The following is a 71,536-nucleotide window of genomic DNA, read 5'->3' as shown; positions in this document are numbered from 1 at the left end:
TATCTCACATGATACACAAAATTCAATTCTAAGTAGATCTCAGATCTAACTGTGAAAATTAATATAGTGAAGCTTCTAGAACATACCGTATGAGATTATCTTCATGACTTACTGTAGGCAGAAATTTTTTAAACAGGATACAAAAAGCACTAAGCATAAAGGAAAAACTTGATAAGTTAGAATACATTAAAATTTACCAAAAAGTGCTTTTAAGAGAATGAAAAAGCAAGCCCAGAATGGGAGAATATATAAGCAATATATATACCTAACAAAAGACTCATGTCTAGAATATGTAAAGAACTCCTACAAAACAATGAGACCACATGATAGAAAATTGGCAAAATACCTGAATCAGCACTTCAAGTGAGAAAATATTCAAGTAGTCTACAAACATATTAAAAAGTGTTTAACCTTATTAGATATCAGAAAAATGCACATTAAATCCCCCAATTTAAGATTGCTGCCTGTCTATCAAAATGACTAAAATTAAAAAGATTGACAATACCTAATGTTGGTGTAAAAGTGGAACAATGGAAATTCTCACACTGCTAGTGGAAGTGTGAATTGCTACAACTTTGAAGAACTATTTGGCAATATCACATACTATATGATCCAAAAATTCTACTCCTGAATATATATACTCAAAAGCAATACACTCATATGTGCACCAAAAGGCATATACAAAGATATTCACAGCAGCAATTATTCATAATAGCTAAATACTAAAAACAACCCAAATTTCCTTCAGTAGTAGAATGAAGTACATTCCTATAATAAAATACATTACTACAAAGAAAAATAATGAAATATATCTACAAACAAAAATAAAAAATATTGAGTGAAATAAGCTAAACACAAACAATATGTAATATGTAATTACATTTACAAAATTTCTCAAAGCAGAAAAACCTAAATTATGTTAGAAGTCAAGATAATGTTTATCTGTGGGGGGAAGGAAGAGAGTAATGATTCGGAGGGAGTACAAAGTGGTCTTCTGAGAAGCTGGTAATGTTATTTCATTTTATGCTAGTAATGTTTCTACAGGTGTTTTACACTTTGTAATGATACTTCAAACTGGCAATACTTAGATTTCTGCATTTTGTATATATGTTATACTTCAATTTTTAGAAAGTTTATTTTAAAAAAAAAGAACTGATCTTTTAGAGGTACTTATTTACCTTGTAAAATAACTCTGGTTTCCAAAAGAAATATTGGATCATTCACAATGTCTTTCAATATTCACAGAACTTTTCAGAAACATGTCCACTGAATAACAGAAGTTGCACTTAAACAAATCATTATTAAACACAAGATAGGAGAGTTTCATCATTGCATTAATTTTGACTGCCATCTAATGGCAAGAATGCTGCACTATACAGAAACAGACAGATCTTGTCTCTGCAGTGAGCAACAGATCAACTTTGGATACAATTTGCAGCACTGCTTTTCTGTCGAGTTCGTCTTCTGCAAATATTAGGTAAATATTTGGACATGATGTAAATATTAGGTGTAATATTAGCACATGTAAATATTAGACATGATGTAAATATTATGACATTCATTTAGGATTGTTAAATCTGAACTAAAACAGAATTTTCCATTTTTTTGTGTGTAAGAAGTTCATGACCCTGTTATAATTTTTATTCTTTCTTTTGACCATACTTTACAGTCCTTACAGATTACATCCCACTTAGTACAGCAAATGTCAGGCAGCAACACAAAATATATTCCTGTTACCATGAAAATCCGAAAAGAGAAATAGACTTAATATGCGTAATGCAATGCCTTGGATGTTAAGCGGTACTCAGTACAAAGCACTGGATTAATGTCCTGCCTAAAGCAGTTTACTTGGACCCAAGCTTTTCAGTGAAATTTTGAGAGCAGGGCCGTGTGTGGCATGTGACTAACCAGAAGTTACATGCACTGTGATGAAATCGACAACTAAAAGAGAAAGGTAGAGAATTCTAAGGTGAGATTCTAGGTGAGAATAAGCGCTTTTGAGCCTCAAGTATTAACTAGATACTTTTGAAAGCAAAGAAGAATTTCCCTAGGCAGAGCCCTCCGAGAGAATCTTTAAGACAACTAGCAACCTTTTTGGTGGATTTCAACAACTTCTATGGATAACCAAAAATTGGAGAGAAAATTCAAAAAGAGGAAGTTTCGTTATATTTCTTCTAGCACCCTGCTCCTTGTCAAATCCAGTTTGATTACCAAGTAGTCAAGATGAATATAGTTTCATCCTCCAGCAAAATGCCCCAACCCTTTACATTATATTTAATCTAAACAGAACTAATCAATTGTGTTTTTTTGTTTGTTTGTATTAACTGTCTTACTGAAGTATAATTGACGTATAATAAACTGTATATATTTAAAGGGACATATACATATATTCTCATTAAATCATCACAACAATTAAGATAATGAATATATCCATCACCCCTAAAAGAGCCCATGTGACCTTTTGTAATCCAAATCTTTCTCCCCCTATCCTGCTCTGTCCCTAGGCAGTCACTGATTTGCTTCCATTCATTATAGATAAATTTGTGTTTTCTAGAGTTTTATATAAATGGAATCATGATGTATATACTCTTTATTGTCTGACTCCTTTTACTCAGTGTAATTATTTTGAGTTCATCTGTGTTGTTGCTGTCATAAGTAGCTACATTTTTTATTGTTGAGTAGTGTTCCACTGTGTGGATACAGCACAATTAGTTTATCCATTCACTTATTAGTGGACATTTAGGTTATTTTTGTTTTACAAATAAACTATTTGTAAATATTACAAATAAAGCTACTATGAACATTTGTGCAAAAGTATTTGTATGAATATACGCTTTCATTTTGGGGGAATGATTATCTAGAGATGTTTGCCAGACTGAATAATGACTCAGCAAAGATGTCCACGTCCTGATCCCTGGAACCTGTGAATATGTTGCCATACGCGGCAAAAGGTACTTTGCAGATGTGATTAAGTTAAGGATCTTGAGATGGGGAGATTATCCTGATTATTCACAAGCATTGTTATAAGAGGGAGGGAAGAGAGTTAGTCAGACAGAAGATGAGGTGATGATGGAGCAAAGGGACAGAGAGACTGGAAGATGCTATGCTGCTGGCTTTGAACATAGAGGATGGGACCGTGAGCCAAGAAATGCAGGCAGCCTCCAGAAGCTAGAAGGCAAGGAAACTGATTTTTCCCTAGAGCCTCCAGAAGGAACCAGCCCTGCCAACACCTTGACTTTAGCCCGGTGAGATTGATTTTGGAATTCTGACCACCCAAACTGTAACATAATAAACTTACGTTGTTTAAAGTTGCTATGTTTGTGGTAATTTGTTACAGTAGCAATAGAAATTGTGTAACAGGATGTAATGGCTATGTTATATAGCAGGTTTGTGTTCAACTTTTTAAGAACTTCCATACTGTTTTCAAAAGAGATTGTATCATTTTAAGTTCCCACTAGCAGTGTATGCGAGTTCCATATGCTTTGCATGAACGATTGACACCTTCCAGCATTTGTACCCTTGAGTAACCCCTTGAATGTGAGTTGGACCTAGTTATGTGTTTCTAATGAAAAGCTTGTGGCAAAAGTGATGAAATGTCACTTCCAAGATTGTGCTACAAAAGTAGCACTGTGACTTCCTTCTTGCTTATAGCCTCTCTCTGGCTCTACTTTCATCCTTCCTCTGATGAAGCAAGATGCCCCATTGTGAGCTGCCCTATTTAAAGCTAAATGGCAAAATGAGAGTGGCCTCTGGCCAATAGTCAACAAGAAACGAAGGTCCTCTCAACAACCCTTGAAAAACTGTCCTGTCAACAACCATATGAGTGAGCTTCAAAGTGGATCCTCACCCAGCTGAGCCTTCAGATGAGACCACAGCCCCAGAAACAACTTGATTGTAGCCTTGTGAGAGATTCTGAAGTAAAAGGCCCAGCTAAGTCATGTTTGGATTCCCGACCCACAAAAGTTATAATGTGTATTGATTTAAGCCACTAAGATTTGAGGTAATTTGTTACAAAACAGTAGATAATAAATACAATGGATTTTTTCTTTCATGCTTTTTCTGTCCTATTTAAGAAATCTTTACCAAACCCAAGATCATGAAGATTTTCTCCTATGTTTTCTTCTAGAAATTTTAAAGTGTTAGATCTTACATGTAAGGGTATGATCCATTTTGAGTTAATTTTCGTAAATAGCGTGAGGTAAGGGTATATAGGGTGTGTGTAGTGTGAGGTTCATTCTGTTCCATACAGCTCTATCCAATTGGTTCAGCATCATTTGTTGCAATGATTGTCTTTTCCCCATTCCTTTGCATTAATCATTTGTGAAAAATCAATTGACACATATGCGTAGCTCTAATTCCAAACTCTCTACTCTGTTCTGTTGTCTGTCTTTATACTGATACCATACTATCTTGATTACTGTAGCTTTATAAGACTTGAAATAATTTAAGTCCTCCAACTTTATTCTTTTTCAAAGTTGTTTTGACTGTTTTAGATTCTTTTCATTTTCATATACATTTTAGAATCAGTTTGTCAATTTCTGCAAAAAAATTCTGCTGGCCTTTTTTTATTGGGATTGTATTGAATCTATAGGGGGAGATTTGACATCTTAATAATATGGAGTCTTCTGATCCATGAATATGCTATATCTCTCCATCTGTTTAGGTCTTCCTTAATTTTCTCAGCAATGTTTTGCACTTATCAGTGTACAGGTTTTCAACATCTCTTGTGAAATTTCTTTCATATATTTCATATATTTCATATTATCAATACTAGTAAAACTGGTATAGATTTCTAAATTTTAATTCTTTACTGTAGATAGTATTTTTATATATTTTCTATGGTGACTATCTAAACTTCAATGAAGATAACTCACTTCCTAATTAAGGCAGCTTTTTTTTTATGGTTCCTTAGGATTTTCTGCATAGACGATTTTGCTGTCTACAGTAAAGACAGTTTTCTTTCTTCTTCTACAATCTATATGCTTTTTGTTTTCTTTTACAGCCTTAATACAATGTTTAATAAAAGAAGTGAGCATGGACATTTTTTGCCTTGTTTGGAATCTTGGAGAGAAAGCATTCAGTCTTTTATAATTAACTATGAATTTAGCTGTAAATTTTTCATATATGGCCTTTGTCAGGTTGAAGATATTCCCTTCTATTCCTACTTTGCTGGAAGTTTTCACAGAGAATGAATGTAAGATTTGTCAAGTGTTTTTTCTGCATCTATTGAGATGAATTTGTGTGTGTGTGTGTGTGTGTGTGTGTGTGTGTGAATATGGTGAATTACATTGATTGATTTTCAAATGGTACACCAGTCTTGCATTCCTGGGACAAACTACTTTAGTCATAATGTATTATCTTTGGATACATAATTGGATTTATTTTGATAAAATTTTGTTAAGAAGTTTTGCCTTTATGTTCATGAGGAATATTGGCATGTAGTTTTATTTTCTATTATTGTTTTTGTCTGGTTTTGGCACCGGGTTGATGCTGGTCTCATACCACGAATTAAGAAGTATTCCCTCCTCTTCAATTTTCTGAAAGAGTTTTCATACAATTTTTATTATATCTCTTTTACATTTTGGTAGACTTCAACAGGGAAGCAACCTGGGCCTGGAGTTTTCTTTATGGGAAAGTTTTTAACTAAAAATTTGATTGCTTTAAAAGATATAAAACTTTTCATATTAACAACTTCTTCTTGAGTAAGCTTTGGTAGTTTGTATATTTCATCTAAGTTGTTGAATTTATTGTTATAAAGTTGTTCATAGTACTTACTTATTATCTTTTTAATATTTATAGACTCTCTAGTGATGTCCCTCTCTCCTTGATATTGATGATTTGTGTAGTCTTTTTTTTTGTACCTCATCAATCAGGCTAGATGTTTATCAATTTTATTAATTTTCTCAAAGAACCCACTTTTGGCTTCATGGATTTTCTTTATTCTTTTGTTCATTCGTTTGTTTTCTGTTTCATTGATTTCTGCTCTTATCTTTATTATTTCCTTTCTTGGCTCATTTGGATTTAATTTGCTCTTCCTTTTGTAGTTTCTTAAGGTAGAATATTAGGTCATTGATTTGAAAATTCTTTTTTTTTTTTAATATAGGAGTTTAGTGCTATATATTTCCTCCTAAGCACTGCTTGAGAACCATATACAAATTTTTCTTGTTACTCAGTTCAAAATAATTTCTAATGTCCTTTTGATTGCTTCTTTAACATATCGGTTATTTAGAAGTGTGTTATTTAATCTACATATTTGGTGATTTTTCAGATATATTTTTGTTATTGATTTCCATTTTATTTCCTTGGATTCATATTTTGTATCATTTAAATTCTTTTCAGTTTATTGAGAGTTGTTTTTTTGGTCAGAATATGATTTATCTTGGTAAACGATATGTGGGTACTTGAAACGAACATGTATTCTGTTGCTGTTGAGTGGAGTGTTTGATAAATGTCAATTAGGTCAAATTGGTTCATAGTGTTCAAGTCTTCTATATCCTCACTTCTTTTCTGTCTACCTGTTCTATTAATTAGTGAGAGAAATGTGTTGAAATCTCTGACTATAATTTTGGATTTGTATATTTCTCTTTGCAGTTCTATTGGTTTTGCTTCATGTGTTTGAAGCTTGGTTATTAGGTGCATTATCATTTAGAATTCCTGTCTTCTTGAACAATTGATCTTTTTATTCTTATTAAATGACCCTCTTTAACCCTGGCAATATTCTTTGCCCAGAAATCTACTTTGCCTGAAATTAATATTGTCACTTTAGCATTCTTTTGATTGCGGTTAACATGGTATATTTTTTTTCCATTCCTTTACTTTGAAGTTATGTGTGTCTTTATTTTTTAAATGGATTTCTTGTCTGCAGCTTTTTTTTTTATCCAACTTGACACTCTCTTGGGTGTTTTAAGCCATTTACTTCTAATGTAATTAATGATATGGTAGAGTTTAAATCTACCATCTTGCTTGTTGTTTTCTGTTTATCCTATTTGTCTCTGTTTCCTCTGTTTCTTTTTTTAAACTTTTTTGGATTAATTATTTTTTATGGTTTCATTTTACCTCCAGTCTTTGGTCTATTAGCAATAATTCTGTTTTGTATTTTAGTGGTTGCTTTAGGATTTGTAATATACATCTTTTTTATTTTATTTTTTAAGCAATTTTATTGAGATATAATTCACATACCATACACTTCATCCATTTAAATGTACAATTTAATGGCTTTTAGCAAAGTCACAGAATTTTGCAACCATCACCATAATCAACTTTAAAACGTTTTCATCACCCCCAAAAAGAAATCCCACAGCCCTTAGCCACCCTCATCTTCACCCCTTCATTCCCCCCAGCCCTAAGCAACCAGTAATCCAGTTTCTGACTCTATACATTTGCCTATTCTGGATATTTTATGTAAATGGAATTATATAATATGTGTTCATTTGTGACTGGCTTTTTTCAATTAACATAATGTTTTCAAGGTTCATCCATGTTGTAACATTAATCAACACTTCCTGCCTTTTTATTGCCAAATAATATTCTGTTATATGGATACACCACATTTTATTTATCCATTCATCACTGTAAGTTGTTTCCACTTTTGGGCTATTATGAATAATGCTGCTATGAATATTCATGTACAAGTTTTTGTGTAGGTGTATGTTTTCATTTCTCTTGGCTGTATACCAAAAAGTAGAATTGCTGGGTCATATGGTAACTCTAAGTTTAACCATTTGTGGAACTTCCAGACCATTTTCCAAAGCAGCTGCATAATTTTACATTCCCACCAGCAATGTATGAGGGTTCTGATTCCCCCATAGACTCACTAGCACTTGTTGTTGTCTTTTTGATTATAACCATCCTAGTGGATATGAAGTATTTCACTGTGGTTTGATTTGCATTTCCTTGATGTAAATTATACATCTTCAACTTATTACAAATCTGTCTTCAAGAAATATTATACTACTTCATGTATAGTATAAGAACCTTACAACAATATATAATACATTTATTTTCCCTCTCCTGCCTTTGTGCTATTGTCATACAGTTTGCTTCTTCATATGTTATAAATACCACAATATAGTGTTATTATTTTTACTTTAAATACCTAATTTTCTTTAGCAATTTTATTGAGATATAATTCACAAACCATACAATTCACCCATTTAAAGTGTACTATTCAATGGTTTTTAGTATATTCATAGAGTTGTGCAACCATTACCATTATCAATTTTAGAACATTTTCATCACTCTAGAAAGAAACCACATAGCTATTAGTAGTCACTTTCCATTTCCTCCCAATCCCCTCAGCCCCTGGAAACCACTTATCTACTTTCTATCTCTGTAGATTTGCCTATTCTGGCCATTCTAGATAAATAGACTCATATGATATATAGTCTTTTTGAGACTGGCCAGCCAATTACATTTTAAATAGATTTTTTTAACAGAATATTTTATCTTTACCCACATTTTCACCATTCCCACTGCTCTTCATTCCTTTGTGCAGTTCTAGGTTTTCATCTTGTTTCAGTTTCCTTCTGCTTGGAGGATTTCTTTTAGCATTTCTTGTAGCGCAATTCTGCAGGCATTAAATTCTTTCAGCTTTATATGTCTGGCAAAGTCTTTATTTTGCCTTCCTTTTTGAGTATAGAACTATAAGTTGATAGGAGTTTTTCTTTTCTTTCAGTGTTTTACGAACGGTACCCTACCTCCTTCTACTTTGCATAATTTCAAAAAAAAAAATCTCTTGGATTTTTAAATCTTTGTTCTTCCCTATGTAATATGTCTTCTTTCTCTGACTGCTTTTAAGATTTTCTCTTTATTACAATTTTATTGTCATATGCCTTGGTGTAGTTTTCTTCTTGTTTCTTGTGTGTGGGGTTCATTGAGCTTCTTGGTTCCATGGTTTGTAGTTTTTAGCATATTTGGAAACTTCTCATCCATTATTTCATCAAATATTTTTCCTGTCCTAGCCCCCTCTTTTTCAGGGATTCCAGTTATATACACATTAGGCCACTTACATTTGTCTCAAAGTTCAGCAATTTTCTTTTTCTGTTTCATTTTGGGTAGTTTCTATTATTATGTTTTTATATTCACTAATATTTTCTTCCACAGTGTATAATCTGCTATTAATCCCATCCAGTGTATTTTTTATCTCAGATATTGTATTTTTTTCATGTCTAGAAGTTTAAGTCTTTTTATATCTTCTACTCTCTTTAACATGGTTATGCTCTCCTTTATCTTCTTTAACATATATAGTGATAATAACGTTTAGCATGCTTGTCTGCTAACTCAGATGAGACAGATGATACTAATGCAGATGGTAGATGATAGACTGATAATAGATGAAAACAGATGATAATCTATGCCAATCTGGGGTCTATTTGTATTGATTAATTTTTCTGCTTGTTATAAGTCATATTTTTCTCCTTCCTTGTATGCCTGGTAATTTTTCGTTGGATGCTAACCATTGTGAGTTTATGCTATTTGGTGCTGGATAGTTTTGTATTCCTTTTGATATTCTTGATTCAGTTAAGTTACTTGGAAATAGTTTCTTCCTTTTGAAGTTTTCCTTCAAGCCTTGTTAGGGGGGACAAGAGTAGCCTTTAATTTAGAGCTAATTTTGCCCCATCACTGAGGCAATACCCTTCTGAATATCCTACCCCATGTCCCATGTGTTCTGAGACTTTTCAATCTGGCTGGTGGGAATAAAAACTATCCCCAGCCCTGTATGAGCTTCAGGGATTGTTCTCCCTGCTCCATTCTGTTGATTCTTTCCCTGGCCTTAACTATTTTCTTCAGGCATGCATTGATCAGTACTCGGCTAAAGACCCAGGAGGAACTCTGAGGATATCTAAAGTGCTCTCTGTGTAGCACTCTTTCCATGAAGTGCTCTCTTCATTAGAACTCTGCCATGTGAGATCTAGCCACCTTGCCCTCCCTGAATTCTCAGCTCTGTTTCCTCTACTCAGGGAGACTGTCAGGATCTATTTTAGTTCTCTCTCTTTGTGCTGTGGCCTGGAAACTCTCTCCAGTCAATAACTGAAGCCATTGTAGGGCTCGCCTCATTTGTTTCCCTTCATACAGCCTGTTGTCTGGTGTGTGAAGATCCTGTGTAGTAGGCAGAATAATGGTCCCCCGAAAGTGTCCATGTCCTAATTACCATAACCTGACTATGTTACCTTATCTGGCAAAAGGGACTTTGCATATGTGATTAAATTAAGGATCTTGAGATGGGGAGATTATCCTGGACTATCCAAGTGGGCCTAATGTATTCTTAGAGGTTGTCAAGAGTTTACTTAAGCTACTCCATGGTATTGCTAATTCAGCATCCATTTTGTTTAGCCAAGTGGCCTCTGAGGCCTTAAACTGACAATAGCACCCTCATGCAAGCTCATGCCCTAGATAACAGCCCGCAGAGCCAGAAGCACATGTAGGTTCCTGATATGACCTCCCCCACAGCCTTTGTGATCAATAGTCTCCCCCACCTCTCAGGACCTTCCCCTTGTGGGCCCCTTAGATAAGACCTCCATGGAACTTACCAAAATCCTACTTTTTTGGGTTTGTATTGACCAATCTGGGCTTAGCCTGGGGATCCCAAAACACTCTACCCACAGACTCTAATAAATGCATATGCTCCAGGTCCTGTAGCTCTCTCTGCCTGCACCCTGCCTCGACCTCCCCACATGGCCTCTTGAGGAGTGCTATGTACCTCCTCAAGGACCTGTGAGTAATAAACTTCTCTATTTCAATTTCTCTTGTGGTCTTTTGTTGAACTGTGGCTCTCCATCAGTCACCCTGTGCTCTAATTAACAAATGTCAACTTAACAAGATCATAACAGGGATCCTTATAAGTGAAATAGGATGCAGGAGAGTTAGAGTCAGAGAAGATGTGATGACAGAAGCAGAGCTGTCTTTGAAGATGGAAGGGAGCCATAAGACAATGAGTACATAAGCCAATTTTCCAGCCTCACAACCTGGAAAAAGCAAGGGAACAGATTCTCCCTTAAATCCTCTGCAAACACTCCAATTTTAGCCCAGTGAGATCCATTTCAGACTCTAACCATCAGAAATGTAAGATAATAAGTTTGTGTTATTTTAACCCACTAGGTTTGTGATAACTTGTTACAGCACCAACAAGAAAGTAATACACATTCTTTCGTATGTTTTGTACAGTTCCTGTTTGTTTAAGCTGAGAGTGTGAATCCAGCATCTTTACCTCATCCTGGCCTACAGCAAAAGTCCCTATGGGTTCAATCTTTTTCTTTTTTGTTTTAATCCAAGCCCAAAATTCCAGTCAGGTAGAGACTGAGTAAATGTAAAAAAAAAATTTTTTTAATGTAAAAACTTTCCCCCAAAGATCAGATAAATTGAAATAAAAAGTTGATAAGTATATAACAACCAAGATCTGGGGGCCAGCCCAGTGGTCTACTGGTTAAGTTCACGTGTTCTGCTTCGGCGGCCGGGGTTCGCGGGTTCCGATTGCGGGTGCAGACCTGCCCACTGCTTATCAAGCTGTGCTGTGGCAGGCGTCCCACACATAAAGTAGAGGAGGATGGTCACAGATGTTAGCTCAGGGCCAATCTTCCTCAGCAAAAAGAGGAGGATTGGCAACAGATGCTAGCTCAGGGCTAATCTTCCTCACCAAAAAAACAAGCAAACAAAAAAAACCCACCAAGATCTGGATGTTGAGAGTGCTCATTGCTACTGATTCTTGCTTATTTTTAAGGTGATATTGTAAAAATTTTCATCATAAGTTTAAATAATTGTAAAAAACATATTTTTCATGGCATTTTAAACACTGACATTTAAAAATAGACCTGTGACTTCGCTCTTTTAATTGTATAAAAAATGAATGTACCTATCTTAGCAATTTGATATCCACCATTACATCACAGAATAATTAGCTGTTTACCCAACCTACCTCCTCTTTATCATGGGCACAAAGCATCCCTTGAAGTTAGATGTGGCCACGTGAACTGAATTCTGGACAACAGAATGTGAATGGAAGTGATTTATGTCACTTCCCAGTCTGGCCCATAAAAACTACCAATGCATAATCTACATGCTGCTCTCTCTCTTCCCCCTTCTACCAGCTAGATGCTGAGCAAAGATCCTTTTCCTCCAACAACTGCCTTTATCACCTATGTCCCTACCAGCTATTAGATTTTTAAATGAGTCAGAAATTTCTATTTAAGCCATTGAGATTTGATGGTTTACCTGCTTCAGTAGCTAATAGGCCCTTAACTAATACAACCATTACCCGTTTTAAAAATGCATGAACAGGGGCCGGCCCCGTGGCTTAGCAGTTAAGTGCTTGCACTCCGCTACTGGCAGCCTGGGTTCGGATCCGGGTGCGGACCGACGCACCACTTCGCCGGCCATGCTGAGGCCCCCTCCCACATACAGCAACTAGAAGGATGTGCAACTAAGACATACAACTATCTACTGGGGCTTTGGGGATAAAAAGGAGGAGGATTGGCAATAGATGTTAGCTCAGAGCTGGTCTTCCTTAGCAAAAAAAAAAAAAACAGGAGGATTAGCGTGGATGTTAGCTCAGGGCTGATCTTCCTCACCAAAAAAATAAATAAATAAAAATAAAAATGCGTGAACAAACTCTTCTATAATAGAAAGAAATTTGAGATTATTCTTTTTCTCTTTGAACTCATTCCTACTCCACTTCTCCCACAGTACATTATCCTAATATATTTTATGATGAAAGTCTTTCATTGGTTATCCTATCATACTTGTTTGTAACAAAATTAAGCATATAACTTTTCATTATAAAAAGCATTTCCTCTGACCATAAGGCTCTAAATATTGAAAAAATTTTCTTTTTTATATATTCATCATTCCAATCATTATTAGTATAAAACTTATGAAGACAATGAAAATATACTACACATTTTGATGAATAATTATTAAATATTATGTTTAATTTTATTGAAAATGCATTTCTTAATGAGTTGAATGGGCCTAGTTTTATTTGTTAATATGGATGAATATAACATTGTTGGAAGGAGAGAAGATTCAGCATCAATTCTACTCCTAGTTTTCTGTTTTTATAGATGTAAATAAGAAGTTGGGAATAGAAGGAGTTTTGTTCATAGTCACTCAAGTCTTTGAACTTCTGAATTATGTGCAAAAAAAAATCACATAATTATTTATGATCAAAAATCATTTTTACTGATTTCTCCACTGAGAACTCAATTAGGTTCCCCTTTAAATTTTTGCAAAGAAAAGAAATGAAACCAGCTGACTTGCAAAAGGATTTGCTACCCAGTTATTCACTTTCTCTACATCAAGAATATTCAAATTTTCCCTTTCTATGGCATGAAAGTTTTTAACACTTGGGGAAATGCATCTAGAAGAATTTGAGAGGTAAGAGAGTTTATTTTTATAGAATGGGAAAAGAGCAATTGTGAAAGGGAATGTGAGAAAGGAGAATCTACACTTTCATCACAGGCTCATACTCAGGCAGATCAATTTTTGAAAACAGTTTATATGTTAATTAAGGACCTAGAAGTTGACTCCTTAAAAATTATCCTCCCTATGTACCCTGAGAATGTCTTCAGGTATCTCACAGGATTAGCATTCACATCTTTGGGAACACTGAGAGGTAGGCTATATGTCTATTTTGGATAGTTGAGGGAAGTAGCATGAGGGATAAATAAATCTTTATTGTTTTGAGCCACTGAGAATTTAAGGTTATTACTGCAGCAAAATCTAGATCATCCTCACTTAAGATAGAAATTATCCATAGTGATGTGCTGCCATAACAAGAACCTAAAATATTTAAGAGACAGATGGCAGGTACAAGCAACCTATTTTCAGAGGATGGAAAGATAGCAATCCATGTTATGCGGTGATGAAACATTTCATGAAACTGTTGCCTACTGTTAATTTAGAAGATAGGTCATGTAATAAATTTGTAGTTTAAGGGGAAGATTGGAAACAGAATATTGTGTGTTCATTGTTGTTGGTTGCCTTTGGCAAGACATTACAAAAAAGAGAGGAGGTGAAAAAATAATTGACCAGTTTCCAAACAAGAATGAAGGGAATAAATGGCCCACCAATTTGATGATTTGTAGAGTTGAAATAGGCAACTTTTCAATCTCAAATAGTTAAAGATAAAATTGAGAAATGCTTGGAATAACAAAGGATAACTAAAACTCAGCCTGGAGGCAATGCATCAAATTAAAAGAATGGCTGTTTTACCAATTTTTAAAAAACTGAATGGATTAATAGGTTCTAGATCAAAGGTCCAACCAATTAACTAAGGCTGTTTGGACACAATGGCTCAAGGAAAAGTGACTTTCCCAGCAAAGCCTGATAAACCTATGTAATCAATATGAGAGAGGGGGCAAAGAGAGAGAGAGAATGAATAGGGGCTAGAAAACAAAGAATTATACCAAATGAGAATTACGTCTTGAAAGGAAGTATGGAGGTGGCTACTGGCTTATGGAGCTGATGAAAACGACTAGTTTGGGTTTTTTTCCCCTCCTGACTAAGTTTCTGAGAGAGTTTCACTTCCAAAATAACTGCTATCCCGGACTGGACTACGAGATGATGACTATTCACCCTTAGAACTCCAACTGTCTATGGGCAGAAAGCAGACTAAGAAAGCTACTCAGCCCCTAAGGAGGGCACATTCTCCCCAACACCCATTCCAGATGTGGCCAAGGAGGAGAATGGAAAAGGAAAAATCAACCACAGAAAGAATCAGGAGTAATGAAGAACAATGGACAAGAGAATCACTTCCAAGGGGCAGAGTCAAGGGCTTAATGAAGAAACACTCCTCATTCCCCAGGGTGATAGAGGGTCCTCAAAATAGCTACCCAACAGGATTTCAGAACTGCTACAGATGAGTGTCTGCCTCTGCTATATGTCTCTTTCCAAAACGGAATCTTTACTGTGGTTATCCTGTGCATGGGGACAGATAACCTGTCTTTTCAGGCATAGGTCTTTAGAGTAAGAGGAGCCGCATCTGTACCTAATGTAGAGATCACTAGACATCACTCACAGATTCTGGGTTTTGAACCGGATGCCCTGATTAGATGGAGCTTTGGGTTTGTTTACCTTAGAAAGAGGGTGAGTGTATTTTACATGCAAGAAGGAGAATTAAATGAATACTTGGAGACTGGAAGGGCAGAACGAAATATTGCTATTCTCCAAAAATATTTCTGATTTTCTTCCTTTCAGGCACATGGTAGGACTATACTTCCTTGGCCCCCCGAAGCTAGAAGTGGCCAATGATTTTTTTGGCCAGTAAAACTGAACAGAAGTGATGAGTGTCACTTCCAGGAGGAAATCTTTAAGAGCCATTGCACAATTTGCCCTTCTCTTTCACCTTGCAGTTGTTCCAGTGATGTTTCAGACAGTGAAGCCTCTGTCAACCTACATCTTTTAGTGAGAACAACATGGAGTAGAGCCCCTGCTGACCCCAGATGGACATATAGCATGAGTGAGAAATACACTCTTGTTGTTTTAAGCCACTAAGATTTTGAGGACATTACTGTAGCAAAATCTAGCCTGTCCTAACACAGAAACAAACAAAAAAAGATAACAGAAAACAGTTTGTCTTCAACTGAAAAAAGAAAGAAAAGCAAATATTTTAAAATAAGAAAATCTAAAAATGACAGTCTTTAAAATAAATTTCTTTTCAAAACTTGACTAAGTGCCTCAAAACACAATCAATGCCTAGTAGAAAATCAGAAAAACTTCTGCTCATTTTAAACCTTAGAGTTTGCAATGAATGTTTGAAGAAACTTCATAATCTTAAAACTTATAGCCTGGTTAGAGTCACACTCTACCACAAAACACATTAAAAATAACTAGGATCCAGGCTGGCTGGCGGTGTAGCGGTTAAGTGCTCGCGCTCCGCTTCAGCGGTCCGGGGTTCGCAGGTTTGCATCCCTGGCGCGCACCGACACACTGCTTGTCAAGCCATGCTGTGGCGGCGTCCCATATAAAGTAGAGGAAGGTGGGCACAGATGTTAGCCCAGGGCCAATCTTCCTCAGCAAAAAAAGAGGAGGATTGGCATCGGATGTTAGCTCAGGGCTAATCTTCCTCACAAAAATAAATAAATAAATAACTATGATCCCCAGTTACAAAGAACCAAGGTGGAGTGGGATTGCTGAGAACAGATTAAATTAAACGACTCCTTAAAGTGGTACCTGGGGTGATATTAGCATTGAGATTCCCATTGAGAACAGGGACCATGTCCTTTAGTTATTCTCACCCCAGAACCTAGCAGTGCCTGACGAATAACAGGCACATAATAAATATTTGAAGTACTGAATTTAGCTGAACCCAGTCGCTCACTTAAAAATCTAGTCTCCAAGACCAGCTTATGGAGCTGGACTGTACCTAATCAGGGCTGGCAGTGAGAGTGGTGTAGAGGTATGGGGGGAGGTGATTCTGATGTCATGGTAAAAGACAAGCTAGGTCGTTAATCCCCAGATCTTTGTTCCAGGATTAACAAATAAAAAAAATCCTAGTCTCCTCTGTTCATATTGCTAACTACTCCTCTGTCCTTGTGATTTAGTTTCATGAAACAATAGATTCTTCTTTTTGCCTAAGATAGTCACATCAGGGTTTTGTCATCTGCAAACAAAAGTGGTCAACTATAGTTTTTCCTCAAGCAATTAACATAACAGATGTGAACAAATAATTATAAAATAGTGCCAAGCGGTATTATGGAGCATATAAAAGAGCCAAGCCTAAAAGTCTAATGAAGTAGTTGGGTATAGTAGATATTTCTGATCTAGGCAAGCAAACTTCGAGATTCAGTGACTTGTTGACCCAGGGAGAAGTGTCTGAATATTCTATCATCAGATCTATGCACATGAGTGGCGGAAGTCCAGGAAGGCAAGAAGAGTCCAAATCCAGGAGTGTCAGTGAAGGCAAGGAGGACCAAAGGGTTTAGCTATTGGGCTGGTATTGTTTCCTTTTGTGTGTAAGCAGGCAAGATCTTTTGCAGGTTTGTATTTGCAGCTAAGAAAAGGAAGCGCACTACAGATGCTGGGAAGCCTAATTACACAGGGTGGGGTCTCCTGACACACTAGGCTGGTGAGGCCACAGCAGCCCTGGGCTGCTGGACCATCTGTAAAACGTGTTTGGTCTGGTTCACTGATCAGCTCTATCCCAAAAGAGCAATACAAGGGTAGCTTCCAGATCCCAGCCAGCTTGTACTACTGTGAAAACACTTTTGGCCAAACCTATGACTGGAAAAATAGCTTAAGGTGAACTATTTTAAGACATTATTCTTGACAGATGTTCTCTAAAATGAAATCATTTATATCCAATTACTCCAGGCAGCCCAACTGACATATTTTAATTACTCAGATGTACATTAAAAATGCTTTTATTACAAAAAATTTCCGCGTACACAGAAATAGAGGTTAATATAATTAACTCCCACATACTCATCACTGATTTAAATAAATATCAAGTTTTACCATATTTGTTTCTTCTGTCCTGTTTATTTTTTTCATTGCTAATGTATTCTAAGGCAAATCTCAGACATCATTCACTCTCACATACTTCAGTATACATCTTTTAAGAAAGGACATGTTTTTACATTACCACAATGCTATCATCACACTGTCGCAAATGGTGTCAATGCTTTCTCCCACATCACCATGGTCTTTACCATTTCAGAGTGTGTTCTTTGCCTGAGGGCTTTCTGTGGCCACTGGAGCCCACTCTGCCTGAGTAGAGCAGGCCAGAAGTTGCCAGGGAATTCCCTACTCGCCCTCCCCAGTAGGAGCAGCACTCAACCAATGCCTGATGGGAGTCGGTGTACAAGTATCTCAGCTCCCTTGGCCTGCAGGGTGGGGATTAGCTCTGAGGTATATTCTACACTATTTCCCAAAGCACATCAGTGAGATTAAGTTCCACTTGCCCACAGTGGTTAATTTGCTTAACAGTGAAGCTTTTATTGGCTTCCATTTCTTCCTCATCTCACTTCCTCCTCCTCTTCCAGTGTTTCCTGGGATCTCCTCTCAAATATACTACTTGCGTTTGAATCTTTATCTTGGGGTCTGGGAGAACTCAAACTGAGAAACCCACTTAACCAAACTTACAATAATTCCTTGGTGTAATATAATACCCAGATCTTATTCAGATTTTCCTAATTGTATCAAAATTATCTTTTTGTAGTTGGTTTGTTGAAATCCGATTTTTAAACAAATTGCATTTGGTTGCTTCTTAAGCCTATTTTAATCTAGAGCAGTCTCTTCTTCCTCTTTCTTTTTTTTTCATGCCCTTGACTTGATTGCAGAGAACAAATTAGTTGTCCTGTAGAATTTCCCACATTCTGGATTTGTCTGTTTGCTTCCTTGTGTTCCTCTGTCTCCTCTATTTCCTATAACGGAAGTTAGCTTTAGAAACTTTCAGATTCAACTTTTTGGGGGGCAAGAATGTTTCATGGATAGTGCTGTCAGCTTTACATCGATCACTTTAGGAGACACATATTGCTTGGTTGTCCTGCTTTAAATGATACTAAGATTGATAAACGGGTTCAGCTGGTTCATCTCAGAGGGTTCAACATGAAACTGTGCTGCTAAAAACCATGTTCTATGTGTGTATTACTGAGACTTTTCCTTGACTTCAGAGGGCCGCTACTAAGTTCATTTTGAACGTTTTATAGGGTAAAATAATTTTAAACAGGCTTTAACTGTTCAAGTCTGAAGACATGGAATTTCATGTCTTGGAACAGACCTCATCCTATTTTCTATTTCCTATTCGCAGCTTGGATCATAACACAATGCACTGTTAAAATGGGAACTGGAGTCCCCTGCCACATGAATCCATTTATTCAACACGTGCTGAATACTGCAATGTGCCAGGCAATGGAATAGGTACCAAGGATACAAGGGTAAGCTAATCACAGTCCTCATCCTCAAAGAGTTTACAGTCTTGTAGGGATCTTACTAGTGATACAATGGTAAGCATATTGTAGTGGTACCCAGTTTGGAGAGAGGAGGTCATCCAGGAAGTGATATTGAAACAGCACATAAAACACTGACCAGCTTAAACTAGTTTTGCTTCCATTATACAGGTTGTTGATTAATCAAGCCTTGCTAAATAACAGAGACAGCACTGCACATGTGCCAGTGGGAACCAAGAATCTTCAGAAATGTTGCCATCTGAGCCCTTTATGGAGCGAGAAGCCCTTCTATAAGGAAAATCTGGCTTTCAGCAGCTTGGTTACCATATATGAACTGATTTGAGACTAGCCAATCAGTTTCTGCCGCTAACTTCTTAAATTTCACCCCGAACCCTGGATCAGGGAGACAGATTTGAGAGTCTGGCTTCCTATCTCATTGCCGGTTGACCTCACAATAGTCTGTTCTTTCCTCAAAAGCTGATGCCATAGTATTGGCTTCTTCTATGCTTCGGGCAGCAGGCCCTTACTCGGTAATAATATCTCAACTGAAACCTACATGGTAATTTCTTAGAGAGTAAGTGCCAGGAAAACAAATCGTTCCTTTTCTTGAAACTAACATATTTCTTCTTAAGAACATGAACCACATAATTGTTAACTCTTTTTGCTTTGGGTCCTAATAATTTCAATTTTGCAATTTTAATTATATAGGACCTGATAATTTGCATATCTTCATTCCCAGTTTCCTCCTGGTCTTGACCTTCTGTTTATTCTTTTTCTGACTTCTAAATGTTTATTTTTTTCTGTTTCAAATTATACATATTTTTGAAGTTACCTCAAATTCCAATCTCTTTTGATTATATTTAAAAACAGGAACAAAAAATTCCCATATTGAGCTGGACCAGGGACAAATCTAACCTTGGACACTGTTATCAAAAATTGTCTTAAGGAGAGCATAACTTTCATCTCTGCTATCAGCCATTACTCCCTGAGGAAGAGTGCTGTAGGAGAAAGTGAAGTTGAGTTAGTTGGAGATATGTTTATATCCCAGGTCTGCCACTTCCTACCTATATGCCCTGGGACAAGTTACTTAACCTGATCTTAACCAGTTTCCCCATCTCGTAAGTGGAGATAATATCTCCTTTACAGGGAATTATGAAGACTACATAAGAAACGGATAAAAAACGTCCAAATCAATGTCCAGCACATAATTAGCTCTTACAATCAACATTATATATCAGGCACGTGGCATTCTTTCTTGGTTGCTATTGAAGGTTCTAAATCAATTTGCTAAAACCTTTGTTGAGTCTATTTCTCAACCAGATCTGAATTAATTATATAATTAACTTTTCATTGTGCCAAGCAGTATTTCTCAAACAAAACCTTTATCCTGTTTTCCCTTCAAAAAGTATTCCTCTCATTCCAACATTTTGGGCTTTAGTAAATTTGATATTTACTGTCATGATGTTCATAACTTTGAGATTGTGTTCACACCTTTTTTGGCTGAAGGCACTAACACCCTCAGACTATTCATTGTAAAGCTGTTTCTCTTGCTCTATTGTTCTCCTAATCGCTTTTCTCCAGGCTTTAATTCTACAGCTCTTCCCCGGCATCCTTCCTAATGTGGAGACCAGGCCACCCACAATGTTCTAGGTGTTGATACTCTATGCTTTTACTTAATCATAAAGGCAATGCACATTTTTTCAAAAACAAAAACAAAAGCAAAATGCAAATACAAAAGTGTAGAAAGGGAAGTGACTTCCTCTGCACTCCCACTTCCTAGAAATGTTAACAAATTTAGGCCTTCTTGATCTTTTCATTCTGTGCATATATAAATTTTAGGTTTTATTTTTACAAAAAGAGGGTCATTATATACATTCTATTCTGCATCTTGCTTTTTCTATCTCATCAATAAATTACAGATAACTTCCACACTAATGTTCCGCTTTTTTTTTCCTTTGTAAGGAAGATCAGCCCTGAGCTAATGTCTGTCACCAATCCTCCTCTTTTTGCTGAGGAAGACTGGCCCTGGGCTAACATCAGTGCCCATCTTCCTCCACTTTTGTATGGGACGCTGCCACAGCATGGCCTGAAAGCAGGTCCTCGGTGCATGCTCAGGATCCGAACCCAGGCCACCAGCAGCAGAGTGAGCACACTTAACTGCTACGCCATGGGGCCGGCTCCTAATTTTCCACTTTTAAAAGATCACATAGTACAGGACATGGAAACAACCTAAGTGTCCATCGATGGATGAATGAATAAAGAAAAAGTGGTATATATATATACAATGGAATATTATTCAGCCATAAAAAGAAGGAAATCTTACCTTTTGCTACAATATCAATGGATCTTGAGGGCATTAGGCTAAGTGAAATAAGTCAGACAGAGAAAGACAAATACTGTGTGTTCTCACTTACAGGTGGAATCTAAAAAAGCTGAACTCAAAGAAAGAAAGAGTAGAATGGTGGTTGCCAGGGGCTAAGGGTGGAGGAAATGGGATATTGGTCAAAGGGTACAAACTTTCAGGTATAAGATGAGTAAGTTCTGAGGACCTAATGTACAGCATAGTGACTATAATTAACAATACTGTTATTATAATACTTGAAAGTTAAGAAAGTTGATCTTAAAAGTTATCACCTAACATGCAAGCTAATTATGTGAAGGGATGGAGTTGTTAACTAATCTTATTGTGGTAATCATTTTGCAATACATACATGTATCAAATCATCATGTTGTACACCTTAAACTTACATATATGTCAATAATATCTCAATAAAACTGGAAAATAAATAAAAGATCACATAGTATTTCGTGACACAGAGTATCACTGTTTATCCAGTCTCCTACTAATGGTTAATTAGAAAAGAAAACATCTGTTAAAAATAATTAGTGCAGAGTCACCAAGTTTTTGTTATACAGATGTTTACTGTAGCATTTATATCTACATCTACCTATATCTATCCTTGTGCACTTGGGTATTTCTTTGGAGTGGAATCCTAGAGGAATTGCTGTATTTGGTTTGGATAGATATGCCCCATGGTTTTATATAAAGGCGTGACAGTGTCTTCTTATGAGCTCCCCTCACCCCCTGGATACTTGAACAAACTAAGTATCAATTTTAGTTTGAAGTCCTATGGAAAGAATTTTCAGGCACTCTAGGATCTTTTCCTAAATTTTTACCAATACCTTTATTTCATATGTTTAGTTTGAACTTTAAAAAAAAAGCCTTCTATTACTTAAGATATCTTTGGCTACAGCCAACATAAGAATTGACTTAACAATTTGTATCATTTCCTGAGGCTGTCCTAACAAATTACCACAAACTGGGTGGCTTAAAACAAGAGAAATTAATTTTGTCACAGTTCTGGAGGTGAAAAGCCCAAAATCAAGGTGTCACAGGGCTGTTTTTCCTTCAGAGGCTCTAGGGGAGAAGGCTTCCTTACCTCTTCCAGTTTCTGGCGGCTCCAGGCATCCTTGGATTGTCACTGCATAATTCCAATCTCTGCCTCTGTCTTCACATTGACTTCTCCTCCTCTTCTCTGTGTGTCTTTCCTCTGTGTATCCCTTACGAGGACACTTGTCATTGGATTTAGGGCCCACCCAGATAATCCAGGATGAATCTTAAGACCCTTAACTTAATTACATCTGCAAAGACCCTTTTTCCAAATAAGGTCACATTCATAGGTTCTGGGGGTTAGGACATAGACATATCTTTTTGGGGCCACCATTCAACCACATAGTGGCTTAAACAATGACGCCATTTTATTAATCTTACATAAAAAGAAGTCTGTATGTAGTAGGCAATTTAGGTTTGGTGTGGCTCCATGATCTCATCAAAGACCCAGACTCTCCATCTTCCCCCCTCCACAATTCTCAGTATGTTATTTTTTATTCTCAAGCTTGCTGCCTTATGGTTACAGGACGGCTGCCCCAGCTCCAGGCTTCACATCCCTTACAGAACAGTAACCATAGCAGAAAGGGAGAAACGAAAAGAAAGTGACTCTCCTTTTAGAGAAGAAGTCCTCTCCTTGAAGCCCCTGCAACTTCCCTCTATGCCCCATCATGCCCAACTCAGGTGTATTATTGGCAAGGGGGAATGGAGACACCACGACTGCCTTAGATCTATCAAGATACATGCCCTGGGGTACATTGCCACATTGAAACTTGAGTTTTGATAACAAAAAAGAAGGGAGAATGGGGGCTGGCCCTGTGGCATAGTGGTTAAGTTCGTGCATTCCACTTTGGCGGCCCAGGGTTTGCGGGTTCAGATCCCGGGTGCAGACCTATGCACTGCTCATCAAGCCATGCCGTGGCAGCATCCCATATAAAGTAGAGGAAGATGGGCATGGATGTTAGCCCAGGGCCAATAGTCCTCAGCAAAAAGAGGAGGATTGGCAACAGATGTTAGCTCAGGGCCAATCTTTTTCACACACACACACACAAAGGGAGAATCACTGTTGGGTAAGCAACTAATAACATTTGCTACAATTCCTAAATGTGTTTCCTGAAGATTACTAAAAAAATAACTCACCAACCCTTTATCTACCAATTTACATCAATTCCTTCAACCAATATTTATAACAACTACTATATGTTGGGTACTGTAATAGAAGCAGGAGCCTCAAGATCATCAAGACATAGTCCCTGTCCTCAAGGAGCTCTTGGTTGAGTTGAATAAGAGATAAATACACCAATAATTCCAGGACAGCTTGACAAATGCTAGACAAATGTTAAAGATATGTGCATGGTGCAGTGGGGGGACAGAATAGATTGCAGCTTCTTGAAAGGCAACCCTTGGGTTGAGTTTTTGAGAAGCAATTAAACAGAGAAAAGGTGGGGGTGGGTAATGGTGTTCTAGATAGAGAAAAGAGCATTTAGAAAGACAAGGATGATTGGAGAACACCCCCACCTTTGTGGAACTACAAACATTTTAACGTAGCTAGAGTGGAGAATTGTGTGGGTAGCAGGAGGGCAGGTGAAGCTAGTGAGGTGCGTGCAGGCTAGATGTGAAGGGCCATGAAATAAGAAAATGACACTTGATCCCAAAATCTATGGGGAGTGATTGAAGGATTTCAATCAAAGCAATGATCAAATTCGATTGTTTTAGAAGGATTACTCTGACAGTAGTTGGATGTTTCTGATTCCGTGACTGGGTAGACGGTGGTGCCATTCCTAAAAAGGGCAAGTAAAAGTGGAGGAACGAGAATTGGGAAGAAGATACTGGGCTCAGGTGTATATTTTGAAGTTTGAAATACTTGGCCCAAATGGAGCCTTCACGTTCTCTTTTTCTTTTTGCCTTCTAATTTACATGCAATCTATCATACCTTGTGGACTTATAGGCGTCCATTTTGGGGTTTTATTTCCTTTTTTTTAAATATGCCCTTCAATTAAAAAGGAATACATCAAAATGTTACCAGTGACTGTCTTTGAGGTGAGATTATACACGACTTTTTAAAAATACTTATCAGTATTTCCCAAAGTGAGCCTTTTATACATATTTAAAGACCAAAAAACCTTCAATTCTAACTGCCTGAGATGTTTTCATTCCAGAGTCAGTATTGTTTTCCTTAGACATGGCATCTTCTTGAGTAATTTTAAGTAAACTCTAAGTTTCTTATTGTCAAATTTTAAAATTTCCCATTCAATTTTTTTCGTCATAATTCCAATTTCTTATCAACACACTTAACACAACCTTGCAATCATCTGCTTATCAGTCTTCTCCTATGGATTATAAGGACTTCATAGGAAAAAAATCTGACCTTATTCATTTTGGTAGACCCAGTACCTAGTGGATAGATATTTAATAAATATTTATTGAATTCGGGTGCATAATATGCATCTTTGTGTTCCTAGTTTCCAGTACAGTGCCAACACCTAATAAACGTTAGTGGGGCTGTGCTTCATTTGGTCAGTATTGTACCAAAATCATATAGTCACTGGGCGGCAAAAAAAAAAAAAATTCCTTTTTCACAAACTACAGTACTCTTTTTGCCACACAATATACTATGTGTGCATATGTGTATCAGTAATTTATACACACACATATTTATATGTACACACATATAATTTTTTCCCCTAATAGGCTAAAGATCCTTTTATCTCTGTACCTTTGAGAGACTGCCAAGTCAGGTAGCTTTTCTAATTTACTAGTAAGAAAACCAAGGCTGAAACTTATCTAAGATCACCTAGCACTCCAAAAGCAGAACTAATTCTAGACATTGGTTCAAAAAAGCTCTTATTTATTGTATCAAATATTGAAAAGCATGAGACAGAAACTCTTCCATCCTAAAATTCCAGTCTGTGCAGAACTATGGTGACAGGTATAATTCCTATATATTTTTTGTAAGCTATGTTTATAATGCTGTGTTCCAGATATTGTGATGTGTTCAGCATCATCCCCACCTTTTTGTTGTATTGCAGGAGCTGAGAAACCTAGAAATTTCCTGAGACTCCCTTACCAGCAGGGTTCCTGTTTAGGGTTCTGTCAACCGTGGGCATGTGCAAGAGACTGGAAAGCTAAAGGAAAATAGAATCTTCTAGCTCAGGCAATGGTGGCACCAGCAGATTGTTGTTGTCATAACTGTAGGCTCCTGTGGCATCTGGGTAGCAGCTAAACATGGGCTCCTTTAGTGGCTCCATCAGTAGCAGGGGGGCAGAGGTGCACAACTCCTCTAAGTTATGGGCAGTATGGGTTCTTGCATGAGTCAAATTCTACAAACGACTGTAGGCTCCAGGTGAAGAAGCAGCTTCCTGTAGTTTCTCATCTCTGGGCAACATCACCTCCTTTTGCTCCTCCAGGCTTTCCAACAGTTTTGTTATCTAATGTCCTGTATTAAATACCTCCTTACTTAAATACCTCAAGTAGCTCCAATTTTCTGATTAATTATATGGTATAACATTTTATGTTGCATGCCTAGAACCAGAGAATGTGCTATGCTGGGAAAATTATTTTTCCAGATAAGTTTAAAACTTTCAGGACTAAAATACTAATTTTCCTGAAAATTTTTATGAAATGATTCATATGTGGTCTTTCCTTCCTAAACAGAGTACTTGAAATGCAATTTTTTCTCCTTTCCCATTATTATCACCATTGACTATCCACTGAGTATCTCCTTTGTTTTAGGCCCCACAGCGAAGCTCTAGGAACAGGTGTGGAACACCAGGCTAAATTAGTACCGACCACAAGCAAATACTTATAAGTTCAATTACAAAAACCACCAAATAAAGTATAATATGGTATTATGGATTCAAAAATAGAAATATGTACCACAGGCACAGATAGTCAGATAAAGGGTGACTATGCATGGAGGCATCAAGGAAAATTTTACACAGGAGCTAAAAACTAAGCTGGATCTTGCTGTTCGGTTAGAAGTTTGCCAGGTGAAGGAGGAAAAAGGTCATTCCAGAGTGAGGAAGAAGCACATGCAAAGGTAGTCAAGTGTAAAAGAGATGGCATTATTCAGCCCAAATATCAGCGCAACTGAGCAAGTGTAGAAAAAGTTGAATTGTGTTGTGAAAGATATTTTATGTAATACTTAGGAGTTTGGACTTTATACTATCATCACCAAGGAGCAGAGGAGTCTCATATTCACTTTTTTTTAAGAAAAACAACGCTGGTAGTAATGTGAAGGATGGATCAGAGCAAGGAGGGACTGGCATCAGTCCAGTTAAGAGGCTATGGCAAGATTTAGGCGAGAACCTCAACAGGCTGTGAAGCGAGGATTTGTAGTTGCTCAACCTCCAAGGCAGAATGACCAGAATACTGTAAAATAATTCCAACATTAAAGATGGAGGCAGCACTTTCTCTAAGGGTTATCCTCTTTTATTAATAGCTGCTGACTTATCAGTACCACTAAGAACTCGATCCTTAATTTCAAAACTCTGAATAATGGGCAACAGCTTCCAGGTCTTATTTCCTACTTGTATAATAATAAGTTTGTTATTGGGATATGAAGAAATAGGGGACTTAAAATTAAAATTTTTAATTTAGTCTTGGTTTTTGAGAGCTTACTCCAAAAAATTCCAAAATTCTGCAACATTTGGATAAGACGAAATTCTAGAAACCTGATGCTTGGTCATATTTTTATATAAGCTTTCAAGCATTTTGACCAAAAGAAAAGTCCTATATAAAGCCTATACAATAAATCAACTTTATGAAATAGCTTCTGTAACAATATTTCATATTCTGTATAACACTGAGTGAATCATTTGGACAACAGTGGGCCAAAAAAATGAGCTACAAATATTACCAGACATTACCTCTGCTTCCTTAGAGTGAGTTCTACAATTATCTTGCAATAGCACACAATTTTGCTATCTTCAGGCAGGCTTATAATTTTTTAAATGATCTTCAAATAAAGGTATAAAGATTCATCCCAACATTCTCAGATGTTTTTGGGGGAAAGCAAAATGATCTAGTGGAAGAAACACAGTCCTCAGAACTACTTAGATTGAGGTTCAAATTCTGATGCCTGCACTTGCTAGATACTATTGTATTACTTAATTTCTTTTAACCTTAGTTTCCTTATTTATAAAATGTTTATGATAAAGACAGACCAAATTTTGTAGGGCCTACTCTTCTATGTATGACGCAATTACATATATAAACCTAACACTATTAGGCTTAAAAACATACCCTAGCCTGTGTAATACACCAAATAAATGCTTCTAAAATAAATACCATTGTTGTCTCTTCTTATCTCAGCTATACTACTGCACCCTACTACACAAATCCTAGAAATTTATTAATGACATAAATATGAAGTTAATGGTATCTTTTACAGGCATAATAAAGGAAACAAACTTATTAGGAGATACTTGCATACCCAGACATTTTGAGCCTGCCATATTTTCCCCTAGTAGTCAGAGAATCTTTAGCTGCCTTAACAGCAAGCATAGTATCTTCTTCCTTTGCTAGATACTATCTTCCTTTCTGATACTCTCTCTCCCTCTATCCCCATAAAAACCTCTCAATCACATTAAAAATTTTCCCTGGCAAATCTCCTTCTTCTAGCTCCACTAATTCCACGTCAGTGACAAACAAGTACTATTCATATAAAGAAACATACTAGATAATGTGAAATTGAAAGGAAATAGACGTGGACTATATTATTTTCCACACACTACATTATGCATAATATGAAGTTTCATAAATAAATTTTGCATCTTGTATGTCTATTATTTTTAATGGTATACCTGTGTTACCAGTCTGTCACTCTGAACTATCAATACCTACTTCACAGAGGTGATGAGAAAATGAAATAACATATGCAAAGATCTAGTACAAAGGTGTTGGTCCCCTTTCTTGATGTCACATTTATCATATAATATAAATTGTCTTTATAAGTTGATTCATATTATACTGCTTTTCTTGTTTCAGTTTTCAATATATAGATCTATGTACTCAAAATAACATGCTTGTGGGACCAGCCCCATAGCCTAGTGGTTAAGTTCGGCATGCTCCACTTCAGCAGCCCGGGTTCGGTTCCCAGACAGACCTACACCACTCGTCAGTGGCCATGTTGTGGCAGTGACCCACATACAAAAAAAATAGAGGAAGATTGGCAACAGATGTTAGCTCAGGGCTAATCTTCCTCACGCAAAAAGAGGAAGAATGGAGAGTTATTGTTTAATGGGTACAGTGTTTCAGTATGGGATAAGGAAAAAGGTCTGGAGATAGTGGTGATGGTTGCACAACAATATCAATGTACTTAATGCCACTGAACTGAACACTTTTAAAAATGGCTAAAGTGGTAAATTTTATATGTATATTTAACCACAATAAGAACAATTTTTTTAAAATAGCATGCTTGTTAAAAGATGTACATAGTAATGAGACAGTATACCTGATCTATCTTAAACTGGGTGTGGCTAAGATCTCTGAGTGAGAAACAGCGAGCAGGTAGATTCTTAAGAAGTGGACTGGGGTCCTAGGGGGTGAAGGAATCAGCAGATGTGAAGTGAGAGCCACCTTTAAGTTTTGACTTGCTTGGAAATACATTTTAATCCTGGGCCTATTCTCTCCAAAACATCCTGTTTCTTTTTGTCTTTTTCCACCAACACTTTGTGTTGCTTCCAACAGAGGTTCAGTTTTAGTCTTTCCCCTAGTACCTTATCCTAAAAGTAAAAACCTAGATGTTCTAAGGCAGTGGTTCTCAACAGGGCATGATTTTGCCCCCCTGGGGACATTTGGTAATGCCTGGAGACATTCTGGGGTTGTCACAACAGGGTAGGGGGTGGGGGGTTACTACTGGCATCTCGTAGGTATAAGCCAGGGATGCTGTTTAATTTCCCACAGTGTACAGGACAGCCTCTCACAACAAAGAATTAACTGGCCCCAAATGCCAATAATGCTTAGGTTGAGAAATCCTGTTCTAAGATTTTACTAAGTTGCTTGATTTCTGGTAGAAATTGAACAAAAGTTAAAAGTTACCTCCTTTGCTTCCCTACTTTCTCTTTTCATTTACATCTTTTATAGGAAAAGGCAAATCTAAGCACACACGCTAAAGGAAGGTCTTTTGAGGAAACAGTATAAGGATCAATGGCAATGCTTTGATGACAAGTGGGGGTACGTGAAAGGAGGCTATATTTATGCTGCCATTCTCTTCACTCTGGCCAGTCCTACCAAGGATACTCTATGCTATGGGGCAAGGTGAAAAATAGCGGGGACCAAGCTGTTGGGGACAGAAGAGAAGGAAATGAAAAATCCAAGTGAAGCCAGTGGAAGGCAGTGCCTACGCTATCCGGATTACATAATTCTTTCTGGTGGCCATTTGGATATGAGGAAATATCTATGTATTCAAATAAGGTTATACCAAAAAAAATTGAAATTCAATTAAAAATTTAAATCATGGATTTTCCACAACTAAACATACTATTTTTAAACTCAACATACTATTTATGATTACTTAAAACTTGCATTTCTTCTCAGGAGCAATAATCTAATGAGTGCATAATACTACTGTATCAGTAACAAGAACAAATACTTTTGCTTTCATTTTCCTCTTGTATGAATATAGTAAATAACAACAGACCTGCTGTAGCAAGTATAACTCATTGGTATAATCTAGGTATTTTGAGAAATTCCTTAACATTCTCAGGCCACTAGACCATTAGGGTAATTCATTACTATAGAACACAATAAGATAGTACCTTCTTACAAACGCTTCAGAAAACTGAGAGTACATACCAAAATCGAATGTATGCATACTCATGACTCAGCAATTCCACTCCCAGGTATATATTCAACAGAAATGCATATATACACTCACCAAAAGACATGTATACGAATGTTCTCCACAGTATTATTCATAATAACCCAGAACCAGGAACTCCTCAACTGCCCATCAATGGCAGAATGGATAAATAAATTTTGGATATAATATAAATAGATAAATTAATGGACTATTATTCAGCAATGAGAATGAATGAACTACAAATATTCACAGCAAATGAATGAATCTCACTCTGCTAGACTGAAAAATGGTCTCCAAAGATATCCATGATCTAATCCCTGGAACCTGTGAATGTTACCTTATATGGCAAAAGAGACTTTGCAGACGTGATTAAATAAAGGGTCTTGAACAGGGAACATTATCCTGGATTATCCAAGTGGGCCCTAAATGTAGAAGCAGAGGAAGATTTGACTATAGAAGAAGAGATGATGTGATGACGAAAGCAGATGCTTTGAACATAGAGGAAGGGTCCACAGGCCAAGGAATACAGGCAGCCAAAGGCAGGGAAACAAATTCTCCACTCAAAACCAGCAGATTCAGGAACGAACCCTGCTGATACCTTGACTTGGGCCTAATGAAACTACTGATTTTGGATTTATAATTTCCAGGAATGCAAGAAAATAAATTTGTATCGTTTTAAATCACTAAGTTTGCGCTAATTTGTTAACAGTGGCATCAGGAAATCAGTACACTCACAAATATAATGATGAGTGAAAAAAGAGTATATTATGTGTAAGTGCATTTACATAAAATAAAAGACAGACAAAACTCACCTATGGGTTTAGAAGTCAGAATAGTAGTTACTTCTGGGGAGGAAGAAGACAATGTTAAGCGAGGGGCAAGATGAGGGCTTCTGGGGGACTCACAATGCTCTGTGTCTTGATCTGAGGGCTACTGACATGAGTATATTTAATTTGCGAAAACTCTTATTTGTGTACTCTTCTATATGTATGGTATACGCAGTTTTAAAGATTGGTACCTCTCAAAACTTATCAATCTGATAGTCCGGTGAAAAAAAAAGATATATGTTCAAGGAGGTGGGGAAAATACTTACTAGACAATAACTTTATTTCTCAAGCACCCTAAAGATTTGGTTCTCTCTCCACAAGATTTAAAAAATCTCAACAGACAGAATATTATAGTGACTTTTAAATGCTGGAAAATAAGCAAAAAGTAAAACATTGCTTAATTAGCTTTGTTATGCCTGGATCCTAGGACTGTAAATTACAAAAACACAAGTAAAACCAAATTTTCTGAAATAACAGTAAACAAAGGAGAAAGTCAGGTACTATATACAAATAATCAAAGTGTCTTTTGGGCCTAAGATTCTTGAAACTAGTAAAAATGTTAATTTTTTTTTTTTTAATTTTTAAATCTCCTGCTGTTAATCTGTATAGATAATTGAATATAAAAACAATTTATAAAACACATCGGGATTTTATTGCTTGAAGAATACAGCATATGAAATCACAAGAATGTCAAAATGAAAAGTCACTAGGCTTCGAACATATAATACATTATCAGATGCAGTAAAATACTAATTAACCTGAACTCTGCATCAGGAAAAAAAAAAGGTGTGGAAAAATATCTAAGTTGTTTACTTAAGAAACAGATATACTTAAAACAGAAAGTATAAGGATGTTACAGTACAAATTAGAAAAGCCAACACTTATTAACTTATTATTTCTTAGACTAGACTACCTTTGGTACTTAAACTTTAAAAAAAACAATCCCTTCTATGTTGTCCAAAGCACTTCATGGATGCAATATCAACTTGAACTTAAAACATTCAGCAAGATTAACCTTTTCATGGCATGGAGGAAGTATATTTAATAAATGTATGACAATATTTCACTTTTACTAAAACTGCAAAATATGATCATTAAGAAGTCCAATACTTGTAAACTTTACTTATTTAGCTCTCCAATTAAAATTGGAATCCTGGGAGCCACAATCTATCCTTGGGCTTGGTGAATACAGAAATTTAAATGATTTGGCAACTGACACAAGAATTTAGATTACTTCATACTATCTTAAGTGGCTTTTCCATTCTGTGTCCAAAATACAAACAATATGCCATTTCTTCAACATACTGGATTCATACAAAAATCACTACCATACTTTATTTATCGGAACCAAATTAAAGCTTCTCTGTTTTAATGAGCAGGTTGAAACTATTTATGTTTCATATAAGGCTGATCAGTTACGACACACTTTCTTAAACAAAACCAATCACTTTTTAAAGCTATCACTCAATTACGATGAAGGAGACAATGATGTCATTTCAAAAGGAAGCATTGGACATTCTAGGCCATCTAGTCAAGAAAATGTAAAAGTAACACTAAAAACAAACAATAAGTAAACTATAACTACAAGTTAAATTATAAAAAATTCCTCTTTTATAGCAAGCATGCTCATTAACTTTCATTTCTTTCCCCCAGCAAAGGTTTGAATATTTATGAGGTTTATACCTCAGTTAAACCAACGGAACCTAAGCAATTGTTTCACAAGTTCCAATAAACATGGATGGACTAAGCAAGTAATACTATTAACAATTATTGGAGTGAAATAGGAAGAATCATGACAATCCTCAAAATTGGGCAGCCTCTGAAATGTAATAGTATAGCTCAAGATGAACTACACCATAATAAAACTGTAGTTTTTAGCTCTACATAAAACAAAATCAAAAACATAACCCACCAAATTTATATAGCTACTGTTGAACATATTCCTTCCTAGTTTTTGAATGTCTCATTTTGAGATTTTTTTCAAACAAGTGTATTTATCTGAGCATATATACTTATTGCCTGTATACACTCATTTTAAAAGAAAAATTCAGATACTACATAAATGAAGTCTTTGTTTTTTCACCAACCTGATCTAATGCCCACTGCATTACAGAGCACCACTCCCTCAATAACGTAAAATTCCCAATTTTAGGTTTAGTTAAAAGGGCAGAGGAAATGCAAATGCAGATTTAGAGTTTCTGTATAAATTTCACTGTATTTTTATAAACTTGAAGTTTTCTGTAACACTGTTTATTGATCAAATAAAGGACTCACTGCTATCTAAAATTTCATAAACACCATTAAAAATTCAAAATTGATATTATACTGAATCTTAAATTTTCAATAGTTCAAAGAGACAGTTTTTACATGAATAGCACACAATAGATGACAGTTAACAGCAGACATCCCTAGAATACCAATGGCAAGTCCACCAAGATGCATACAAAATTACAGATAAGCATTTCTTTCACTGCTTTCTTGTGCAAGGAAAAACATTTATAGAGGAAAGAGAAACTCAGCTGGTGAATTTCAGATATCATCATCATCTTCTTCATCCTGAGAAGACCCTGCCTGGTTGGATGCACTGGCTGAGGCAGCAGCAAGCTGTGCTTGTTGGGCAGCCTGCTGCATTTGAAGCCATTCCTGCTGGGCCAATTCTGCTTGTTGCTGTCTAGCCTAAACAATAAAAACATAAAAACAATGTTTTTAAAACTCACAACATATATACTTTGGTTAAATGTATATTAAGCCAATTACAGATTTAGTCATTATCAAGTTTGGATATTTTCCAACCACTATATAATTGTATATCTGGAGAATGTGAACTCTATAAGAAAACATGGAGATTGCTTCTCTGTCAACTCTCTAAGGAGAGTTTCCAAAACTTAGTTCTCTTATAGATAGCTCCATTTTATGCCACATAATTTATGACCTTTGACAATAAGCTGAAAAATTAGACAGGAAAATCACAACATTCTCTCTCTGGTTCCTTTCCTCATGTTTTCTCTCTTCATTTCACTTGATTCTTCTGTCTTCGCAACTTACAGTTTTGATGTAAATATTTTTCAATCTAAAAATTATTTCTGTAGTCCTTTAGTACAGTAGCTCTAACTCTTATGCAAAAGTACTATACATGAATACAATAGCTACCTTGATATTTCTTTTCAGTTCCTATCACAATTCCCTACCCTATATATATATATCTCTCCCTTCCTCTCCCCTCACCTAAATACACACACACACACATCCTTCCCATAAACACACCAGTGAAAAGACACTTATCCAGGACTGATTTTAAGTGGGATAGTTAAAATCCATTTATTTGATATATCCTCTATATTAAAAAAAAAGGATTTTAGGGCCGGCCCAGTGGCGCAAGCAGTTAAGTGCGTGCGCTCTGCTGCGGCGGCCTGGGGTTTGCCGGTTCGGATCCCAGGCGCGCACCAACGCACTGCTTGGCAAGCCATGCTGTGGCAGTGTCCCATATAAAGTGGAGGAAGACAGGCATGTATGTTAGCCCAGGGCCAGTCTTCCTCAGCAGAAAAAAGGAGGATTGGCAGATGTTAGCACAGGGCTGGTCTCCTCACAAAAAAAAAAAAAAAAAAAAGGATTTTAGAAACCAAGATGTATACATATGTATTACATGCACTGTTACAACAGCTAAGGCCCCTTCTCAATTTATATGCAGTGTTGCAATAGCTAAGGCTCCTTCCCAGTTTATTCATCTATTAGCAGAAAAACCGCACCAAGAAGGGGAAAATAAATCCGTTCTTGAAAAGATCATATAATTTCCTGTTAGACTCTACCACAACAATGTTGTTTCTCCCTCTCTGCCTTTTCTCAGAATTGTTCTTTAAGCCTGGCTCATACCCTCCTTATGCACGGCCAATTCCTAGTCATCATTTAAAACATAAATCAGTTAGTCTTTCTTGACCCTTCTAGATCATATTATGTGCTCTATTATTATATGCCATAATTCTCTATGAATTCCCATAACTATCTACTTTGTTTTCTAATTTATCTGAGTATATATCTGTTTTTTCCACTTGAGAATAGAAACTGTTTTCATATTCACTGTTGCAATCCCAGCACATAGGCCCCCAGTACTTTCTAAATGAATGTTTTGTGGGAAAACAGTGATGCACAGCACATCCTCTAACACTAAGATTTACCATGTACATTCCTAACTTTTCTTAATAATCTGTCATGAATTTATTATCCAAACATCTCTAGAGAATTCTTTTTTTTTTTTTGTGAGGAAGATCAGCCCTGAGTTAACATCCGTGCTAATCCTCCTCTTTTTGCTGAGGAAGACTGGGTCTGAGCTAACATCTATTGCCAATCCTCCTCCTTTTTTTTACCCCCCAAAGCCCCAGTAGATAGTTGTATGTCATAGCTGCACATCCTTCTAGTTGCTGTATGTGGGACGCGGCCTCAGCATGGCCAGAGAAGTGGTGCGTCGGTGCACGCCCGGGATCCAAACCTGGGCCGCCAGTAGCGGAGCGCGCACGCCCAACCGCTAAGCCACGGGGCCGGCCCATTTCTAGAGAATTCTAACCCAGTCATTATTATACTTTAAAAAAATCATTTAATTGTACCAATTAAGTCCAAATTTCTCAGCCTAGAGTTCAAGGTCCTCTAAATTACTGCCTGCCCCAACCTATCCCTCTAATTTTTTGAAACATGTACTTTCTGCTCCCAAAAAAACCTAGAACATAAAATGTTTCCCAAATATACACCATACCCTCCCATTTCCACTACCTCATGCTGATATTCATTCTATGTGAAATTTCCTGATTTTCACCTACTGAAATTCCACTCTTTCTTCAAGTCAAACTGAAATACTATTTTCTCCATTAAGTTTTTTCCCAGTTCCTCCCAGTATCACTCAGAGTCTAATCAGAAGATAGAAGTCACACTAGTTAGGGGAACAGAAAGAATGTAATATAAAGGATTGTTAACCAAGTATAAAGTTGGTAACTAGGTAATTGGAAAAGCAAGAAAAAAACACTAAGATCACACAGGTGGCAACTACAGGAAGCAGCCACCAACCCTAAAACTGGGAAGAGGATAGAATTCTTAAAACTTAGAAGCTTAGAGAAGCAACCCATAGAACTGAAACTCAGACCTCGGAAGAAGGGGTATAGATTGGCTGGTACTAGCATCTTTGAGCTTGGAGGAAGGCTCTAAGGTTTGAGACCGACAATCCTGAGGAAAGGGATGAATGCTTAGGCTGATTCTGTAAGTATTAGAGAAACTGCAAACTAGATTCAGTTCCTGCTACAGGAAAAAACTGATGCAGCCAGGGGAAGAAGCATTGCTAGTTGCTCAAAGGAACTCAAAGCCAACAGGAAGTAAAAGAAAGGAGCCCAAGTGCTGCCTTCCTCCTCCAGCCTTGCAATCTCCCTTCTAGAGCCCCATACTGGCAGTAGACTCTACCAGAAGTTAGCTAGAAAAGCAGAAATGTGGTTTGCAGAGTACTAGGCCCAGTCACAAAGTGGAGAATAGAAAGGTGGTTTTCAGGCTCAGACAATTGCTTAGGAACTGGCACACTCCTACATGACCAAAATCTAACGTGAGGTCTCTGTACTTGTGATCTCTTTACATCTTCCTCGTGAAAGTAGTTAGCCTCATATTACAGTTGTTAGTGTACCTATATTATATCTCCCCTACAAGACGAAAATTTTTTTTGTTTAGGAAATGAGAAACCAGGTATCCTCTCTAATAACAACTTTCATCCATTTTTATAAGGAAATATGGAAAATAGTTATTCTACAGGCATATTTACTTTTTGGGTGTGTGTGTGAGGAAGATTAGCTCTGAGCTAACATCCGTTGCCAATCTTCCTCTACTTTATATGGGACACCACCACAGCATGGCTTGACAAGTGGTGCATCTGTCCGCGCCCAGGATCCGAACCTGCGAACCCCAGGCCGCCAAAGTAGAGCGTGCCAACTTAACCACTATGTCATGGGGCCCCCATATTTACTTTTATACTCAGAGTCCAAAATAGACTAAGAGAGCTTCACAAAAAACAATTTAAGAGTTCATAAGAAAATTATAGGGCAAACCAAATATGTGAATTTAATCAATTTAAGAATACCTACTCTTGGGGGCCGCTCTGGAGGCATAGTGGTTAAGCTTGTCAAGCCATGCTGTGGCGGTGTCCCATATAAAGTAGAGGAAGATGGGTACAGATATTAGCCCAGGGCCAATCTTCCTCAACAACAACAACAACAACAACAACAACAAAAAGGATTGGCAACAAATGCTAGCTCAGGGCTAATCTTCCTCACACACACACAAAAAGGAATACCTACTCTGTGGCCTAATCAACTAAAACCAGGTAAAATTTCATGGCACAAGAAAAATTTCAAATAATTTCAAGTCTCTACACAGGTTTTATTGCAAAGGTGCTTGATCTGGTAGTTTATTCAATGATTTGCAAAGACATGTACTGGTTACATTTAAAATTTAACTGACTTTTAGGTACCATGACCCCATATCAGCTCCCATACATTTCTTTCTGAACATAAAACCTTTTTTATGCCTTTAAAATCATTGCTGATTGATAAATTTTATGTGTATTTATTTCCACAAATTAAATTCTTCAATAGTATTTATTCTTATTTCCTTTTTCCCTCTTGCCTCTTACCCAACCCATCCCAAGTATTTTCCTTGTAAAATGGGAGTGTGAAAGAGAAGTGGGCATATACTTGTTAATTCATTTCTTCTTTTGGAGATTTTCATTATGTTTTAAGATTCTCACTCCCACATACTAAAATGACTCATTTATAATTTACAGTTAACTTTAATCTCGATATATTAATGGGTCCCCCTTTCCAAATATTTGCTGCTATTGTGTCAGTATTTAAAATCTAAAAGATAAAATGAAAGTGATGAAAAAGATGTTATATTTACTTATCCGTTCTGTTCATATTTAGGACTTAAGTACTTTCTGCTCTGGGGAAGAAATACTAGGCAGCTGCTATAATTTTACCTCTCTGCTGATTTTCCTCACAAGAGCAAAGAAATACTAGGGGATCCTCATCCACAGGTCAGTGTTAATCATATTTTCCTTATATGCCACTCATCATAAAATCTGATATAGTATTTTCTGACTAGCCCATCGTTTTAATCTTAAGAATGTTTAGGTATACTTTCCATGCTTTCAAATTGTCATTCTGTCAAAAAAGCATCAAAGTAAAATCTCAGTAGTTATTTGGAGTTGTTCTCCTTAGAAAACAGGTTACTGCAAATATTTACTTTTTCTATAAAGTAAATAACTGGCCAAACAGAGTCAAGCTGGCCAGATCTAAACATCCGACTCTATGATCAAACAATCAGCCACAGAAAGAAAATCTTTTGGGTAGGTATGTTGATTTAGGAAATGATTTCAGAAACTAGTATGATTTCTGTTAGCAAATAGGGTAGGATTCAGATAAAAATAATTTAAAATGATTACTTACTTTTGCAAATAATTCCTGTTGCTGTCTTAATAACTCTTCTTCAGGAATGCCCAGGTTTTCCAAACGAGAACTGGCCTTTCTTCTTTTTAATGCTACAGTCTTGCATTCTTGTAAGACTTCTTTTACTTCACTGATATAAGAGCCAAAGCCCAAACTTTCTAGTGCTAGGGAAATGAAAACATAAAAGAGTGATAAAACATAGCTTTTCCTCTACCTATGGAATGTTAAGTTTTTGTAGGGTGTTTTTTGGAGGGGGAAGTTGCTGTTTTCTAATAATTTTTACCTATTTTATAGTTGCACAGCAATCATCTGGATGGCTAAGACAAAATATCTTGTCAACTTTTTTAATACTAGATTGCAAAATAGTTAAAACTTAAGGAACATTTCAAGGCACAGGCCTTCACTTTTCCTTTTCTTTCTGACTAATTTAAAAAAAAAAAAAAGCATTTCCGGTGAGGAAAAAAAGGTCCAATGTAAGAACATGTGGTTTTAGTAAGAAAACATTTTTCCTATACCACTCAGTAAATCAAACTCAAGTCAGTCACTTTCTGAAAGAAAACAAAAAAAGCAAGTATTTGGAATATATGTGTTAATAACATATTTTGCACCATTTGGCTTAGAAAAAGTAGGCTGGTAACACATGCTCTGAGTTTCAGTAGGATAGGATGAAAGAATAGATAAGTTCTTTTGTCCAATATCAACAGGAAACTATTTTTAGCAAAGACATTCAAACTGCCAAGTTAAGAAATAGCGGTGGAAATAACTTATGAAATTCAGCATTTATATTCAGCGAACAAATTTCCCTTGAAAATAAAACTTAACAGGAAGCATTATAAAAGCTTTTTAAGTCATGTGGCAGAAAAATTGGGTAAAGGAAGACTATAAGTATAGAAGAAGCATTAACAAAAAATTCTCTCCCTTTATTTTTTTACATTTAGAAAGAAAATTTTACAAGAAAATAATGCACTCTCTAAATGCCTTCTGTAATCCAGAAAGATAAGGCATAAAATATCCTTTTGGCTCATAGTGTTTAAAACTATATTTTAGTGTTTTCTATATGTTGACTAATGCCCCAAAGGCATATTTTGTTTTCTGAGCCAGTGATGAAACACAGGTAGTAAAAAACACAATAAATGAACTTAATGTAGTTCATCAGTTCTTGCAGTCTTTCAACAATTATGATGAACCAGACTGCCCTCAGCAAAGACGCTCTGAATTCTAATTTCAGGGACTTGCTCTTCAGGGAGAACACCAAATATACCTTTACAAATCCACATTCCCATGTAAGAGGCAGTTTTTAAGACATTTTCAATGATTTACAATTTTAATTACTTCAAACGTTAAGCTGTTTTCATCAACATTCTTTAGAAATAATCTGATGCCAAAAAGCAAAGTACTATTATTTGAATTTTCATTAACTTACTGATCCACTTTACCCCCCAAAAAAACTTCACTAAGGCATTACTCTGAGTTCTGTATATTAAGTTAGCCACCACATAGTCCTTGGCCTCAAGAAGCTTGGGGTATAAGTGGAAAATTAAGTGAACATCAGACAGCCTTGCATTTTTCACTTGAATTATCAGACTGATTACTTTTTAAGCATCAATGCTAGAAGTCAAAGGTTTTATCTTTTCTCTTTTTAAAGGCATAAGTATAGTAAAGTATTTTCAATAATACTGGCTGGAGACAATACCAAAGGAAACCAAGTGAATGGCTTAAGGTTTCCTGCCACATTCTAAAGAAGGTCTTATTTCCTTAGCCCTACACCAAGGTTCTCGAGGATCTAGCCCCATCTACATTTCCAGCTTTATTTCTGCCAATAAATCTCCGTATACTTCTGCTAAATCTGACTGTTCAATGTTTCCCAACAGGCACCAGTTTCCTACATTCATGCTGATGGTAATGCATTCAAGGCCCAGATCAAACTCCATCTTCAAGAATTAAGCTTGCCTGATTCTCCTAGACAGAAGTAATCTCCCCTCTTTTGACATCAGATAGACATAGAATTTGAAACTTGGTTGTCATTGTATTTGTATAACCTTGGATACACTGCTTAATATCTCTAAGCTTCAGTTTTCCATCTCTAAAATGAGAATAGCATCTATTTCATAATATCTTTCCACAACAAGAAGCAGTATAGCGGTTAAACATGCAGGTCCTAAGGCTGCCAGGGACTGACCCCTAGCTCTGCCTCATATTAGCTGTGTGACCCTAGATAAGTTCCTTCACCTCCATGCCTCTAAAACAAGAATAACAGTACCTACATCTCATCAGATCAGGTTGCTGTGAAGAATACATGAATTAACATAAATAAAGAGGTTAGAACAGAGGCTGGCCCATAGAAGGAGGAAAATAAAGTATTCACTATCATATTTTTATTAGTTTTAGGGTTGTAGGAATGAACAAGTAATTAATCTAAAGCATTTAACACAGTGCCTAGCACATAAGAGTCACTTAACCAACTGGACTATGTATTATTCATCTTTATTTTTCCTCTTACATTTAAGAGTACTCTACCAAGTGTACAGGACCTAAATAAATGTACAGCTATGCATTATCACACCTAAATTCAAAATGAACAAGTATATATTTATAATATAAAATATTAAATTTACAAAATTAACAAATCAACAAAATGGAGAAACTCTTCAAATTACTACTCTAGTCTAGTAATTCACAACATTACTAGATAGACATTAAAAAAATCCAATCTGAACTACCTTTAACCGTGGAGAGCTTGGGTTAAAAATTCAAACAAAAACAAAAACAAACAAAAAAAACTTCACCTTTAAAAACATCTAAAGTTGAGAACATTGCTTTCAAAAAATTTGCAAGTAAATCCAAGATTAATATTTAATATTATGCAAAGAGCATGTATATGCAAATAAAATAAAATAAAATGGTTCAACAGGAGCAGCCATAAATTTAATTAAATTAATTAATTTCAAAACCTGCATTGACTTTAATCTAAATTTTAAACATTTTGGCTAACAGATATCATTAACTCGACATAGTATCTTCTAAATAGAAAGATATTTTACATCATTTGTTACCATGTAGTACTAATCATTTCCATTTCACACAAAGGAGAATCTTAAACGATAAGGGAAACGGCTCCTAAGCGGGGCCACCATTTACAGCTGTGCATGTTGTTCAGTGTACAACAGTACCATATATATAAGGAGGGCCATTCATACTATAAACATAATAGATTTGAATGTTTATTATGGTGCTTTTCCTGGCAGATGGTAGTAAAGGTTTTTAAGGAAGGAGTGCCTCTTCCTAATGTGTACAAAGGGACTTTATGGACTGTTGATGGTCCTGGCTCTAAGGATCTCAGAGTAAAAGCCAAAAAAGAAAAATAATTTTTAAAAAATTTGTGGGTAAAACACACACATTACTTATTCCTCAGAGGTCTGCCCGCTACTCCTTCCCATCTATCTTAAAACTACACCCAGAAAAGTGCATGGTATATTAGGGAAAAAAAAATACTTAGCACATTTTTCAATTTAAAAGACAGACGTTAACAAGACAGCCACTTAAAAAAAAGAGAAAAGGAAAAATTTCCACCCAGTAACAATAATTTTAATACAGGCTTATCTTATTGTACAAAAGCGATATAATCCTGAAAAGTTTTGTTATAACAAGAATTTGTGTGAATTACTTTATACTTCAATGCATAATGCATATTTTCATTAAAAAAAATTAAAATATATAAAATAGCATTCTCAAATTTCTCTATTTTCTTTTGTTTGTATGTTGCGGGGAGGGGAGTGATGTAGTTCACTTAAAATACATGAAGAGGATGCAGGCCAAAGTGACTTCTTGGCTAATTAGTCTGGCAAACGTTTCTGAAGACCCTTAAGAACCATGTCCTCTATGGTATCACTACTCCTGGGAATCTGGGACAACAATGAGAGACTGATGGCAAAGGAGGAATCACGTATCATTCAACTTTATATCCTTAGCAGTATCTAGCACAATGCCAAGTACATAGTAGTATTCAAAAGTAACTGTTGTGTGGCAGAAGGAAAACAAAAGATCTATCAATTTTAAGGAAAATAATAAAATCCTAACTTGGAAAACATCCGATTATATGATCAATTGTGCAACGCAAATTACATGTGTCCCTTTGGAAAAAATATTAGTATGATTTTTTAGGCAATATAATATCATTCTCATTCTTATTACAACTTCTCTGCAACCACTCAGATCTTCTGATTTCAAAACCACTTCACATGCACTTTCCCAAATAGACTGTGGTTTAGGCTTCAGAGCAAAGCTACTCAAAGTATGGTCCTTGGACTTGTGCCAGACCTGTTTGTAATGGTCTGCTCTGAGTTAAGAAGGGAAATTCAAAGCAAGCATTTAAGAATCTTAAGAGCAAAACTGCAGCTATGTAAGGTGATGACTATGTTAGCTAACCTTATTGTGGTAATCATTTCACAATATACACATATATCAAATCATTACATTATACACCTTAAATTTACACCAATGTTATATGTCAATATCTCAATAAAGCTGGGAAAAAAAGAAACGTCATAACAATTTGACAGAGTAACTTTATGTCTACTGAACCTAATGACAAAAAAATAAAGCTTTATTTATGTCTTTTTTTTTCCATTTTGTTTTTCTAGTGATCCATTTTTATTGTATTTTACAAAAGTATCAGTGTGAGAGGGACCGGAATTTTTAAAAAGTTCTTCAACATAAATAGCTTGGAGCAACTCAACTGCTGAAGAAGCAAATCCTCAGAGACTTTTTCAAACTTTCACTACTTTCAGTTACTATTCTTATAAAAGTGAAAAAAAAAAAACGTAGCAAGAGATTAAAAATGCAGAAAGAAAGGAATATCACTTAAAATATTCTTATTTATACTTTGGCTTTACAAATGGCATCATGATGTAAGGTTAAACATAAGACTTTCAGCTTTATATTTTAATCAGTACCACTATAAATTTTTTAAATTATTATTTATTGTAGCATATTTCATGTAAAGTTCTCAACCTTGATTGATTCTCAATAATTGCAAGTTATACCTGAAACCATTAAGTATTACTTATACATAAATGGGGAGACCTTTAACAGATATGCCTAAGGCCAAAGACTTTCCAGTACAGAACTTGCAGCTCTGGACTCTCAAGGTCAATTGTTTCCATAATGCAACAGAACATGTTAGAACTCATTTAAGAATATATGTTCACAGAAACCAGCAATGGAATAAAAGGAATACGTTTATAACTTAGAACTCGCTCTATTTGTGTATATGTAATCTTCAGTACAAAGTCCACTTTCTTAAACTCAAAATAAGCAAAACATTTAGAAAAAAATTTTTAAAAATAAGCTATAGTATTTCACAAATTTACTGGCAATAAAATTATTTCAACTTTAACTTGCATTTCACAGAACTGCCTCAAATGCTTAATTTGCTCTGACAAAGCAAAGTGGCAAGTGAACAAGTGAGATGTCCTGAAGCAAAGTCTAGTTCAATAACTTATTACTAAAAAATCCAAACTTCAACATGTGAGAATCATACCACTTTAAAATGGACATTATTATTCCACTTGGATATATTCTACATTCCTCAATAATCAATGCTGATAGAAAATTGTAAAAAAAGTCCCATCTATCATGATTTACCTAGATTTCCAGTTAGTCTTTACAAATATACTTTAAACACCTAAAAAATACAAATCTTAAGGTTTCTTTAAAAAAATTTTAACCACTCAAGACAAAAATTCTTTAAAATGATTAAGCAAATGAGATTTTCAATATATAAAATCTATTCCCCTAACTGGAGAGAATTTTGGACAAAATTGTCCTTATCCACTTAACAATAGCAATGTTACAAGAAAAAAAGGTAAATTTATAAGACTATAACAGGTCAATACATGATTTTTTAAAATTAATATGTAAATGATCTTCAGGACACAAAGGAAAATGCTTTCACTGTAACTTTCTGACTCATACATTAAACTGAATTTAGCATATTCCAAAGTTGAGCTATTTAGCATACTGCTTGCTACAGCTGCACTTTTATTCCATCATGTCAATCAGAAATCTAAATATATCCTAGAAAAGAATAAACTCTACCCAAGAAGACAGATTGTAATATGTTATTCGATTTTTGGAACGATCCCCACTTCTGTGGTATAAACAAATGTTCAAGCAGATCCTTTAGAAATCTTTTGCAATTTTCATTAGAAAGGCAATGTTGATAAAAGACCTTTTTTCTTTTTTATGAGCTGTAAAAGAAAATTATAGCTATCCGTGTTGGATAATCTTGCGAAAGACATGACAACAATCACACATGCAATGTAAAAATAAAAACACAAGAAGAAAAAGAGACAACTTGGCTTTCATTTTACTTACCAAGATTCAGCACACCAAACAAGTAGGAAAAAAATACTAACTTTAAAATCAAATATGCTTTTTCCTAGGGATTTTTTTTCTCCCTCTGTACTGAAATGGAAATGGCAGAGTATATTTTAAATCTACCTTCCACACATCATCAAGGATCAAAAATGAATCATTTAATCCTTTTGTCAATATTGACAGTAAAATATTGGATGCGGTGAACATGAACAGATGTGTTCTCTATTTCAGAATAACACAAAGCCACCTTTTAAAAAGTTAAATTATAAAAATAAAATGGTAGACAACCATCTGCTTACCAAAATGATTAAAATTAACCATGATTTTTTTCTGACTTCAAAAGCAATCAAGAAATTGTTAGAATTTTAATTGGATTATCATAAAAGGCAATTTATCACCTCAAATTGAATGCAACTTTTTCATAAGAGTATATTTAAGCGCTTCCCAAAACATTATGACAAGTAAACATGTCTCCCCACCTCAGAAACAAACCATCAGAATACAGTCCCCCCAATGACTATTACTGGACTAAATTCTTTCCAAGATAAGACAGAGGGCACTGTTAAAACTTTCAGAAGTGCTGTTCAATAAAAGCATCAATAAAAGCTTAAGCAGATACATCTAAATGGGAATGGCAGCAGGAAGGGACAGGAAAATGTTCCATGAAAAAAATCTCTTACAATCTTTCAATCCAAGCTTTAAAAACTTATCTCCATAGAACAAAGCAAGCTATATAAAAGAAAAAGAAAGATTAAAGAACATTCTACCCTTTTCCTACAGAACAGAACTGGAGTGCTTTGGTAACTTGTTGATGAACGGTAGGACTATTAAACCATTTTTAAAACAGAAAATATACTCTCTTTATTCAACATCAATAAACTTTACAACGTTGAACACATTCATATTAAGAATTTTTTTACTCATGTGTTCAGAAAATTCATTTCCTCTACATCGGCGAAAAGGTCGGGTGAGGAAGAGGTGCTGTCTCCACTCGTGCTTGAAGTTCCTGTCTGAATTTCAATTTTCCAAGGGAGACTTCTGGGTTCATTTCTCAGTTGTCATGATCTAGGTTCCACTTTAGGCAGGCAATTTCTCAGTTGTCATGTCTAGGTTCACCTTCAAGCAGGCAAAACTCTTCTTGCTTCGGCTTACCTGCCTGTAAATTGAGATCACTACTAATACTTGACCTTTGGGGGATGTTAGCTGATTGCTAAATGCTTGCAATCCTTACTTGTCCTCGCTGGATGAAAAGTACCACGAGAATACTACATAGGGATCTTCTTAAGGCACCGGCTGCCTCCACGCCCGCGTGGCTTGTCTATTTACCAGTACTTCTCAGGGGACAGGAATGAAGGCTTTGACATGAACGGGTCACGCGACTAGCAGGCTGTCCCCGGACTCCCATTTAAACAAAATCCCACACATACTACGCCACTTACCTTGTATGACATGCTCTGGGGAGATGGTCTTCTTTTCCGACTTGTTGCAAATCTCATTGGCTTCAGAAGATATAAGGTGAATGAATTCAGTGCAGCAGTTCACCACCAGCTCCCGGGCATCGTTGGCCACCCGGACATTGGGGAGAGTCTCTTTGATCATCTTATTGATAGCAGCTCTGGGTATAGTGAGGTCATCATCGTTGCCAGATGAGGAAGCCATCGTATCTTCTCTCTCGCGCCCTGACTTTTAAAAACTCCCCAGCTCTGGTCCACTACTCCACGAAGATGTTTCAAAAGGCCGCCCTTGGAGAGAGATCCGGGGGCGCCGAGAAGAGGGTGCAGAAAATGAAGGGGTCGGGGGAGGAGCTCGAGAGGGCGGGGAACACCCGTGTGTGTGAGAGATTTAGGGCGAGGCTGGGAGGAAAGTCGGGGGCTGAGGACTCCGGGGACAGCACTGCTCAGGTCGGGGAGGGGAAGCAAGGTGGTCCGGAAATTTGAACACTGGGGAACCACCTTCGTGTCTCCTCAGACGGGCGGGCGCTGTCGCCTAACCGGTCCCCAACGGCGCCCGAGCACAGGCACGGTCCCGGGGCACTGGCCTCGCCGCGGTACCAGGCGGACACCCAGCGGGCTGGCTCTACAGAGCCGGAGCCCCCGCTGCCGCCGCCGCCAGCAGCCGTTGCCGCCGCCTCGGCCAAACCATCCTTCAGACACCAGCGCCGCCGCCTCACAACATGTCGGCCGCGGCCGCTGCTGGAACAGGGGCGGCCGCCCGGGAACGAATACGGACAGAGCCAGGCACAAGACGCCCGGCAGCGGCGGCCGCTGTGGCCGTTTAGCCCGAACGCAGATCGTGGAAGCCGAGGCCGCGGCAACGGTGGTCCCTCCAGAGGCCAGGGAAGAAGGTTTGCTGGAAGCCCCTCCCGACACCCTTTGCGCTACCGGAAGCCTCACCCCCCCCCCGTGTTCCCCCCGCTCCGTTCCAGACCGACTTCCGGGTCTGACTGCCGCCCTTCCCCCACCCGCGCCGGCGGGAACCGCCCGTCTTCGCCGCCAGCAGCTTCCGCCTGCGGCCGTCCCGGCACGCGCCCCGGGATCCCACCCCTTCACAGGGACCGTAGCCGGGCGAGCGCGCGCCTCGCGGTACCGGAGAACCCCGAGCACGCGCTTGCTCTGGGGCTGCGGCGCCGGACTCGGGGTGCGGTGGGTGGGTGGACGGGCGAGGGTAGATCGCCTGTAGAGTCTCAACCGGCTGAGGCCTCGAAACTTTCTCCCATCCACGTTTGAGGACAAAAGAGCGCAGGATTTCGTTAAAAGAACTCTTTCCTGTTTCTTAAGGAGCCCGAATTGGGCTTGGAAGGAAGAGGAAGGAGGCCTGGGCTCGGGAATGGGACGGGGGAAAGCAGAACCCCTTGTGCTTGTGTCTGCATCATTTGGAGGAAAAGCTTTTGAGGGTATCTAATAGGCGTTATTGGGATCAAAGCTCTCTATGGTCCTCCCCCTATTTTTTGGTTTTATGGGGAAAAAAAACATTCAGAGAAGTGACTTGCCCTTCCAGTCACTACTAATGGCTAAACCGGAAACCAGAAATAAGATCCAACTTAGTGGAAATAACGTAGCGTCCGATGAACCACGTTATGAGGTTGCGACTTAGTCATTTTTCATGTTGTATTGCACGTTGGCTTCTGGAGAGGGGGAAAAATAATACGTTTGTGTCTTAAGCAACTCTGATTTTTGCTTCTCTCCAGGGTGACTAATAATATCAACGTGTCAAGTTCTTCACAAAAATTGCATTATTTTTGAAAACTAAGTGTCATTTGGAAGAAGGGGTCGTGTTATAAATAGTGGGGTGTTGCAGTTACTAAAAAGTAAACGAGATACACTTTAAGTCCGTTTTTGCACTTTTTAGTTAATCAGATACATTGTTCTTGATACATGGAACAGCAACTGGCTTGTTGAAATGTTTTCTTAAAACGTTTTGTTTCAGTCTGAGAACCTAGATGTGGCACCTCGAGGAGACCTCAGTTAATTACACCGTTTTTTTCCATTTTGCATTTTCTCCAGTACAGTGATGGGTTCTTTAATTTCTGAAGTGTAGACGCTTGTATTTCAGTGCTACTAAGTTTAATCAAAACAAAACTTCTTTGATGAAACAGTTTTTTAAAATTTTCTTCAAAACAGGAATGTGAAACTGTTGGCTCAGTTGTTGGCTTTTTATGAAATGTTTTTGTAAGTCAGTTTACTGTTGGTTTAAATTTGTCTAAATTTATCTTGGCCTTACCAAGTTTATCAGTCTGAAAAAGCTAGCAAAAAATGTCTCCAGTTATCACATTGTCACTGACCCAAATCTTGTCGTTCCTGAAAAAGTGTTATAATGATAATTTTGCTTTTTTATCTGACATTTGTGCTATATAGACTTATAGGTTTATGATATGTGGTTCTGTAGACCACACGTGTTAAGTTGTTATTCCAGTGATAGTTTATCACTACAGGGTTCTCTGGTAGCGTAAGCATGGAATGTGTGGTCAGGAGACCTAGGTTTCAGTCCCAGTTTCTTGTTACTTTAGACAGGTCACTCTCTGAGCCTCATTTTCTTCAACTAGAAATGGAAGTATTATATAACTCACAGGATTCAAAGTCTAATGAGACTATATAAAAGTACGTTTAACATTATGAAGTATTATATAGGTGTTAGTGTTTATTTATTATCATCTTTATCAGGTCTGGGCAGTCTTCAAACAATAATAAACCATGCATAATACGGCTGAGAGAAAATGTAATGAAATATAAATAGTAGTGTGATATATCAGGAAATATGCTAATCTGGATCCCTTTATTTATTTATTTTTGTGAGGAAGCCCTGAGCTAATGGCTGATGCGAATCCTCTTTTTTTGCTGAGGAAGATTGGCCCTGGGCCAACATCCATGCCCATCTTCCTCTACTTTATATGGGATGCTGCCACGGCATGGCTCTATAAGCGGTATGTTGGCGCGTGCCCGGGATCTGAACCCTCGAACCCTGGGCCACCGCAGCAGAGTGTGCACCTAATGGCTGTGCTACCAGGCCGGCCCCTGGATCCCATATTTAAATAGTTGTTTATAGTACAATATATCCTTGTTATAAATAGGCTTTTAAAAACAAGGATAACATCTCCTTAATAAGCTTTAAGCGTTTTAGAGAGAGTGCATATATGCGAAACATTTTTTTCATGGTATCCTAAAATTCATGATATGAAAAGACACGTAATAGGGCTGTTTCTTATGAGTTAGGCTAACTCTACAGTAATTATCTTAAAATGTGTTAATTCAAAGATGCCCAGGTTTTCAGCTAAAATTACTGATCTATAATATTTGTAATTTGAAGCTTAACAGTTAACAAAAGCAAATACTACTCTCCATTATGCTAATTTGTCATTGCTAACACACCAATTGCTAGTTGGTGATAATACAAATTTAAAAAAACTAGCATCTATTATATACTTCTTTTGTGATTAGCACTATGCTAAGTACTTTTACCTGTATTATCTCATTTAATCCTCAGAGCAACTTTATTTGATAGATTCTATTTTAATCTCCATTTTACAGATAAGGAATTGAAGCTTGGAGAAGCTAAATAATCCCCTGGAAGTTAGTATAGCAGTCAGGATAGGCTAGATTATGTTGCAAGAACAAATAACCCCCAAATCTCAAAAGGTTTATTTCTTGCTCATGTTATGGGTTCATCATGGGTCAGCAGGAAGACATAACACACAGTAATCACTCAAGAATCCTTTGAAGCTATTGAGAAGAGGTAATGAAGGAACCTTGAAATATAGGCTTTTGATAGGTGGAGAGAAGAGAAGAAAGTATTTGTGTTCAAAGTAACAACATAAGGTTGTGGAAACAGAAATTGTTCTGTAAACAGTGAGGAGATCACCTTAATTGAAGTAAAGCATTTGTGTTGTACAGTAGTGAGAGAGAAGTGACAGAGCCAAACACTTGAGGCAGCAGAAGTCATGAAGTAATAGAAGCCAAAAGACAGAGCGAGGGAGAGGAGAGAGAAGTCAGTCAGTCAGTTAGTTATAACAAGAGCAACAGAAACAAGGAGAGAAGCTTCAGGGCCTCAGGTACTGGTGTCAGAGAGCCCAACAAAATAACTGGATCGCTAGAGTGTTGGTGTATTCTGCTTTTGAAAGAGACAGTAGGCCTCCATGAAGCAGTTTCCTGTGCTGCTTTGCTTCCTGTGTATCTTCATAATACTTTTCAAAAATCCTGGTTTTGTTCTTCTCAACTTGAAAGAGCCCAGTTAATTCAAGGGCTTTGGCTTCAGATCTGGGTTTGATCCCCATTCTGCTGCTTAACTAATTGTAACGACCAGGGTATTTAAGCTGTGTCTTGATTTTTCTCATCTATAGAATAAGGATAAAAATACCTGCTTCATAGGGGTGTTTTAAAGATCAAATGACAAAGTGTATACAAAAAAAGCCCAGAACTTAAATGCTAAATAAATGGTGGTCACTGTTAAAAAAAATAATCATTACACTGATGGTTATTACTCCTGGGAATGGAATAATGGAAGTGAAAAGAAAGGTGATTCCAAGAACTATTACACAGTGTTGGGGAAAAAAATGATAGTGTGGCTCCTAGATAGTCAAGGAAACAGATTAGTCAAATACAGTTAGAAGATTTTTAGCCTCAGAAACTGGGATTAGGGATTAGGGTAGTGTCCAAAACAGCAAAATTGAAAGGGAGCTATTTAGAGGAGAAGATGTGCTTCCTTTTGCACCTGTTTGTGTTTGAGGCCCCAGTAGGCATTTAAGGAAGTGATGTCCTATACGCAGTAGAAAGAGAAGACAGACAGCATCTGATTCCCACATTCATTCAGCAACTGAGTGTCTGCTGTCCTAAGTATGATGCGGAAGAAATAAAGATGAATACAACACCTTTCTTGTTTTCAAGGACCCTACAATCTGTTGGAAGAATCAGGATATAAACCAGATTGAAATGAAATACAGGATAACATAGGAACTAAGAGTGTGCAGAGGAAGGAGTGATTAACACACCAATTGTGAGGTACAGAGGGCTTTAGGGAGGAAGAGTGTGCAGAGGAAGGAGTGATTAACACACCAATTGTGAGGTACAGAGGGCTTTAGGGAGGACTCAGCATTTTAACTGAGGCTTGAAGATGGAGCAGAAATTTGATAAAGAAGGAAAGAGTATGCAGCTGAAGAAGAAACACAAAAGTATATCGTGAATTGGGAAATTAAGTAGCCTAGAGTGGCTCTGTTCATCATAGGGTATATAAAGAGGTGTAGAAAGATGTGCTGCAGGAAAAGTAAGTTAGGCCCAAAGGATAACAAATCTGTGCCTGTTATGAATTACACGCTGTACTAGAAGTTTTCATATTCACTATTTCACTTAATTTTCAGATAGTTATACAAATGGGTGTTCTGACAGGTAGGAAAACAGTTTTATTACAGAGGTTTGCTAATTTGTTTAAAGTATCACAGAAAATAAATAAGTAATGGAGCTGGAATTTGAAATCAGGTTGTTGTTTAACTCCAAAGCTTAGGCTATTTTCAATATGGTAACTATCTTTTAAAAAAAAAAAGTTATTTTCATTTTAGCACTTTAAAAATATAAAGCACTTTCATATATATTTGGTCTTTATTACTAGTCATTAATGCCATCTTGTGGATGGGAGAATCAAAATGCAGTGAGGTTATTCAAGGTCACAGAGTGAGTAAATGGCAGATTGGGAGTGCAACCCAGGCTTTCTGGTCTTTCCAACATTTTTTTTAAGGAGTCTGGATTTCTTCTGTAGGCAGTGGAAAGAGCCAGTGAACATTTTCGAGAAGGGGGATGACAAATATTTAAAAAGATTAATCTGGGATAGTGTGTGGGATGGACTGGAATGGAGAGGGACAAGGACACTAGTTATTAGGCTATTGCAAAAACAAGTTAATGATGTAGACCTGAACAAAGAGAGTTCAGTGACAATAAGATAGAAAGAACAAATCATAGGCATTTGGAAACAGTTTATAGGATTTAGCTCCTAATTGCGTCTGCAGTGAGGTAGGAGAAGTAAGTACTACAGAGCCAGTGAGTGGTTTGTTCATCCCTGCACCCCCAGGGCCGGCACAGCTCCCAGCGCGTTAGGCACTTAATAAATATTTGTTAACTCTGGAAGTAGATGAGGATCTTCAAGGATGGTAGAGTAAAAAAGAAGTCCAAAGACAGAGAGCAAAAAAGAAGAAAATATGGGGGGGCCAGCCCGGTCGTGTAGTGGTTAAGTTCATGTGCTCCGCTTAGGCGGCCTGGGGTTCACAGTTTCGGATCCCTAGTACAGACCTACGCACTGCTTGTCAAGCCATCCTATGGTGGCGTCCCACGTACAAAATAGAGGGAGATTGGCACAGATGTTAGCTCAGGGACAATCTTCCCCAAGCAAAAAGAGGAAGATTGGCAACAGATGTTAGTTCAGGGACAGTCTTCCTCACCAAAAAAAAAAAAAGAAGAAGAAGAAAATATGTCAGGGAATACTTGATAGAAACCAAGAAAGTATAGTGCAAAGGAAACTGTGAGGGAGAGTTGCAAGAGTGTGAGATGCCACAGAGAGGCACTGTTGGAAGGGGATCAAACATAGTGTCACTGAAGCAGAAGGTCAATAGGAAAGAGCAGAAGTCAACATGAAAACCGTTAAAGAGAGGAATGAGAAGAACCGCAGCCAAGGAGCATAGAGTACACTTTCAAAAAGTTTGGTGGTGAAGGGAAAGGGAGCAATGGGACAACAGCTTGAGGAAGAAGCAGAGTCAAGGAAAGAATTGCAAAGGCTAGAAGACGCATGTAGTTCAAGAGAAAAGAGCCAGTGGAGGGGGGTAGATTGAAAATATGAGCAAAATAAGGTCTTAAGGAAATGGAGGTGGATGAGATTGAAAAAGCACAGATGGAGTGATCAGGATTATATACACAGATCTGAGCGTGGTTCACAACGAGGAGTTTGAAGACAAGTGATTATAGACAGTGTTGCAAAAGGAGAGGAGCAGAAGAATAAGGAAGTCTTGAGAGAATGACCACAGGCAAGGGCAAAGGAGTGGTCAGAGAAATAGCGCGAGCTTGTATAAATTCACTGTCACATAAAGCGATGAGATTGTATAAATTCACTGTCACATAAACCGATACACAACTGGCAGAGTTTGAGAAAAGTAAGTAGCCAAAAGTATCAAGGGTTGCAGAGTAGGGAATGAGAACTGGCGATAGATGTTCATCCAGTGATATTTGTACAAGCAGTTCATGAACAAAAAGCTTGGAATTCCTTCTTTTGTCTATTCAGTTAAAGCTGACAAATTTCCATGGGTCAACTTTGCAACTAAGAATTTTTAAAGTGACTAACAAAACCCTTTGTCTATAGGTGATAAATTTAAAATGTGATGCAGGGCTTGGCTTAGTGGTTAAGTGCGTGCGCTCCGCTAGTGGCGACCCGGGTTCGGATGCCGGGCGCGCACTGACGTACCGCTTCTCCGGCCATGCTGAGGCCGCGTCCCACATACAGCAACTAGAAGGATGTGCAGCTATGACATACAACTATCTACTGGGGCTTTGGGGGGGAAAAAAAAAGGAGGAGGATTGGCAATAGATGTTAGCTCAGAGCTGGGCTTCCTCAGCAAAAAGAGGAGGATTAGCATGGATGTTAGCTCAGGGCTGATCTTCCTCACAAAAAAATAAAAAATAAAAATGTGATGCAAATAAATTTCTTTTAAATTATGTGATTTTGAATCTAATTCAATCATGCTAATTCAGTTTAAGAAGCATTTGAAGCAGATGGAATTAAGTAGCCCACTTCTGTAAATCACATTTATTCATTCATACATTGCTTTTATTCAACAAATCTTTATTGGATGGGTACAATATACTTTGTTAGGTACTGGGGATATGGCAATAGCAAGAAAGACACCATCCTGACCTTCACACCTAAAGAAATATTACCAAAGAAAAGAAAAAGCTGTATTTTGCCGTGTTGGTAATAATAGGAAAAAAATAAAAAGTAATCTAACTAAAATAACAGAGAAATGATTATAGTATAACTGTTTGAAGAACTATTATGTAGGCCTTAAAATAATTATGTATGAATTTAGTACTTTTCCTCTAATGAAACAAAATACAACATTCTCATTAGAACTATATGAAAATACACATGCAATTGAATAAAGCCTGAATAGAAACATGCAAAAATTAACATTAAAAGGAAGGAAGAAAACAATGATAGTTCTATTTTAAAATGGGAAAAAAATAGGGTAATTTTTCAGTCTTTAGACATTCCAGCAATATATGTGCAGACTACTCATTCCTGCTACTGTTAATGAGGCTGTAACTGGTAAATATGACTACCCATTCCAAGTTTCCGTGCTTGCAGCTAGTTATCTCAGCTGACCAGGGACTTTGCCCACTAGGGTGATTTGAGCCTTCATTTCTAGAGGTCTAAGACCTTGTTGATCATCAGCGTCAGTTGTGTCAGACTAAGCAAAGGCAATGCAACAGATTGGAGAACAACTCTGAGGTAGAATGACTGGGAACCAATGAATATTTGTTCAATAAATGGTCTCTCCTTTACAGATGAAAAGCACAGAGAGTTTAGATTAACTCTTAAGTGACAAAGTCAGGATTTAAACCTGTGCTGTCTGGCCCTAGAAAAACCCTTCTACATAGTTACGTTGTACTGCCTCTGCACTCTTAGGGTGGAGATTGAGTGTGGGCGCTGAGCCTTCCATACCTGGAATTAAGTCATGTCTTGGCTTCAACTTAAACTAGGCTTGTGACTAAGAACTAGTTACTTAATTTTTCTGAGATTCAGTCTTTTCATCTATAAAATGAAGATATGCTTTGTGCATGGCACAATGCCTATCATTTGATAAGTAGATTTATAAAGTGGGGGCTATTATTAATTCAATAAAAATTTATTGAGCATACTATGATAGGTACTGTATGTACAGTGGTGCACAAGATCGCCATAATTCCTGTGCTCATGGATCTTCCAATATAAAGGATCTGAGCTGGGGCAGGCCCATGGTGTAGTGGTTACCTTCAGCGTGCTCACTTCGGCAGCCCAGGTTCACAGATTCGGATCCAGGGCATGGACCTACACCACTTCTCAGTCATTCTGAGGTGGTGACCCACATACAGGATAGAGGAAGATTGGCAACAGATGTTAGGTCAGGGTGAATCTTCCTCACCAAAAAAAAAAAAAAAGGATCTGAGCTAGCCATGAAATGAAAATGAAAATAGCAATGTGTGGTCCACACATCTACCTCCCTCACCTTGGAATATGAACACCAAGACTGACATATGGGAACACAATTGTGATCGTGAACTGAACAGGATGGATCAGGAAAGAAAACAAGCCTGGAACAATCAAAAGTAAAGGGAGCGGGCTGGCCCTGTGGCATAGCGGTTAAGTGCAAACGCTCCGCTGCTGGCGCCCCGGGTTCAGATCCCTGGCGCGCGCCAATGCACCGCTTGTCAGGCCATGCTGTGTCGCGTCCCACATAAAGTGGGGGAAGATAGGCATGGATGTTAACTCAGGGCCAGTCTTCCTCAGCAAAAAGAGGAGGATTGGCATGGATGTTAGCTCAGGGCCGATCTTCCTCACAAAAAAAAAAAAAGAGCAAAGCAAGAAACAGGAGTGAATTCAGGAAAACTCCAAGAGAAAGTATCATCCTGTTTTCTTAAGCCTAGCACGTAAGTCTGGATTTTATAAGAAAAGTAGAGGGAACCAATCAAGAGATTCTTGCATAGAACAGGAAGAGCCAGTGAAATGAGAAATGATCTGAGAGACCTGTGGAGAGGGAGTAGTAGATGCTCTCAATACACTGTAGAAAGCATGATTAAAGGGAAGGAAGTGAGAAACGTTAAAAAAAATTATTCTCAAGTGCTGATTTGGAGAATAGCCACACTTTGTCAAATAAGCCAAGAGATAAAATCAAATTTATCTCTCGGGGCGGGGGGAGGGATAAGCCTTTTTTCAGGCTAAATTCCCCTGCCACCTGGCTTGTTTTCTTCACTGTAAACGAGCACTGGGAAAAGAACAGGCTTTCCAGATTCTGTCCAAGCAATTCTCAGACCGTTTTCTCGGTAATCACTGTATAGCTCTTTTTTCAGTCAGGCTCGCAAGATTTAATCTTGGTTTTTGATAGCAAGTATTATTTTTAACATTTATCCAATGTACCAAAATATCTCTAAAAATGTCTTAGAATGTATGTAGGGAAAGAAAAGTGAGTTATATATAGCAATCCTTGGAGTGACCTAATATAAATTCTGCAGATTTACCCTTATGAGCATGGTTATGTAATTTGACCTAAATCATTGTCATGCTTAAGGCCAACATTCACCACAATGAGAAAGTACATGAATTAACTGACCAATTATAGTATTTTCAGGAGCACCTAATGGTAAGTGGCTTAATTGTGGCTAAAGTACAGGCCAAGTGGTTGAGAAAGTCATTGTTCCCAACTAAATCCCAGTTTATAGTGTTCACCATTAAACCTATCATCTTTACTAAAACTAAAAGTAGAGTTATTGTTTAGATGGGAAATACATATTTTTGTGATTTTTTTTGTTTAGGTGAAAGGGACATCTAAAGCACAAAGATAAATCCATCTTTTACACGGATGCTTTTCTATGTGTTTGCAGCTTCAATTTAAAGGGTAGCAAAGTTGGTTTCAATTTCTGTGGTGTAATTATGTTGATTGTATTGGAAAAACATGAACCGATACATTTAAGATCTGCAAACTGGTTACAGAAAGTTACCCATGTATATGAAATTTGCTGAGCATTTCAAATTCATAAATAATATTTAGCTTATGAACAATGATAAATATATGCATTAATGCATATATCACATAATACATTAAGAATATCTTACTGGCTTATTGAGCAAAATATGATCATAAAATATATGTCATTACAACCCAGATACATAGCAATAAAAAATTTAGATTAGAATATGTAACAACACAAGTCTATATTAGTAATAACATTGTTATAAAATATTTGTAAATTCTCTGATTTAAAAAAAAAGTCAGAGATTCATTCAGTATCTTTCTGGCATTTGAACTGACATGTCTCTATCTTCCACACAGTTGCTTATTGAAGGGAAAATGGTTAGATCTGTCTGGCAGCTTTATATTTTCACTCTAAAATTCAATGTTATTCAGACCCAAGTAGATAGATAATAAAAGTGGCATTCCTAACCAGCGAGGAAAGTATAAATTATACAGCAAGTGAAAGAGCCACTAGCCGATTGTTTGGAGGAAAAAAAAATACACCATGTGCCAAAATAAATTTCTGGTGGATTAAAGATTTTAATATAAAAATGACACCATAAAATTACTAAAAGAAAATACTTATATAATCTTGGGAGTGGGAATTATGTTGCATGAAATGTAAAGCAAAAGATTGATTTTTAAAATACATAAAAACCTAAAAAGTGTTTCAGAAATCACCAAAAAATTAAAGGGCCAATGCCAAACTGGAAGGGAAAAAAAGGGACAAAAGGTTAAGGAGTCTTACAAATCAATAAGAAGAAGATAAATAGTGAAATAGAAAAATGGGCAAAGGACTTCTGTGGGTAAGTAAGAAAAGAAGGAATAAAAAGAGTTAGTAAAGATGAATTATTTTCGTTTTCATCGGTAATAAAAAATGGATATTAAAACACCATCTTTGACTATCAGATTGATAAGGATTATTTTAAAAGATAATATCCAGTGTTAGAGAGGGTACTACGTCTGTTCTCCATTGCCTTTTGACAAAATGTCTGAAAAGTGCATACCTTTTAACCAGCAATTCCACTTCAAAATAATGCTAAGGAACTATGTGCTAAGGAAATAATTAATGACGCATGCCCCGAGATGTTTATTGGAGTTTCCTTCCTTGCTCCCTCCCTCCCCCACCCCTTCTCTCTCTCTTTCTGTCTCCTTTTTTTTTTTTGGTTTATGTTTGATATTGTTGAAAAATTGAAAAAATTAAAATGTCCAACCAAAAGGGACTAGTTAAATAAAATATAGTAAATTCATTCAACACAACATACATGCTAGTCAACCAATAAAAATGACACTCTAGTAAATATATTTGAAAAATGTTAACAATATATTAAGTAAAAAAAAAAATCAGGATAAAGAGCAAAATGTATTGAGGGAGGGTCTCTCTCACTCTCTCTCTCTCTGCCCACTACCATGACAACCACATATATATTCACTGGAAGGGTATTGGAAAGACATAAACTATGGGGACGGGAGATTACTGGATTGTTAAATGTTCTTTTTTTTTGCCTCCCATCATTTTCTAATTTTACTACAATGAATATGAATTATTTTTTTGATAGGGAAAAATATTTTAAAATTAAACATATAATGTTACTTAGTGGTTGCCTTTTCAAAACATATAAGAATCATCAGTTAGCCAGTTGGTTAAGTATGTTTTAATTCCAACATCTTGATAATTGTGGTGCAAAATTGAGAAAAAAAATTTTTGGATTTTAAAATGCTGTAGAATTGGCAGATCATTTTTCATTTCATAAGGTATTACTTATAATCACTATTTTTTATTGTTGCTATGGCAATGTTTTATATACAAGAATGACTGAGGTTAGGAACTTGTGCCCTGAAAAACATATCAGAATACCAAATCTGAAGTAAATAATAATTTCCTCCTTTAAATATAACAAAGATGTGGGAAGAAGTAGTAGGCAAGAAGGCTCTGTGTTACCATGGGGATGATTTAAGTTCTCCATGGTGCAAACCAACCCCACTCTAGCTTCAGGGTCAGTGACTCACTAGCTCACAGAGAAGTCAACAGATACTTAAGTGCATACCTACTACCTGCACAAAGTGATTTTCGTCACCCGGAGAACTGCTGTAAAATATTATTCATAAAAAATAAGGAAAATCAATCTAAATTAGTATTTTTAAAATTCTGATCAGGGAGTATTTAAGTTGCATGAGAAGACATATTCTTATTCCGGGTCACTCCGGAACTGTCATATACAGATTAAGAATTGGTATGGATAGTAATTAAAATCAAAGCAAAATCACAAAACATTTCTATTAGTACTTCAATTATTTTTTAAAAACAGAATTTCTTAATCCCCAAGGTAGTCTTGTAATTTGTTAATTTAAGGATCTAAGTTAAAGTCTGGGGCCAATCAAGGGAGCCAACAGTCTACTGGGGGAGACAAGACAGCCATTCATCCATTCATTCGTTCAGTAAAATGCATTGAGAGCCTACTATGTGCTAAGCAATGTGTGGGGCATTAAGCATTAAAGAATACCTAAAACATGACTCCTACCCTCAAAAGCTCACATTTTGAAGGAGAGAGAGATTTGTAAAAATAAATAAATCACTGCAATAGGGCAGCTCAGCGACTGCCATACCCACGGCTGCTTCTAGCTGAACTCTGGCCACGGCCCCCCGATGAATGAGCAGCCTGGGTGGCCATGTTTTACAGAGTGACCAACCCACTTCCCTTTTTCACCTGCTTTCCCCACCATAGCTAGGGAAAAAGCCTTGGCCCAAGAAGTTCTGCCCAGAGAGGGATGGGATAGCAATCGGATTGTCTCTTTACCAGTTCCTTCTTGAGATACAGAGAGCGAGTCAGTAGTTAATAGTAAGAGCTGAAGTTGAAGCTGAAAGGATTTGTAAAGAGAGAACGTTATAAGCCTTCAGAGGACCAAAATTACGGGAAAGCAGAAGCTTTGCAGTACATATACAGATGCGGAGGGAGTTAGTGGTAGTGCCGCAGAGAGAGGAGAAATGGAGAGAATCATTACCTTCATGGTGAAGGATCAATGAAGCGCAACTGAAGAAGGGCCGATGATAGTTCTTACGGCTGTCTTGATTCCTGAATGTTTATTTATTTTAAGACAATCCTTATCATATGGCATTAAGATAGAAAAAATAGGATTCAAAATTTCATAGAGACTTCTGGTTCTGCCATGACAGAATAATGGATTTACCTTCCCACAATAACCATAAAACTGGATAAAATAAATGAAGCAACTGTTTTCAGACATTGGGCAGTAGACAGCATGGAGCTGTGATCCTTGAGAGGAGAGGAATGAAGAAAGTGTTAATCACAGAGCAATTTAACATTTACTCAACAAGCAAAGAAAATATTAAACATCTATTCAGGAATAGTTTGCATGAATCCTCTTAATAGTGACTTTATTTCTAGTATCATCCACATATAATCTAGAAGCTCTCAAATGTAATCCAACATTACTATATGATGATAGAGCATCAGTGTAATATATTACAAGCTTCCACAAGCTACCATATGAGATAAGTAGTTAACATCGGACCCGCTGCAATAGTAAGGGAGTTACTTTTATAAAAATTAGACTATGGTCTCCATAATGGATTGTACAACTAATTTAACTCTCTAGAAATCTGACCTATAATCCTACAGAATATTTACAGATGATCAACTGCAAGTTCATACTTGGAAATAAAGATCAGTATATGCTCAAATCTGCTTACATCAGTTATATTCCCGAAATTCAGTAGCTTGCTGTGAGGAAAGACACCCTGTGCATTAACACTAAAGGAACCATTGTGAAGAGGAAGAGTAGAGTGAGTGGCACTAAAACCTGTTGCACTTTTATAGTAAAGGAAATTTTTCTTAATGCGGATATAAATAATACTTATTAAAAATGAAATACTGGAACATGTAAGTGAAAGAGACATTGTTTTGGCTGTTATGGATGATACAAACAGTCACACATAACCTGCTAATCGTATAAAACTAATTAGTACTCCAAAGAGTCTTATTATTACTAATAAAACATGTATTAACCCCACTGTGCTATAAAGATACAGGCTGAGATTCTGTAGCAAAGAGACCTTCATATAACAGGTTGGAGGTAAGTGCTCCAGGCTAATGAGGGGGTGGATTTCTGCTCCATGTAGTCATTCAGGGCCCCAAGGTCCCTCAGTCTTTTTGCTCTGCCGTCCCCTAGGATGTTGTCCTCATTTCCATGTCCAAGTTGGGTTTGAGTTTCAGCCTAAGGGAAGGGAGAAAGAGAGGCACTGGAGGGCAAGCAGTTTCCTCTTAAGTAATTGATGTGAAAGTTCGAATCTCGTGATCCAATGGTAAGAATTTAGTTTCATGGCTGTATTTGGTGGCAAAGGAAGCTGGGAAATGTAGTCAGCGTGGGCAGCCATGTACTCAGCTAAACTCCTTATGGAAGAAAGGGAGAATGGATTTAGGAGATAACTAGTTGTCTGCTACACTGACATGTAGGTATACACTGCTCGTGGAGGTGTAAGTAGGTTCAGTTTTTTGGAGGGAATTTTGGCAATAAGCATCAAGAGCCAGGACAACATACCTGTACTTTGACTTAAGAGGAATTTATCCTAATAAAATAAAATATGCACATGAAGATTTACTTGTAAGGATGCTCATCGCAGAGTAATGTTTGTTTGTTTTATTTTTTGTGTGTGTGTGTGAGGAAGATTGGCCCTGCGCTAACATCTGCCAATCCTCCTCATTTTTTTGCTGAGGAAGACTGGCCCTGGGCTAACCTCCGTGCCCATCTTCCTCCACTTTTTATATGGGACGCTGCCACAGCATGGCTTGCAAAGCAGTGCCTCGGTGTGCGCCGCGGATCTGACCTGGTGAACCCCAGGCTGCCGCAGCACCACTGGGCTGGCACCACCAGTTGAGTTTTTTGTGTGTGTGTGTGAGAGGAAGATCAGCCCTGAGATAACATCCATGCCAATCCTCCTCTTTTTGCTGAGGAAGACTGGCCCTGGGCTAACATCTGTGCCCATCTTCCTCCACTTTATATGGGACGCCGCCACAGCATGGCCTGACAAGCGGTGCGTCGTGCGCCTCCAGGATCCCAACCCGGGCGTCCCAGCGGAGCACGCGCACTTAACCACTACACCATGAGGCCAGCCCCTGCAGAGTAAAGTTAATAGCAGAAAAACTGAAAACCATCTAAATATCTCATTGCTTACTGTGGCGGAGCACCTTATACATGTCCCTGGAGACCAAGTGACAATATCACCACAGCTACTGGGCCAAGAACCATGATGTTTATAGGTCACCATTCTATGCTTTATCTGTAGCCATCAGACACTGAGTGCCTACTGTGTGCCTCATCTTGTTCTAGAATTTTTACATACATTATTTCATTTAATCAACCTTGCAAGACAGATATTAATATATAAATAAATGGAAGTTCAGAGAGCTTAAGGAACTTGTTTAAGGTCAAAGAGCAAATAAATGATGTGGTTAGATTTTAATTCAGTTCTGTCCAGTTCTTCCCACTCTGCTTCATGCATATTTTCTCATCTGACTTGCCCAGCAGGATCGATGAGTGGAGCTAAGGAAAGCGCGGTGTGCACACCACAGGATGACTAGAGGAACAGCCGTCTCAGCAGACGGGTTTGTAGGTCAGAGTACCCGGCCCTCAGGATTCATCAGGATGTTTATGTTTATAAATAGTTGAAACCAACTTGAACTATTCTAAGTAAAAAAAGAGGAAATTATAAGAAAGTAGGGGTGTCTCACTGAGCCAAAGGCAGGATGTAAGCAGCCAGGCGTCAGAAGGGCTGGAACTGGAGCGGGAAAGTCAGCAGGACTCAGAGAATTCAGTGTTTCTCACTTCATTGTTTTCCTAAGCATCTGGCTTTCTTAGTTATTCGAGCCGTATGGCAGCTGGCAGATGGCAGCCGCAGCTCCCAAATTTACTTTTACAGTTCCAGCCACATGGCAAGTCTCATTCTCTCTCTCCTCCCATCCCTACTTTCAAATTCCCTGGGAAGGGACTCTGCTCAGCTTGAGCCGGCAGCCTATCCCCAGGCCAGTCACTGTGGCCAGGGCTGGATAATGTACACAATTCTGCCATAGGTGAAGGACCAGTTAAGGATGTTCCAAAATGTGTCCGCTACGCAAGGGCAGTGCTGCAGATATTGTGGATCCTGGCAGCAATGATCATCCTCCCTTGGGGAAAGCAAATGAACTGAGGAGCAGCCAGGGATGCGATTGTCTGCAGTTACACAGACACACCCTCTTAATGTGTCTCTTGACCTTGAAGATCAGGTTAAAAGAGAGTTGAGAGAAGTATCAGTATTTTTCTTCTGTGACAACATTCCCTGGAAAAATAAACTGTTATCTTTCTCTGTAAGTGACAATGACCGAGTTTGTTAAAAAGAATTGATTTCACCACCTAAACAACTTGCCCAACTGATTTGGTGGTAACAAGTTTAAATGCTTATAAATGGGTTGGTTGGAATGATCTGTTTACTGAAAAATGTAGAAATATATTCTGATATTTTTAGTACCACTTATTGAGAAGTAGTAAAAGTTTGTTTGTTGTTTTCTCCAGAAACAGCTGGCATTCTTACAATGCACATTAGTCAGAAATAGCACTAGAAGAAAGACAAAGGACAGAAGCGACTCAGATAGGGAAAAAACTGGGATAGCATTTCTGGTATGTATAAAAACAAAACAAAATGAAAGAGGGTCTGCCCAGTGGTGTAGTAGTTAAGTTAGCGCACTCTGCTTCAGTGGCCCAGGGTCTGCGGGTTTGGATCCCAGACGTGGACCTATGCACCACTCATCAAGCCATGCTGTGGCCACGTTCTATACACAAAAAATAGAGGAAGATGGGCACAGATGTTAGCTCAGCGACAAACTCCCTCAAGTAAAAAGAGGAAGATTGGCAATAGATGTTAGCTCAGGGCCAATCTTCCTTACCAAAAAACCCCAAAAGAACAGTCTTTTCTTTAAAAATCCTAAAAGTACTCTATTTGGAGAGTATACATAAATAATTCACTCTGAAAATTATACCACCAATAAATAGGTTGTGTGGCCTAAATGGGTACGGGCATAAATGGTAAAACCTTAAAACTTTGAGCTGCTGTAACCCAGAAGGATACTTAATAGTATTACACAGCAAGTTACGTGACAGCCATTTGCTGTCAAACGGGGAGAAAGAATTTTCAACTTAGACTCCAATTTGGAAGTTATTCTTTAACATAAAATGAGAAGAGTTTAAAAGACCTTCCCCTCTTCATGCTATGAGAAGACCACTTTGAAGAGAGAAACAAAGACCACACCTGAAGAATTGGCAGAAGGCATTTTGCAGAGAGAATTGAATCCTACTTAGCAAAACCATTGCTAAGGACTTGGTACATAGAGTAAAATATAGGTTTTGGTTTAAATATACCGTCTTTCAGGAAGCCTTTTCTCATCCTCTTAGACTAGGTCAAAAGCTCGTACTCTGAACTTCCACAGGGTTATAGAATGCATGAGACATACTTATACATTATAATTTATCTGAAATTCAAATGTAACTGAGCAAATTTATCTGACAACCCTAGCTATATTTCGTCTTTTCTTTTTTGAGCACCTACCACATTCCATTGTGACTGCTTATTTGAGAAGGTAAGCTCTGTAAGGGCAGGGACTATGTTTATGTGGTTCACTTTGCATCTCTAAGGCCAGCCATGATGCTGGTTATATAACAGACACTTGATGAAGGTATGTTGAATGAAAGAAAAAGTTATCACAAATGAATACATAGCAGAGAGTGAGCAGTTTTTTAGATGGTTATAAAGACTCAAATTCAGCAAGATACACATCTTAAGGTAAAACATCTTGAGATAAGAATAGAGTGGATTACACAGCAGAAGATTAATGGAATCTGGATTTGAACCATGCAAGAAAAGACATCATATTAGACTAGACCAGAGACAAGTCACTAGCTTTACTGGCTTCTCACTGAGGAGAAATATAAACCCCTCACTGAATATTAATTATGGTTTATTGATATATTCTGAAACTGTGCTGAAATTAGCTACCTAGTGAACTGTTTATAGTTCTTACTCCACAGTGGGGACTCAGCCGGTTTCCGGCCTTGTTCTTATAAAAAGGGCCCCCTGGGATTGTGATGCATGAACAGAGGTGGCTGAATCAGATACACCTAAATGACTCTTGTGGTCGGGATTGCGCAGCCCAGAGTTGGAAGACCTGGGGAGCAGCTGACCGTAAGCCTCTTTGCTTCAGGGTGGTGTGCTACACATTGCACTTGCGAGAGGAGACTGCCAGACTATTTCGCAGCTTTCTGGGTGGATGTTGGAGCCAAATGAATTGCTTCTGATTCCTAAAAGATTTTTTGGTATATTTACACATGATGTAATTCCAGGCACTCAAACTTTGTTTATACTGTTCCCTTTCCCTAAACAGAACTTTCCTTTCATCTGTGGTTAAATTCAACTCTGACTACTGCATGCCTGCATTCCGCAGCTGAACATTACTATGCTCACTGGACCCATTTAAATACACATCCTTAGTGCTGCCCGTAGTCACAGTACATTGCCTTAATCCATTCATTCTCCCTCTACTTCATGCCTTCTTCTCCCCTCAAACCTCCAGCGTCTCCCCATCCTCATTCTCAGCAGATGAGCTTGCTTGCTATTTCACTGTAAAAGGAGAAATCATTGGAAGAAAATTGGCACAAAAAAGGAGAACCTACAATGTTCTTTTTGGGCCTAATTCCTGAACCTCTTCACTCATTTCCCCTCCACCCCAATCTTACTAGACTCCAGGCCATTTTGGCCCTAATCTGTTGGACCAAAGTTGTTCTGACATAGGAATAGAGAATAAAAGTTATGGAGAACTAATAATGAAAATAATGATGTATTCGTAGTTTATTTCAAATAGCTGGTGTGGTCCCCGTGCTGCTAAGAGATTTTTCTAACAGTGTTTGCAGGCTAAAAGGTGGATAGTGCTTTCATTTAGAAGTATGGCAGAATTATCACTCTCATCTGCCTCAATGCTGAACAGCCTCACAGCTCTGGCTGAAGAGGGCCTAGGAAGTCCACCCATATGCCATCGTAGGACTAGCAGATAGCCTCCTTTCTTCTATAAGACACTGAATGTTCATTTAGGCAGTGGCTTTCAGACTTTTTGTTGTTGTTGTTGTTTATTTCCCACAGTAAGAAATATATTTTACATTAAGACATAGTATACCCACATACATAGACACATATACGACTGAAAGTTTCACTAGGCAGTACTCATCTTTACAATATGCAATGCACTGTTATATTTTCTAATCTATTTTTCAAATGCTGGTTGTGATATAATAAATAGATTTCATTACACACTAATGAGTCAAAGCCCATGGTTTGGAAAATAATTCATTAAGGGGTAATTAGAGATGTTAATAAAGAAAATCTTTAAGATTCTATGAACAAATAGGTGAACATTAATCTAGAACCCACTCAACTATAGCCACCCCTCCCCACTACCAAGGGAATGGTCACATGATTAGCTGCTTAGCTAAGAATAAATGACTCATGACTATTTGTCTACATGGTAAAAAGCAAAGCTGACGTCAGAACAAGTAAGGTAAAATCAATTAGGGAAAGGGAAACAGCTCCTCCCTATTGTTCCTTTTTTGTTCCTCACCAGCATAAACACCACTATTCAAGAAACCTCTGCACTACAGAGGGCTAAAAATAAAGCCCTGGATTGGGATAAGGACTAGATGGATTAGGTTCTTCTGAATTACACTTTTAAATTACTTTCCCATCCTAAGACTTTATTCCTTCAACAAATATTTACTAATCACCTAGTATATATGCCAGACAGTATACCGGGAGATAGAGACCCAACAGTGAACAAGACAAACAATGCTGATGCTGTTGAGAAGCTGACATTCAAGCTGAGGAGACAAATAACAAACAGATAGACTACAACTAAGTTTTGAAGAAAATAACAAAGTTCAATGATAGCGAATAATAGGGGTGATCTACTATTCTTCTATTCTAATCTACTTCTATTCTATTCTATTCTATTCTATTCTATTCTATTCTATTCTATTCTAATCTACTTCTATTCTAATCTACTATTATTATTATTAATTATACTACTACTATTATTACCGAAGAAGTAGTAGCAATATAATTGTCATTATTATAATAGGATGGTCAGGGAAGGCCCGTCTGGTAAGGTGACATTTAATCTGAAACCTGAAGAATGAGAAGGAGCCAGCTATGGACTGAGCCAGGGGAACAGCCTTTCCAGGCAGTGGAACAGTAAGTACTAAGGTCCTAATTCAGGCAATAGCTTGTCAGGTCCTAGCAACTAACAGAGGACTGGTATGACTGGAGCAGAGTCAGCTGGGGGAGAGCACATGAGATGAGTTTGGAGAGGTAAGCAGATCGGGGCCTTGGAGGCCAGGGTATGGAGTTTTTGGATTCTATTCTATGTCAGATGGGCAGCCATCAAAAGGATTTAAACAAGTAAGTGACATGATGTGACTTTAAAAGCACACTGGATATTGTGTGAAGAATGTCATGGAGGTGGGGAAGAGTAGAAGTAGGGAATTGTTTTCAGAGTCCAGGCAAGAGGTGATGGAGACTTGGATTGTGGTGGTGGCAAACTCTAAAATCCTGTTTTGTTTGCAATTAACAGACAATAAAGTAGTTCTGAATATTGGCTTGAAAGTGTTGCCTATTTTGCCTCCAAAGCAGACATTTTTCCATCTTTGCTAAATAATTTAAATCCAAGGGCCCTAAACTTTTGTGTGTGTGTGTGCATGCACGCGCACAGGGTGGTGGTGGTGTCTATTTTTAATAACCCAGAGCTTTGTAACAGATGTGTAGGTGTTGGTTGGAGGGTGGAAAGAATGGAATAGGTTGAGACTAGTGGAAAGAAGAGGCTGAGGCGTTATAGTTGCTGTGCTCTATAAGGTAGAGTTGCGTACTGTAACTCCCTGGGATTTCCAATAAGCTTGTGAAAGTGTTAAAGGTGGTGAATAGACAAGGCCCACTTTGGTCAGATAGGGGAAAAGAAAGATGTGCAATCTGTAAGTTCACTTGGGAAAGTCTAAGATATTAGAGTAAGAGAATATTTGCATGAAGATCTCAAAGTCTCAAAGCCTCCTGGAGGAAATGATAATAATTTGGGAGAGATGGTCAATCCCCTAGAATACTATGATTGTATTTCCTAAACCAAATAAGAAGAAAGAGACTTTTTCTAACAATTTTTGGGGCTGCCTGGGAGGGCAGGAAAATCCTCTTAAGGTAGCAGAAAAGCAAGAGATGTGGCTGTCTGCCTGTGAGGAATTACTTATTATGACACAGATTAATGCGTCTGTGGGCTAATCTGAGGAAATTTATTTTAAATCCTTAACAAAAAGAACAGTGAAGCTGAAAAAAAGGCTGCCTTTTGGAGGCTTAACTTGTGTTAGCCCAAAGGCTAGTTTACAGCTAAAAGAGCTGTATCAATCACCAGAAGGAAGGAGTAGGAACCCCTACCTCGTCACCCATCAATTTTGAGCAGAGCCCCAGCAGGAGTAGGGCAAGACTGCTGCAGAGTCTTGGCTGGAGCCCTGGCAGGAGGCTGATCATGGAGCAGCAAGACAAAATCCCCCAGGGCCCATGAGACCACTTGGGGCCCGTGAAAATGAGAGAAACTTAGGAAGCTGGGTGCCCTTATAAGGAAACCAGAGTGGGAGCTTAGAGCCAAATACCACTAATCTTGCCATCCCTATACTCAAAAGCCCCCAAGTATGGCCTGGGAAAATGAAAGCTACATTTGGTAGGTTGGGGTAAGGATCGCCGCATCCTAAAGCAAGCTGTGGAATCTTCTTTGGAAACTCACAAGAATTAATTAAACCAGTATTTAGTCTGGGAATAGTTTACATCCAGATCTGCTTGGAGGCCAGGAAATAGATCAGGGAAACTGCCAGGCCCCAACTGCTGTTCAACAAGGGAGAACAATCCTAGACGCACATTCAGAGTGATATTGTGTTCTTTCCTTCGCACATGTGGTTGACCAAATGCAGACAACTCTAAAAATAAGCTCCCTGATCAAGATTCCAGATCAGGGACAGGATAAAAGAGGTTTCAGCAATGTTTAATTGCTTAGAGCTCTTGGTCTGTAGACACACATATGAGTAGAGGCTTGTTCTTAAAAGCCCTTGTTTGGGCTGGCGTGAGGGCCCTACAGGAGTTTACCTGGCCGCTGACCAGTTATTGTTGCATGTCCATGTCCGTTCTGGTTCTTTAGCCACACTTGTAAACATCATATAGGTTTTTGCAAAAAGACAAGTCAAAAGCCTGCATGAAGTTATTGACATGCGATATCACATGGAAACACATTTGGCTTTCTGAAATGTCTCAGAAATGAATCACACATGTTGCTTTCCACTTTTGGAATAGAATAGAACTGGTTCAGCATGTCCAGCAGGTTGATCTGGGTTCCAAAAACTGTGTTGCTGTGTATATGTGTGCACTTCTCTAAAGAAAAATAATTAACAGTGCTTTCATCTGTCAGAAGTAGTTCTTTGTTTAATTACTCTCTTCATCACCTTCGTAAATTCACATCTAGTTCACAGCAACCTTCTAGAGGAGTGATATATGTGAGTCAATATAAATAAACTAATGAAAAAGTGTTATAAAAGTAATTTTAAGAAAATGTCATTGAAAAGTTGAGTAATAAAATAAATTTTGCAGCCCAGATATACCTTGAATAGAACTTTTTGTTCAAATGTAGAAAATGACAAACACATATAAGAAAAATATGCCTATTTAATTCTTGAAAAAGATGTAGACTGCTGATGGGAAACAGAGATAGAAGCATGGATAGCAAAGCCTGAATTTAATTCTTGCAAAACACTTAGACTTTATTGATGGGAAACAGAGATAGAAGCGTAGATATGGGCGCATGAAAGGATACTGAGATGAAAGTGACTGGGGGAGATGTGGTACTGCTTTAGCTATAGTGGTCAGAGAAGGCTTCTCTGAGAAAGTGACATTAGAGTCATTTTTTACTACCTAAATGATAAAAAAGAGGAACCACATGAAGATCCAGGGGAGCTCTCCAAGCAGAGTGAGCAATAGGTGGGATGGCCTAAGACAGAAACAAGCTGTCTGTGTTCATGGGACAGAAAGAAGATCAAAGTGGTTGGAGCTCAGTGAAGAGGAGGAAGAGTGGAGATGAGAGCAGAGAGGCAGATGGAGCAAGATGTGGAGGGCCTCATAGACCCTGACAAGAAGTTTGTAGGTTGTTCTGATCGCAATGGAAAGTCTTTCGAGGGTTTTAAGCAGGGAATTTATATTATTTGATTTGCACTTTATAGAGATTGTTCTGGCTGCTATGTGGATGAAGGGCAATGAGGGATTAAGAGTGCAGCAGGGGGATCAGTGAGAGGTGGTGATGGCATTGACTTAGATGAGAAGAGTGGAGATGGAGAGAAGTGGCTGGGTTCAGGATATATTTTGGAAGTTTGAGCCAATAGGACCTATTGATGAATTTGAAGTAGATATTTATTGATGTACTAAATGTGCTGTGTGAGGAAAAGACAAGAGCCAAGTAGGGCTCCTAGGTATTTACTAGGATGGGGAAGGCTGGAGGAAGCAGATATGCGGTAGGATAGAAATCAATGGCTTTGTTTTGGCCATGTTAAATTCCAGTTGCTTATTAGATATCCTAGTGGATATGTTAAGTAGAGGGTTGGGTATACAAGTCTGGAGCTCCGGTGAGAGTTTTGGGTCTAGAAGTATAAACTTGAAAGTCATCAGTATATGAAGGTCTTTGAAGCAACAGGACTAGATGAGATCACCTAGGGAGACAGTATATAGAGAGAGTTGAGGACAGAGCTCTAGATACTCTAACATTTAGAAGTCCAGTAGAGGTGGTCTTTCTTCACGTCCAAGGCAAGTTTTTTTATGTTCTCTGATTTTATCCAATCCATCCCTTCTGTAGCAGATTATAAATGGCTATAAATTCTTTGACACTCCTCTCACAAAGAGGTGGGGTCTAATTCCCCTCCCCTTGAGGCCAGTGACTTGTTTGACCAATAGAATTCATCAGAAGTGACATTTTGGGACCTAAGAGACTAGGTCATAAGAAGCCTTGCAGCTTCTGTCCAGGACGTTTGGAATATTCTCTTTGGAAGCCTGAGCCATCATGTAAGAAGACCAATCACCCTGAGACTGCCCTGGGAAAAGCCACCTGTAGGGGGCTCTCATTGACATTCTTAGCTGAGCCCAACCTTCCAGTCACTCCTTCCAAGGCATCAGACATATGAATGAAGCAATCTTGGACCCTCCAGACTAACCCATCCACCAGCAGATCTGGCAAGTAACCTCATATGACGTAACACGGGGCAGAAGAATTGCCCAGCTGAGCTCTGCCCAAATCCCTGATCCCAAAATCATGAGATACAATAAAATAGTTGTTAGGTTTGGGATAATTTGTTATGCAGCAATAGAACACTGTTAGATCTTCCCTCTTTCTCTGGGACCTTATTTTATAATCGATTCCCATCCCTTCTGGATCATCTTACTTTATCAACA

General features: G+C 37.6%; 1 protein-coding gene across 1 annotated transcript; it reads right to left on the bottom strand.

The window, feature by feature from the left end:
- Positions 1-31,159: 31,159 nt before the first annotated feature.
- On the bottom strand, positions 31,160-47,119 carry DR1 (down-regulator of transcription 1). The gene is made up of 3 exons (XM_058538556.1): positions 46,187-47,119; positions 38,370-38,533; positions 31,160-33,576 (listed from the first exon to the last, which is right to left on the bottom strand). The coding sequence occupies exons 1-3, from the start codon at positions 46,404-46,406 to the stop codon at positions 33,430-33,432; spliced, it is 531 nt and encodes a 176-aa protein (XP_058394539.1). The 5' UTR covers positions 46,407-47,119; the 3' UTR covers positions 31,160-33,429.
- Positions 47,120-71,536: the final 24,417 nt, after the last annotated feature.

Source organism: Diceros bicornis, chromosome 4 (genome assembly GCF_020826845.1).
Source record: "Diceros bicornis minor isolate mBicDic1 chromosome 4, mDicBic1.mat.cur, whole genome shotgun sequence".
NCBI lineage: Eukaryota > Metazoa > Chordata > Mammalia > Perissodactyla > Rhinocerotidae > Diceros > Diceros bicornis.
Note: the sequence above shows the minus strand (reverse complement) of the source record. Positions and strands in the feature narration are given on the sequence as shown.

Bases quoted from the DNA above. Each gene is read 5' to 3' on its own strand.
- DR1 (XM_058538556.1), bottom strand. From the start codon at position 46,406: ATGGCTTCCTCATCTGGCAACGATGATGACCTCACTATACCCAGAGCT. The intron at 38,534-46,186 runs GTAAGTGGCGTA...TCATTTCCCTAG, and splicing joins CCCAGAGCATGTCATACAAG to CACTAGAAAGTTTGGGCTTT. The intron at 33,577-38,369 runs GTAAGTAATCAT...TTTATTGTTTAG, and splicing joins AACAGGAATTATTTGCAAAA to GCTAGACAGCAACAAGCAGA.